Below are 72,089 nucleotides of genomic sequence, written 5' to 3'. Positions count from 1 at the left end.
TCGAAGTCAGCCAAAGCAGGACCTCTTCTGGACCTAACTTCAGTGTTCACTTGGGGAGAAGTTACAATAGATTGAATCAAGCCCATCTTCTTGAGAGTACGAGCATTCATGGTACTTCCAATTACTGTGTAAGGATCCTTGATAATTCCATCTTTCTCCAGATCCTCCGTAATCTTAGTTTGAACCAGAAGATCTATGATGATTCTTCCAAAAGGAATGATATTTCTCTTGTACTTTGGATTCTTCTTTCTGAATTCATCTCTAGAATCCTTCACATGGTGCCACATGTGGTTGAAGATGATAAACGGAAGATCCAGCTTTTCCTTTTTACTAATGCAATACAGAATGTATAGTTGGTTCTTGCTGACATAATTTGAAGAAATAGTTGCCTTTCTGTGGAAGATGCAACCCAGAAGAATCTTAGCCATGATTCTGTAAGAGGGATTCATTTCTTTATTTCTGTAGATTCTTTTTCGTCCTTGTAAATTTCTTCATAGATAACTTCCCACTCTGTCTTCTTGGAACAGCTTCAAAAACACCTTCAACAGTTTCCAACCCAAACAACTTCCTTAGAAGAGTTTCTGTGATGGAAATACGCTCACCATGAACAACAGAAAGAATGGCCTTTGGCATAACCGTTGCATGAACCCATAATTCTTTCACCAAATCTGGATATACATGACCATACAAACCATAAAATAACGCTTTCCATCCATGAAAGGTCATGGCCTCCTTCAGATGAATATCATGAGCTTCTAGGTTATCAAAATCAACCATCATCTCGCAGATAACTTCTAATTCATTCCAAGGAATAGAACACGTTTTTTGTGCAATAAGAAGTTGTTCCTGTTGATCTTGAAGTTGTTGTTGAGAGGATGAACCAACATTTTGCATTGAAGGGGAAGCCATTGAAGCACTTCTGAGATTACTGGGTTTCTTTTTAGGGTTTTTGAATAGAGAGAAGAAGAGGCAGAAATGCATAAACAAGATGAATGATGAATGCGTGAAAAGAGGAAAATGAATATGAGATGTGTTTAAATAGCCACGGACGCGAAAAAAATGCAATTAAATTCTGAGAATGAACAGTTACAGAATGCAAAGAATCAAATTTGCATTTAATGTTGAATGACGATAGGAGAGATAACGTGAGATTTGAAATGATTTGCATAGTTACCTAGGACGGCGTCTCATCAACTGCACGCATGCTTGTCCCTTCAGAATGAACGCGTGTTCATCATCTGGAATAGCTGGTGACAGGTGTTTTGCTTTAACAGAAATTATGAATCAACTTAGACATATGAAATGTTAGCAATAACAGAATCAGAATATCTAACTTATCAAAATGTCCAGAATATCTTATAAGAAAATAAATAAGCATTTCAAATCTAATCCATATATCAGATCTTCTCATCCTTTCATTCTGGGCATAAATCCATACTGATATTCTTCAGAATGAACTTAAACCTATCTTCAGCAAGGGGTTTTGTGAAGATATCAGCCCACTGATGTTCTGTATCCACAAAGTTTAAAGAAAGAACACCCTTCTGAACATAGTCCCTAATGAAGTGATGTTTAATATCAATATGTTTAGCTTTGGAATGTAAGATAGGATTCTTAGATAAACAAATACCAGAAGTATTATCATAGAATATAGGAATGTTACTCTCATATATCTAATAATCTTCTATCTGACTCTTCATCTAGAGCATCTGTGTACTACATCCAGCAGCAGCAACATATTCTGCTTCAGTTGTAGATAGGGCAATTGTGGCTTGTTTCTTGCTGTACCAAGAAATCAGATGACTTCCTAGAAACTGACAGCTTCCAGAAGTACTTTTCCTTTCAACTCTATCTCCAGCGTAAACAGCATCACAATATCCTACTAAGTTGTATTCTTCAAATCTTCTGTAGACTAAGCCAACATTAGTAGTACCTTTCAGATACCTCATAATTCTCTTAACAACAGTTAAGTGAGATTATCTAGGATCTGATTGGAATCTAGCACACAGGCATACACTAAATAAAATATCAGGTCTAGAAGCAGTAAGATATAGAAGAGATCCAATCATACCTCTGTAGAGCTTCTGATCTACCTTCTTACTTACCTCATCCTTACCTAATACACACGTTGGATGCATAGGAGTCTTTGCTTCTTTGCTTTCTGAAAGATTAAACTTCTTCAGAAGTTCTTTCACATACTTGGTCTGATGAACATACGTTCCTTCAGAAGTTTGATTGATCTGGATCCCAAGGAAATACTTGAGTTCTCCCATCATGCTCATTTCAAACTCTTCCTGCATAGACTTAGCAAACTCCTTTCTAAGTGTAGCATTAGATGTTCCAAATATAATATCATCAATATATATTTGACAAATTAAAATATCCTTTTTAAAGGTTTTACAGAAGAGAGTTGTATCCACTTGTCCTCTAGTGAAACCATTATCCAGAAGGAAAGAACTTAATCTTTCATACCAAGCTCTGGGAGCTTGCTTTAGACCATATAATGGTTTCTTTAATTTAAAAACATGTTCTGGAGACTTAGAGTCTTCAAAACCAGGAGGTTGGTGGACATAGACTTCTTCATCTATATAACCATTTAAGAAGGCATTCTTAACATCCATCTGATATAAAGTGATGTTATTCTGAGTGGCAAAAGAAATTAATAAGCGAATAGATTCTAACCTGGCCACTGGTGCAAAGGTTTCTGTATAGTCAATACCTTCTTGCTGACTATAGCCCTGAGCAACCAGTCTGGCTTTGTTTCTTACAACTTCTCCTTTCTCACTTAGCTTGTTTCTGAAGACCCACTTTGTTCCAATGATGTTAAATCCTTTTGGTTTTGGAACCAGATCCCAAACATCATTCCTTTTGGCCTTTTGAAGTTCTTGAAGTTCTTGAACTTTCTCTGATTTCTTTTCCAGAGTTGATTTACTCTTCTAGATATTAGAGATAGTTCATCTTCTGATTCTGACTCTTTAGAATCTTCTTCTTCAGCCTGAAAAGCGTTAGTGCATTTTTTATTACTAGATTTTAATGCAATAGACTTACCTTTCTTCTGAGGTTCATTTGCATCCAGCTCAATTTCATGACTCCTCAGGGCACTGATCAGCTCCTCAAGAGAAACTTCATTCAGATTCTTGGCAATCTTGAATGCAGTTACCATGGGTCCCCATCTTCTGGGTAAGCTTCTGATGATCTTCTTTACATGATCAGCTTTGGTGTAGCCTTTATCTAGCACTCTCAATCCAGCAGTCAGAGTCTGGAATCTTGAAAACATTACTTCAATGTTGTCATCTTCCTCCATCTTGAATGCTTCATACTTCTGGATTAGAGCTAAGGCCTTTGTCTCCTTAACTTGAGCATTTCCCTCATGAGTCATCTTTAAGGATTCAAAGATATCATGAGTTGTTTCTCTGTTTGTTATCTTCTCATACTCAGCATGAGAGATATCATTTAACAATATGGTTCTAGACTTGTGATGATTTTTGAAGTCTTTCTTTTGAGCATCACTCATGGCTTGTCTAGAAATCTTGACACCTTGAGCATTTACAGGATGTGTGCAACCATCCAGCACTAGATCCCATAAGTCACCATCTTGACAAAGAAACTAACTTTCGAGTCTATCTTTCCAGTATTCAAAGTTTTCACCAACAAAAACTGATGGTCTATTATAGCCATTGAAACTATTGCTTCCATTACCATTGTTGTTTTGTTCAGGAGTAGGAGTAGATGAATTTGTTTCAACCATTTTGACTTTGTGTTTTTCTCCCTGAATCTTTTGTCTAACACGGTTAAGTGCCTGCACCTAGAACCGGTGCTCTGATACCAATTGAAGGATAGAAAAACACTTAGAAAGGTGGGGATTAAAAAAGTGTATCTCAAAAACTTGGAAGATAAAACAAAAACAATCAACACAATGATTTTTATCCTGGTTCGTTGTTACCCAAACTACTCCAGTCCACCCCCTTAGAGTGATTTACCTCAATTGAGGATTTAATCCACTAATCCAACTGATTACAATGGTTTTCCACTTAGATAACCTCTAAGTCTTCTAGAGTCTACAGATCACAACTTGATCACTCTAGGAATCCTTTTACAATCAATGTAAAATAAAGTTTACAAGAGTTTGAATGCTTCTAATAAAGCTGTAATCACAACTGTGATATTTCTCTTAGGTTCTAAACTTAACACTCACTAAATATTACAAAGAGTTTGTGAGGTTGAAGATGAAGTTCGTAAGCTTTTGAATTTGACAGCGTTTCTGTATATTTTTCTCAAGTGTTGTATTCAGCTTCTGGACAGAACTTCTATTTATAGGCGCGGAGAGGAAATGACCGTTGGGATGCATTTAATGCTTTGCGTGAATAATACAACGCTGCATTTAATGTTTCACACTTTTGTAAACTATCTCGAGCCTTGCTTTTGATGCTTTTATTGACTTTGCCTTTTGTAGCTTCTAACGTTCCTTTTGTCAGTCAGAGATTTGACGTTACATCCTTTCATCTTGTATTTTCTTTCTGGACTCAGATTATGTAGATAACAACGTTTGAATATCAGAGCCATCAGCTTTGGTGCAGAGCATATTCTGTCCTCTGACTTTGAAGAGCTTTGAGCGTGATACCATCAGAACTTCAGAGCTTGTTCTTCTGACTTCCACTCTTCTGATGCTTTCCAGTTCATGTTCTGATTCTGCATGACCATCTTCTGATGTCTTGCCAGACCATGTTCTGATGAAGCCATCCAGAACTTTCTGAGTCAGTTGCTTCTGAGTGCTGATTTGTGCATACTCTTTATATATTTCTTGAAATGGAAAATGCAAAGGATTAGAGTACCACATTGTCTTATACAAAATTCATACATAATGTTATCATCAAAACAAAGAATATTGATCAGAACATTTCTTGTTCTAACAGGGACACCATGGCAATTAAAGTTGCAACCCTTCAATCAGATTCTCTCACATCAACGTGCGTCCCACATTTTCTTCTACACGTCAATTTCCTCAACTGAAACATCTTCTTTTTCCATCTTGTAAATAGATTTTCTCATTTTCAATTCCTCTTTTTTCTACTTCCTGCTAAAATACCTTTTGCATTTGAATCATCAACTCTCTTAGCAAACACAAAACCCTTCCCCATTCTTCAAATCCTTTAAACACCTCAACAATGACTCCCTCAAAATCAAAGAACACCATGGAAAACATGAGTTCTATGGAAACTTTACCATTGGCAACTCAAATCTCGAAGCCATTGTTGGTGGGGAATCAAGATTGAATATTCACTTGAGCCTAAAATAGAAAAACACATAACCAACGCATAAAATGAAAAAGAAAACAATGAAACGATTAACAATATAAAGCAAAGACAAATAAATTCAACGGTAAATAAATGACTAAAAACCACAAATCAAACTCCCCCAAACTTAAATTGTTGCTTGTCCTCAAGCGACAATTATAAGAGCTAATGAAATTTACATCATACTGGTACTCATACGCGAGACTTTTGTTTATATTTGTCAAATGGTAGTTTGTTCGGTATTCACACGACGCAAAGAGTTTTTGCAAGAACATTTTAAACCTGAGCTCCACTTTTGGATACCTCTCTAACTATGATTTGTACTTAAGTCTTTTCTTTCGATTTTCCTCCCTTTTCATTCGGACAATCAAATTAAGGCAATGGAATTTATCATAATCATCACATGCACAAGACTAATCAAGAATTTTTGTTTGGGCACCATATTTGCAGCTATTGATACAATTAGTTATTATGAAATTTTCAAAACTTTTTAGTTTATATATTGTCCTTATTTGGACGACGTTTAGGGATCAACCCCTTTTGGGCTGAATAACCGGTCAGGGTTACCTAACTTAGCGAGTCGGTTGCCTTTTACCGCCTTTTCATCATTTGGTGCCAACATTATTTATTTCCAAACCACTCATACATGCATGTGAATATAAATTATGCCAGACTATCAAAATAAACTACTTAAGGAGTACTTCTCAAGATACAAGCACTATGGTACAAACCTACACGATAGACTCGTATCGCTTTTTAGGAAACCACGGGTGTTCAAACAAACCCCCTTTTTGTCACATTATTCCAAACTTCATACTGTCAAACAACCATCCCTTCATCTCTATATATTATTCTCGATCGCTTTCAAGTTCAAAAACTCTTATGAAATACAAAAAATTCATAAAAAAATTATGTCAAATTTGGGAAGAACTCAATGTCTGGTTTTACACATAGCATAACAACACCATAAAATAAAAATGCAAAGATTAAATCCCCCAAAACTTGAACTAAACATTGGCCCCAATGTTTCAGAACAAGACCGAGATGGGTAACTCACAGAGGTTAATGCAACACCTACTGCTGCTTCCTAGCTTTCACCAAAAAGACCACATTTTTATTCCCTGAAAACAAAACAAACACAAAAAGAAAATTAAGTTATTAAAAGCGTGGGTTGCCTTCCATGAAGCGATTTGTTTAGCGTCGCATGACTCGACGGTCTATTACCCTATATTATGTAGGGTACTTCCTCTTCCACACCTTGTTGCTTGTCATTTCCGCAACCAAGAACTCATGTAAATGAAAAGTATCACCCCTTTTCTATTTAAATCATTTCCAACTTTCATCTCCTTATTTTGATGTTCCTTTTTCTTCTTTACTTCTTGAATGAACTTAAGGATTTTGATAGATGCATGAGATGAAGCCACCAGAGAGACTATACTTGAGACTTTTTATGGGAGAGGTTTTGAAAGTTTTCTTTCTCCTTCAAGTTTAATCATACCAATGGACGATTTATTACTTCCACCTGCACCTTGTTTCTTAATCTCCAACACCTTCAACGTTATCTCTTCATCAAACGATTTTAGCATCAGCGTCCCTTTTCGATATCAAAATTGCATTGACTAGTCAGCAAAAAGGGTCGACCAAGAACGATAGGAGTCTCTTCATCTTTAGGAATGTCTATGATTTGGAAATTAACTAGAAATACAAAATTGTCGATTTTCACTAATACATCTTCAACTATCCCATATGAATGCTTAATGGTGTGATCAATAAATTTCAATTTTCTCTCTCTCTCTCTCTCTCACTTATCTTTCCAATTCCAAGCATTTTGAAAAGAGATCATGGCATTAAGCTCACACTAGAACCAGAATCAATTAGCACTTTCTTAAATGTTCTGTCATTTATAGTGCAAGGTATTGCAACCGGTCCATGATCTTTCTTCTTACTTGGGATCCTCCTTTCAAGCAAGCTTATACCACACTTTTCAGTCACACTTTCTGGCTCATCTCTCACTGGTATCTTCTTAGAAATCGACTCTTTCATAAAAAATTTGTACAAGGGAATTTGCTCAAGTGTTGCAAAGAAAGGCACATTAATCTCTAACTTTTTGAATAGTGTAGCAAATTTCTCAAATTCTTTCTCTTTCGAATCCTTGTTTGCCACTATAGTGGGGAATGGTAATTTCATCATTGGTTTAGCCTCCTTCTTATTTTTCTCTTTATTTGGCTTTATCGGTGGCATAACTTCTTCGGGCTTTTTCTTATTTTCCCTCACTTCCAGATCCATCTCTATGACCAAATTGTCATATGTTTCCTTTTCTTCCTCAGATTATGACACTTTTTGGCTTCTAGTTGTGACAGCATTCACATTTCTTGATTTTTTGGATTTTGCACAATTGAGCTCGGAAAGGTACCCTGTGCCTACAAAGATAGATGTTATGTTATCTGACCCACTTGAACTTCCAAATTTTTTATTGAAGTTGTGGTGCTCCTTTGGCTGCTTCTTGTATCTTCTTGAAACTGAGAACAGTGTGCAACCATTTTCTCTATAGCTACTTCACGTTCTACCTTTTGAGGAGCCTGGTGTTGCTGTTCTTTCCAAGAGAAGTTGGGATGATTCTTCCACCCTGGATTATAGGTGTTAGACTAAGGGTTGTTTTACTTCAAGAACTTGATCTCTTTAATTTGTTGAGGAGTTGAAAAATAGTACACAGTTTGGTGAGGTCCATTACAAATCTCAGCTAACAGTCTGAGCAGGTTGAACTTAACCTACCTGTTGTGTACCTATATTCATAGCATAGCCTTCAATTTCTTTTCCACTTCTGCAGCTATTGTATCTTCTACCCGAATTTTATTGGTTTCCAACTTCAGATCAATACCTCCCCCAGGTTTACTAGTACACCTGTCATACAACTCCAAATGCTCATTTGTAGCTATCGCTTCAATGATCTTCTTAATACTAGTGGCTGCTGAGAAATTAGTTGAGCCACCAGCTACTGTATTGATCAACTGTTTTGTCTTTATTTTGAGCCCATTGAAAAACATTTGCATCTGTTCAGTCTGATCCATATTATGCGTCAGGCAAGCCACGAGGATCCTTTTGAATCTTTTGTAGACATCTCCTAAAGACTCACCCACCTTCTGCTTGAAGTTCAAGATTTCATACCTCTTTCTCAGAAATACCGATGCTGGAAAATACTCATTCAAAAAAGCCTTTTCCATCTCTTCCCATGATGTAATACTGCCCGCTGGGAGAAAATAGAGCCACCCTCCCGCCTCTTCAACTAAGGTAAATGGAAACATTCTGAGCTTCTTTGTTTCCTCAGTATGACCATCAATTTTCAAAGTAGTGCCCATGGTCAGAAATATCTGCAGGACAAATACTGAACAAAGTCATAATAATTACTGAAATCAACATCTCTGCCTAACAGGGGCCATGTCAAGCAACACAGGAACCCGTGTTGGGCCTCTGTCCAATTATTTCTTTTCGCAAGCTCCATGACGTGCAACACGACCCGTGTTGCACCGCTGACTTCCAAAATTTCTTGAATTTGTCCAAGCCTTCTTCCTGACACGACCCGTCTCAGGTGACACGGCCAGCCGTCTCAGGTGACACGATCACCCGTCTCAGGCCTTTTGAAGCATGATTTTGGCACTTCCTCCGAAACTCCGAGTTTTGCATTTTTTTCGCACTAATTTGTCCCGATATATTCATTTGAGCCTAAATAGTAAAACACACAACCAACACATAAAATGAAGAAGAAAACAATGAAACACTTAACAATATAAAGCAAAGACAAGTAAAATCAATGGTAAATAATGAGTAAAAACCACTAATCAAGGGCTCACACCAACAACCTCATATTAATAGTAGATCCAATCAGACGTACACCTAATATCCATAGATCTAGTATGGCCATCATGCTTTTTTTATGAAAGAGGCTTTGTCAGTGGGTCGGTGACATTGTCAAGTGTTGATACTCTGCATATATTCACATCTCCTTTATATATTATCTCTCAAATATTCTCATACTTTATAGTTGAATCAACAATTGTATTATCCTTTGAACTTTTCCAGATCACAACGCCACCATTTAAGAAAAACATATAACTAGATTGTAATCTAAAGTCATATTTATTTGTTCGGAATCTATCATTGGTGTGTTTTTTTACAATGAGCTCTTATTGACATCCATATGTCGAGAATGAATCTTTAGTCCTTTTCTAAAACATAAGGATATTCTTGACAGTAACCCAATTAACATCACCAAGTTCAGACTATTACCTAGTTGTTGAACTTAAAGCATATAAGACATTTGGTTGTGTACATAACATAGCATAAATTATAGGTCATATTGCATACACATATGGGATTTTATTCATGTGATCACTTTCTTCCATAGTTGAAGAGGATTGTGTTTTTGATAGACACAAGCCATGTTGTATAGGTATAAATCCTTTTTTGGAATCATTCATATTAAAGAATCTCACCACTTTGTCTATGTATATACTCTCAATTGAGCCTAGAAATTTTTACGATCAATCTCTTTAGATCCTCTAATATATAGGCTGATTTCCCAAGTACTTCATAAAAAAGAATTTCACTAGCCATGTTTTCACTTGTTGCAAAGTAAGGACATTTCCAATGAGTAATATGTCATTTACATATAATATAGTAAACATCAATGTGCTCCCACTAACCTTCTTATAGACATAAGGCTCATCTTCGTCTTTTATGAATCCATACTATTTTAAAGTTTCAACAAAATGAATATTCCCACTTTTGGAGGCTTGCTTCTATCCATAGATTGATCGTTGTAACTTGCATTTCTTTTTGGCTTCTTCTGTTATCTCAAATCATTTAGGTTGTCTCATGTACACAACCTCAAGGAGATTCATATTAATGAAATCAGTATTGACATCCATCTTCCATATTTCATAACCATGATATGCAACAATAGCAAGTATAATCCAAATATATTTGAGCATTGAAACTTGTGAAAAGGTTTCATCATAATCAACACCGTGAATTTTCTTATAGTGCTTAATAACCAATCATGTCTTATGGGTATGTACCTTACCATACATTCCAGTCTTATTTTTGAATATACACTTTCATCCTATAGGAATAACTCCTACATAAGGCTCTACCAAGGTCCAAAGATCGTTTGTGTACATGGGATCCATTTCAGATTTCACGGCCTCTAGCCACTTCTCAGACTCATGACCAGTGATAGTCTCTTGGTTGGTCACAAAATATTAAGAATTGATCACAAAATTTTATTTGAAGTGTTTATTGACATGGTCATATACATTTCAAAATAGTGAAGATATATGTAGTATTAAAACATATTCAATTAGGTATTTAACTAACTATGCTCCCATTATTTTACTCAAACCAAAAGACCCTTAACATTTGGTTTAGAAAATCTCGTTGGAAGATTTTCTAGTGGATCGAGATCCATATTTTAATTTGTTTTAAGTCAACTATAAGGAGATCACGCAAAATAGTTATTTAGGTAGAAACTCTTTTCAATTGTATCTAATACAAATCTCCAGTTTTATTATCTGGGTGAAAAACTCCTTATTCTAATCCATCATATGAATTGTTCCCAACTCTTGTTTATAAATCCAAAGTTTTAGCAATTGGATATTATATTTATTCTAACACACCTAATTAATATAAAACATGCACCTCGCAGTGGGAGAATCCTACATTATTCAATATTATTCTTGACGAGTGCTAAATATTGGAAAGCTTAAGCTTAACATTTATTTTGAAAAGATTTATGATTAATCTCATCTCACAGGCTTATTTATCATATAAATCGTCTCTCACATGCATAAACATACATTCACATGAATCAACATACATATAAAATAAAATGATATAGTTATGACTCCTAGCACAATTGTTCCCCCAAGCCAATGAGAGATCTTAAGATAAACCTAAAAATGATATATTCTTCTCCAAGCCAAACCTTCATGCTTCTTCTCTTTCTTTATTTCATTACATACATGAATACTCATTTTAGATATGATGGAATGAGATAATAAAAAAATTATATATAGAGAATCGAGAAAGGCACGACATAAAGTCATATTTAAAAATCTCAAAACAAAGAAAAATAAAAAATAAGGCACTAAGAACTCACTACAAGGCAACAATAATAAAAAATATCTATTATTATTACTATTATTAAATTTTGTTAATTAAATAAATAAAATAAAACTTTGGTAATTGATCATAATATGCATAGTTAACTAGGAGTCAAAGGGGCACCAATCCTTGCGGAGTCACACAGGCAACGCTCTAATGCAAACCCTTTTATTAAATTACATTGAATTTCACATCAATACTTGATGCCTTCTACAAACCCTAATAGCACAACTCTCTCATCGTCGTAAACCTTAATCATATTATTCAAGACAACACAACCCTTGCAAAGTAAAGAAAAAATTTTAGCACAACAAAAATAAATAAATAGGGGAAATTAAAGAGATAAGGGTTGATAGAATTGTACCAAGAGATTTATAGAGTTTTGGCTTAACCACATGGCTTACTCCTCTCCCTAAGAATATTTTTTGAGAATTTTCACTACATATGTGAGTTTTTCACAGGTTAAGCCACGAACCTTACCAACAAAATGGAGTTTTACACATGCTATTGTTCAAACCTGTCATACCCCAATTTTTGACCCTAAGATCCTGTATCATTCATATCCCAATCATTAATCAAGAGCTTCACTTGGAAGTTTTGTTTGTGGTGTTGCACTCACCTCATCAATAAGAGGGACCATCAAGCACCAATGATTGTTTACCTTGTATGCATATTATACTAACCCAAATACCAAAAATATTTCTTTGTTTCTTTGTAGGCTTTTGTTTTGTAGGTACCAAGCCAAGACATGCAATAAACAAGGCATTTTTCACATTTTTGACTGATGAAATCGATTTCCCTACTGGGTAAATCGATTTCCCTGCAGCAATCTTCAACAAAATCACATTCTGGACAGCATGAAATCGATTTCCCTCCTGGGTAAATCGATTTCCCTAGTGTATTTTGCGCCAAATTCTCTTCTGGAATAGAGTGAAATCGATTTCACTCCTGGGGAAATCGATTTCCTTAAGGCAAAATTCAAAAAATATAAGGAAGGAAGCTTGACATCATTTTGGCACCTTTTTATTTGATCATTGTACCAATTTTCCACCTCATCAAAATAATTCTCTTCATTAAACCCACTTAAACCCCATTTTACCACTTTTTACCATTTAATTGCCACTTTAATCACCAATTAAACACAAGCTAATTACCAAATGCAAAAAGACCAAACTACCACTACTCTTGCTCTCATCCTATAAATAGAGCCCACTACTCTCTCATTTCTCAAGCTTTTGAGAGCCAAAAAACCTCTTGCAATTTCTCTCCTCATTCCTACCAAATTCACCAAAGCTCTTCATTCTTTCATAAAGTTTGTGAGTTACATCTTGAACCTCACAAACTTTGAGCTAAACCACCACCCATTTCATTTTTTTTCTTCAATTGTTGAGAGATCAAGATTTGTGTTGGTGATTCTTGAAGTAGATCCAAGTTTTGTTCAAGATTTGGTAAATTTTCTTCATCCTTTTTGTATATCATGATGTAGATCTTTGTTGCTTGTGTGTGATGCATCTTTGATGCTATATTGGTGCTATTTGATGGTGATTTGATGGAAAATTCGTGCTCCAATTGATGTTTGATCATAAGGTGTTTGTACATTTGTTCAAGTCAAGTTTTATGCCTCTAAATGCTGTTTTTGCTGATTTTTACACTGAGGAAATCGATTTCCTTAAGGCTGAAATCGATTTCCTGCTGAGCGTGACTTGTTTTTTTGAAAACTGCACTATGGAAATCGATTTCCCTCTGCATGAAATCGATTTCCTGCTGGCAGAATGTGGTTTTTTGCCTTTTTTATGCTTGTTTTGGTTTCCTACTTCCTCCACTTCATTAATATCATTGGATCTAGGATGTTGATAGGTTTGAAATGACCTAATCCATAATATTAGATGAATGATATTAATGATAGTGTGAGTTGATTATCTTTTGTGAATTTTATTCTTCTTCCTCCATTTCATTAATATCATTGGATCTAGGATGTTGATAGGTTTGAAAGAACCAAATCCATAATATTAGATGAATGATATTAATGATAGTGTGAGTTGATTATCTTTATGCATTTTATCTTCTCCTTCTCCTTTTTTTCTTTTGATCGATGAAAGTCTCAATACTTTTAGAATTCTTATGGATTCTTAGTAAAGACTAGATCGTTACCTATTTTCTTTTCGTGCGGTATTGCTTTCAGAAGGCGATCTACATATCGTTCTTCTCGCATACATTAGCACATAAAGTTTTGACCGGCCTCGTTGTAGGGTGATTTCTACATAAATCACTTGGCGATCTGCTTAACATAGCGCAATATTTCGTGTCCCGAATCAAAAAGATCAAACATGGAAGAGAATTGTATGCGGTTGATTTAAGACTTGTGGAGGTTTTTATCGTGTAGTCGCTATGATTTTATCAAGCTTCTGATAAGCCCCATTGACTTTAAATCCGAGTACATCATTCACTCACCATAGATCTTCCTACTAACTTTGATAACATACTTGACAAGTTTCAAGATGGTTATCTTTAACATTTAACAACTAACTTTAATTTCCGCACCTTTTATATTACCGCTCTTTATATTACCGCTCTTTATATTTCTTGCCTTATCGCTTTACTTTATCATTTCATCATATTTACTTTCCGCCATTTTTCCTTTGTCCACTTGGACCATACTTTATCTTTTCTTGCTAAAACACTAATAAATAACCAAAATCTAAAAAATACATAAGGCTCTCTTTGGACTATCAGTTACTATCCCCAGCGCTTTGGAGATTCGGACTTTTGGACCTAGTACCTCTGGACTCATTCTATTGCTATCCTGTGATTGTTCTGTCTGTCTGGCATTGTTCTGTTGTATGTTTATGTGTGCAGGTATTTCCTTGAAAGCCCTTGATGGTTAATTCCAAGGCACTGATATAAGGATTTTACCCGAAAACAGCCGTTACTCTGCCCGATTTTCATCAGAATCTTAATGTGCTTAATGAAAAATGGTGCTAAGACAGTAAGTTCATCTGGATCCCCAAGTGTTAATGTGTTGGTACTGATAAATTCAAAGGATGGGAAAACTACCTTGGCTCTTAATGTCAAGTGTTGGCTTCTTATTCGGTTAGACCGTTTCTTTCCTTAGCTTTTATTTTATGCATTAGGTTAGCCTCTTCATCTCCTCCCATTCTTAAATTTTCAAAATCTTCTCCCTTTTTCCAAAATATTCTTATGTTTGCAATCTTTTCAAAACCTTTTTCTTAAAAATATCTTTCGCCCTTAGTGGCTTTTCTTCAAAAGTTTAGACACCGTTAATTGTCGAAACGAGTGGTTATACCCCACGATTTTGAAATTGATTGATAATAACGAGATCTTTTCCGCGTGAGAGAGCTAGTGGCATACTCGTTGATTTTATCCGAGTTGGAGCCCTTCTTTCATTTGCGATGCAAAGAACTTGTTTGTTCTCATGCTCAAGATCAATGGCTGAGTATTTCTCTCTAACGACAACAAAGTGTTTATTCGTTTTAAAAACGTTTTTCCCAAAAGCGGAACTACATTAGCTCTGACTTCTCCATTGCACCGAGGAGGTATGTAGGCCCAAAGCTAAACGCTTTGCCGAGCTTATTTTAAAAATAAAACAAACCCTTTTTTAGCACACACGACACAGATTTTCAAAAAGGTTCCTGTGGAGTACCACAGATATGAGGGGTGCTTAAAACCTTCCCCTTGTATAAACAACACCCGTACCTAAGATCTCTTCTTTTTGTTTTAAAAAACAAACTTTGGGTTTTTTCGTTCTTTTCCCTTTTCCTTTGAAAAAATAAAGCGCGGTGGCGACTTTCACTGAAATATTGATTCGAGTCATCCCATGGCTTCGATATCAGATTTTCCCCGCTATAGAAAAATGGCGACTTCACTGGGGATCCAGTTTTAAGTGTGTTAAGCCTATTTTTGTTTATCTGTGTGTTTTTATCTGTATATATTATTGTGTGCTTTGTTTGTTTATTTTCTTTTTATTCTTTTTGGCGCTCGATGGTTCCTCTGTGATGAGATAAAGTTCTAACCCGGACTTTTGTGAGTAACTTGAGATAGGAGGTGGTAAGACCAATAGTCGCATGTCAGGAGCAATCCTTAACATGAGCGTCATATGGTGGAACCCCAATCAGTGGAGGCCTCATGGAAGGTAGTAGAGGTTGTTACGAATCATCGTGATAACGCTATTACTTTCAATAGTGAGTGTCCGTAGAAGCTGAATGGCCTAGAACCTTTTAACCCATCTAAGCCTTTTTAGGATGTAGTGCAGAAACAAGATCAAGTACCAATTTGAGCTTGTTGTCATGCGATACTACGCTCAGACGAGGTCTTTTTAGGCATATTATTGGCGCCCATGAGCAATTATGCGTGCCGGTAATATCCGATAGAAGATTGAAAACTCTGGGAACCTTTGTAGAACCCGATCGGCAGGTACAAAATTCCTTAGATCATACCTTTTGGGATGGTTAGACCCATGGCTCCATGCTCGTGACGTCGAACCTTTGAACTATGATCTTATGTGACCTTGTGTGCTCTTGGTTGTGGTTGATGCATAAACCATGCATTCATGCATCCATGAAAACTCTTTTTCTTTTGGTTTTCAAGGAACTTAGACGTCTTTCCTTGTAAACATCATAAGTTTCATCAAACTCAATGGATCTTGGGTGTTGATGGGGTGAAAACTCTAATCCACCAAAATGGATGATTGATTTTGATGATAACTTAATCAAAGCTTTAGTCTAATGTTGAGTGTTTACAAGTTAATATCTTAAGTTCCTTGAAACTCAAAAATAAAAAGAACAAAAAAAACAAATTATTTGCATTGCATGCATCATTCTGCATTTGGTCCTGTTCTCTAAAGAAATTCTCCAGAGCCTTATTTCCTTTCTCCTGGTATCATCAGTACAACACTCTTGCTAAGAAGAAATGGAAAGCATCAAACAAGAGATTCTTGAGCTCCGTGAAGAGGTGGTTACTCTGAAGGCTGGTATGGAGCATCTGACTGCTCTGGTCGAGGCTCTAGTTGCTGCCCAAATCAATCCTTCTATGATGGAAGAAAGGATGGCAAAGGTCTTTCTTGAAACTCTGAACTCGTTCTTTCCCAAGGGGACAGTAGTCAGTACACCTGCTGACTTCCATGGAGAGGTAGATATGAAAGTGCTTCTAGAAAAAGATGTCCAAAAGGAGTGTTTGCTTGAAGAAGGTAACTCAGTTGGTAGTGTGAAGAAGTTTGGTAATGACTTTTCAAAGAAGAGAATCAGGGGAGGAAACAATCATCATCAACATTAGCATGTTTCCTATGTCATTCCTGTATCCAATTCAGTTCATGCAATTCCAGATTATCAGCAGAGTACTCATCAACAAGCTTTTCCACCGAACGAGCAAAATCAATCTCAAAAGGGGAATTTTTGTCCTATCCCCATGACTTACACAGAACTGTATCCCGCTCTAATTCATAAGAAGTTGGTTCAACCAAGATCACCACCTCCTGTTCCCGAGAAACTCCCTTGGTGGTACAATGCTAATGTCACTTGTGCTTTTCATCAAAATGCTCCTGGACATGACTTAGAGAATTGTTGGCCTCTAAAAAATGAAGTTCAAAGATTAATCCATGCTGGTATTTTGACTTTCCAAGATGTTGGTTATGATGTTCAAGCCAATTCTTTGCCAAAGCATGATTGAATCACTATTGATGGTAGCCTGAAGCTCGAAAGATGTTTCGTTCAGCATATGCCCATATGGAGAGGGTTTTTCTCAATTTTTAGAATTCTTATTGGTTTTCATTTGTAATATTTCTTGTTTTTCAATGCATTGTTTGCATGTAGAAACTTGTTTACTTTTGAATGTTAATGCTAATGCAATGATAATGTTTGTCTTGAAGTAATCCATTCGTTTCACTCATGTTTATTTGTTTTCATGCATTATGATGCCCATTGCTTTTGCCAAACTCTTGCTTATTCAAAGATTGGAGGGAGGATGATGATCTGAACACGCAAAATTTCTGGTTGTATGCTTTTGAATAAGACCCTGCTGATGATGTACAGGCATTGTTTCAAATTCCCAAACACCGGAGATATAAGGAAGATAATCCCTTGTTAACCCCTTTGAGCCTTGAAGTAGGAGTTTTCTTTTCTAAATGAAAAAACCCTAATTTTTAACCTGGGGCAGGGTAGTGTTCAGTTGATTTGACCAAGTGTTCATATTTCAAAAAGGATTGTGCATCCAAAGGTCAAACATGTCATATCCACATCAATGGTTGGATCATGGAAAACCACAATGGTTACTCCCCACGCATCAAAAGGCATGGAAATGTGAAACCACAATGGTTATCCTCCATACGCCAAGGAGCGAGGCAGTCACAACCCTCTCAACAAGTCAAGACGAAGTCAATGTCACACGATTTGTTCAAATCAAAAGAATGAAAAAAATGAAAAAAAAAAAGAAAGAAAGAAAAAGAAAAAAGCTCGCTAAGTCAGAAACTTGAAAATAAATGACTTAGGCAAAAGTTAGAGCATCCCGCTGGACGACCAATTCAAAAGAATCAGTCCAGGCAAAAGTTAGGGAAATAAAAAAAAAAGAGAAAAGAGTGAAAAGTGAAAAGAAAGGACTACAAAGCAAAAGTCCTCAAAAATGAACAAATCTGTGTGAATACAAAAATGAAGACAAAAGGGTGACTGCTACTCCAAGAAAGCTTCATCAGGTCCTTAATGGCACAAAATCCTTTTGAGAGATGAATACTTGTGTTAAGTTAACTGAACATAGGACTGGAGAACATCACGAAGATGGGGTGGGCTAAATAAACTTTGAGCCTAAAAATCTTTTTTTCTGAAAACCGTGAACCAGGCCACGTTACAACCCTCAAAAGTCCTAATTGAAGCAGGGTTTATTTCAAAAGCATACTTAAACAAGAAAGCGTTCCTGACTCCTATCGGTTATGCTGAAAACTTGTGTTGGTATCATATGCATACAAAAAATCAATGTCATTCCTTAACCAGTGATTCATTCACAAGGTTTTGTGACATCTTTTCAATAAAACTTCAAGACTTACATAATTGTTGCATTTTCATTATCATTCTCTGGATAAACATTTTTTTGCTTATAAACATTTGTTTGACATCCAGGAAGTTTACATCTGATCATCAGTAGAAAACTAAAACATTGCCAGGGGCATGTTGTTTTCCCAGTATAATGCTTTTGCAAGTTTGATTACCATCATGGGGCAAATCTCGAAGACTCTGTCAAGTAAAAGAATGTGTCAAGTTTAGTCAATCTGGGGCAGCTACGTCGAGATTTGACAAATCTCTCCAAAATCTGTTGATCTGGGGCAGATTATTCCAAGTCTTCATGACGCCAAGGGTCTCTGTGAACCTTTTTGAGGTAGTTTCCTCTCATAGACTATGTAGTCGGGGGCAAGTTTTGAATCAGAAGTTACCTTGATCACCTCATTAGCCTGAAGTACAAAGGTTGTTGCCATGATCAATCCAGAGTATGTCACCCTCTACCAAGAAGCTTTGAGACAATGGTTGACTGTTGGGTTTTCTTTCTCACCTTGTGTTGAGTTTTGGAACTAAAATCCCCCGCATGTTAACTTGTTTGCTTTGATGTTAACTTCTTATTTCCTCTGCAAGTTCAGAATGGATATTTTCTCCAAAGAAATTTTCTCTGATTCCCCCTAATAGAGCTTGATGTGTTGTCCAACCTTTTTGATAAGAAGAAGATTATGTGTAAATTCCTCGCAGAAATTGATAATCCCCACTGAGTTTGTTCTTCGTGGAAGAATTTTTCTTCAGTGTTCCTCCTCAGGTCATTTGTCAGGATGGAATTAATCCCCAGTTGAGTTTATTCCTCAAGGGGCAAAGCTTTGTTTGACCGTTTCTATCCAGCTTGTTCTTGGAGTTGAACTTTGGTCTCTTACAATACTATTTTGAACCTCTCTAGGCTGGGAAACCTAGATTGAGAAGGCATTTATTTTGCACCTCTTGAGGATTATGCTTTCCTCTATAATGGAGAACTTGTTTGTGATTGATGTTCCTATCAGATATTGAAAGGCTTATGCTTGAAAGCAAGGGGCAGGTTTTGACTTTAAGCAACATATGTTATCCCCATCATTGTTTTGGTTGACAACAAATTGAAGCCTCTTTATTTGAGCAAGTTTGTACGTCTCCACATATCAATCTTATCTTCAAATCAAGTGATAATCTCTCATACTTTATGAACTTCTTGATTCCCAAATGGAAGAAGCTCAACGAATGGCAGTCTTCTTCATGAAGACAGTTCGTTTAAGAATTCTAATTTTAAAGTCAGCAAATGGCAGTCTCCTCCATTAGAAGACAGTTTGCTCACTTTTTCCTAAGATGGGTCAACGAATGGCAGTCTCTTTCAGCAAAAGGCAGTTCGTTCCGCTTAAGGATTTCTCGATAGGGTCGGCAAATGGCAGTCTCTTTCAGTAGAAGACAGTTTGTTCCCTTTGAGATAACAGATGGCAGTCTTCTTCATGAAGACAGTTCGTTTAAGAATTCTTATTTTAAAGTCAGCAAATGGCAGTCTCCTCCATTAGAAGACAGTTTGCTCACTTTTTCCTAAGATGGGTCAACGAATGGCAGTCTCTTTCAGCAGAAGACAGTTCGTTCCGCTTAAGGATTTCTCGACAGGGTCGGCAAATGGCAGTCTCTTTCAGCAGAAGACAGTTTGTTCCCTTTGAGATAACGGATGGCAGTCTTCTTCATGAAGACAGTTCGTTTAAGAATTCTAATTTTAAAGTCAGCAAATGGCAGTCTCCTCCATTAGAAGACAGTTTGCTCACTTTTTCCTAAGATGGGTCAACGAATGGCAGTCTCTTTCAGCAGAAGACAGTTCGTTCCGCTTAAGGATTTCTCGATAGGGTCGACAAATGGCAGTCTCTTTCAGCAGAAGATAGTTTGTTCCCTTTGAGATAACGGATGGCAGTCTTCTTCATGAAGACAGTTCGTTTAAGAATTCTAATTTTAAAGTCAGCAAATGGCAGTCTCCTCCATTAGAAGACAGTTTGCTCAGTTTTTCCTAAGATGGGTCAACGAATGGCAGTCTCTTTCATCAGAAGACAGTTCGTTCCGCTTAAGGATTTCTCGACAGGGTCGGCAAATGGCAGTCTCTTTCAGCAGAAGACAGTTTGTTCCCTTTGAGATAACGAATGGCAGCCTTCTTCACGAAGACAGTTCGTTTTGCTTAAAGATTCCTCAGCAAAGTCAGCAAATGGTAAGTCGCTTCAGTGTAAGTGACAGTTTGCATCCAGTTCCTTTTCTCAAGCCATGTCCTTGATTAAAGAAGAAGTTGATCCCTATTCTCAGCGGCAACTCATTGTTCTCAGCAGCTTATCGTCAACCATTGAGGCGGTAATTCAATCTTCTTCTACCTTCAACTATTGAGTTGGTAGCTTATCGTCAACTATTGAGACGGTGATTCGATTTTCTTCTACCTTCAACTATTGAGTAAGAGGATGGTCCACGAATCAAAATCTTATCGTCAGTGGAACGGTGGTACATCTCTTCATATCATCAGTGGTACGATGGTGTGTTTTCTGTTGACGGAAGATTGGAATTCTGATTCAGGATGCGTACTTTCTCATCCCTAGTGAAAGAGGATACCCCATTTTCTCACCTCCAGCGAAAGGTGATGCTTTAACCTCTCTGGTGCAAAATGTTTTCCCCAGAAAAGTTTCTTTTCCCACCAAAGTTTCATCTCTCCAACAAAGTCTTGCCTTCCCCAGCGGAGTTATAGCAAGTCATTTGTTTTCCCCAGTGGAGTTCCTTTTACTCCCCAATGTTGTCATGTTTCATCATCATCATAGGCATTCATTAACATTGCATTGCACCTTAGGATCAAAAATTGTGTTTTATATATTGAAGTCTCTTCGATCTTGTCAAAACGAAGATTTCCAATCATCGTATCTCCAAAATCGAAGAAACTTAAATAGGGGCATCTGTCATACCCCAATTTTTGACCCTAAGATCCTGTATCATTCATATCCCAATCATTAATCAAGAGCTTCACTTGGAAGTTTTGTTTGTGGTGTTGCACTCACCTCATCAATAAGAGGGACCATCAAGCACCAATGATTGTTTACCTTGTATGCATATTATACTAACCCAAATACCAAAAATATTTCTTTGTTTCTTTGTAGGCTTTTGTTTTGTAGGTACCAAGCCAAGACATGCAATAAACAAGGCATTTTTCACATTTTTGACTGATGAAATCGATTTCCCTACTGGGTAAATCGATTTCCCTGCAGCAATCTTCAACAAAATCACATTCTGGACAGCATGAAATCGATTTCCCTCCTGGGTAAATCGATTTCCCTAGTGTATTTTGCGCCAAATTCTCTTCTGGAATAGAGTGAAATCGATTTCACTCCTGGGGAAATCGATTTCCTTAAGGCAAAATTCAAAAAATATAAGGAAGGAAGCTTGACATCATTTTGGCACCTTTTTATTTGATCATTGTACCAATTTTCCACCTCATCAAAATAATTCTCTTCATTAAACCCACTTAAACCCCATTTTACCACTTTTTACCATTTAATTGCCACTTTAATCACCAATTAAACACAAGCTAATTACCAAATGCAAAAAGACCAAACTACCACTACTCTTGCTCTCATCCTATAAATAGAGCCCACTACTCTCTCATTTCTCAAGCTTTTGAGAGCCAAAAAACCTCTTGCAATTTCTCTCCTCATTCCTACCAAATTCACCAAAGCTCTTCATTCTTTCATAAAGTTTGTGAGTTACATCTTGAACCTCACAAACTTTGAGCTAAACCACCATCCATTTCATTTTTTTCTTCAATTGTTGAGAGATCAAGATTTGTGTTGGTGATTCTTGAAGTAGATCCAAGTTTTGTTCAAGATTTGGTAAATTTTCTTCATCCTTTTTGTATATCATGATGTAGATCTTTGTTGCTTGTGTGTGATGCATCTTTGATGCTATATTGGTGCTATTTGATGGTGATTTGATGGAAAATTCGTGCTCCAATTGATGTTTGATCATAAGGTGTTTGTAGATTTGTTCAAGTCAAGTTTTATGCCTCTAAATGCTGTTTTTGCTGATTTTTACACTGAGGAAATCGATTTCCTTAAGGCTGAAATCGATTTCCTGCTGAGCGTGACTTGTTTTTTTTGAAAACTGCACTATGGAAATCGATTTCCCTCTGCATGAAATCGATTTCCTGCTGGCAGAATGTGGTTTTTTGCCTTTTTTATGCTTGTTTTGGTTTCCTACTTCCTCCACTTCATTAATATCATTGGATCTAGGATGTTGATAGGTTTGAAATGACCTAATCCATAATATTAGATGAATGATATTAATGATAGTGTGAGTTGATTATCTTTTGTGAATTTTATTCTTCTTCCTCCATTTCATTAATATCATTGGATCTAGGATGTTGATAGGTTTGAAAGAACCAAATCCATAATATTAGATGAATGATATTAATGATAGTGTGAGTTGATTATCTTTATGCATTTTATCTTCTCCTTCTCCTTTTTTCTTTTGATCGATGAAAGTCTTAATACTTTGAGAATTCTTATGGATTCTTAGTAAAGACTAGATCGTTACCTATTTTCTTTTCGTGCGGTATTGCTTTCGGAAGGCGATCTACATATCGTTCTTCTCGCATACATTAGCACATAAAGTTTTGACCGGCCTCGTTGTAGGGTGATTTCTACATAAATCACTTGGCGATCTGCTTAACATAGCGCAATATTTCGTGTCCCGAATCAAAAAGATCAAACATGGAAGAGAATTGTATGCGGTTGATTTAAGACTTGTGGAGGTTTTTATCGTGTAGTCGCTATGATTTTATCAAGCTTCTGATAAGCCCCATTGACTTTAAATCCGAGTACATCATTCACTCACCATAGATCTTCCTACTAACTTTGATAACATACTTGACAAGTTTCAAGATGGTTATCTTTAACATTTAACAACTAACTTTAATTTCCGCACCTTTTATATTACCGCTCTTTATATTACCGCTCTTTATATTTCTTGCCTTATCGCTTTACTTTATCATTTCATCATATTTACTTTCCGCCATTTTTCCTTTGTCCACTTGGACCATACTTTATCTTTTCTTGCTAAAACACTAATAAATAACCAAAATCTAAAAAATACATAAGGCTCTCTTTGGACTATCAGTTACTATCCCTAGCGCTTTGGAGATTCGGACTTATGGACCTAGTACCTCTGGACTCATTCTATTGCTATCCTGTGATTGTTCTGTCTGTCTGGCATTGTTCTGTTGTATGTTTATGTGTGCAGGTATTTCCTTGAAAGCCCTTGATGGTTAATTCCAAGGCACTGATATAAGGATTTTACCCGAAAACAGCCGTTACTCTGCCCGATTTTCATCAGAATCTTAATGTGCTTAATGAAAAATGGTGCTAAGACAGTAAGTTCATCTGGATCCCCAAGTGTTAATGTGTTGGTACTGATAAATCCAAAGGATGGGAAAACTACCTTGGCTCTTAATGTCAAGTGTTGGCTTCTTATTCGGTTAGACCGTTTCTTTCCTTAGCTTTTATTTTATGCATTAGGTTAGCCTCTTCATCTCCTCCCATTCTTAAATTTTCAAAATCTTCTCCCTTTTTCCAAAATATTCTTATGTTTGCAATCTTTTCAAAACCTTTTTCTTAAAAATATCTTTCGCCCTTAGTGGCTTTTCTTCAAAAGTTTAGACACCGTTAATTGTCGAAACGAGTGGTTATACCCCACGATTTTGAAATTGATTGATAATAACGAGATCTTTTCCGCGTGAGAGAGCTAGTGGCATACTCGTTGATTTTATCCGAGTTGGAGCCCTTCTTTCATTTGCGATGCAAAGAACTTGTTTGTTCTCATGCTCAAGATCAATGGCTGAGTATTTCTCTCTAACGACAACAAAGTGTTTATTCGTTTTAAAAACGTTTTTCCCAAAAGCGGAACTACATTAGCTCTGACTTCTCCATTGCACCGAGGAGGTATGTAGGCCCAAAGCTAAACGCTTTGCCGAGCTTATTTTAAAAATAAAACAAACCCTTTTTTAGCACACACGACACAGATTTTCAAAAAGGTTCCTGTGGAGTACCACAGATATGAGGGGTGCTTAAAACCTTCCCCTTGTATAAACAACACCCGTACCTAAGATCTCTTCTTTTTGTTTTAAAAAACAAACTTTGGGTTTTTTCGTTCGTTTCCCTTTTCCTTTGAAAAAATAAAGCGCGGTGGCGACTTTCACTGAAATATTGATTCGAGTCATCCCATGGCTTCGATATCAGATTTTCCCCGCTATAAAACCAAACACGAGATCTTAGACCATGCTAATCTTGAAACCAAATTAGAGCTTTTATACAGGGAAAAACTCACAAAACAAATAGAGCTTTTAATTAACAATCTCATGAACAAAACGAGAGATTTTATTGCTAAGCTCATAAACCAAACAAAGACTTCTCACAAGAGATATTACTCAAGAGATATAATTTTCTCTTGTGTAAATTACAATAATACCCCCAAAATAGAACAAACAATAATCCTTACTAATATTTTTCACTCTTAAAGCACTAAGAAAATTTAAACAAAAAAAGAAATGATAAGGGAGATAGTGGAGAGTGAGAAAGTATCACATAATACATTTTCTGGTGTGTTTTGAAAGTGAGGAGAAGCCCTTGATTTATAAGTAAAAAATATGGCTCAAAAAGGAAAATGATCCATGGGCCTTTTAATGCACATAATCGATTATGCCATAGGTCTAATTGATTATGATGAGCTTGACAAAAATGGTAACCCTAATTCCCAAAACGGAAAACCTACAACGACTAGTGTCTTAATCGATTATGAGTGTTCTTAATTAATTAATAAGTGTTATGCCTTTCTCTAATCGATTAGCCAATGGACATAATTGATTAGGCAATGTATACAAGCTTCATAAATGTTTAGGAACACCATGATCAATCCCACAAGCATCTTGATGGTTCCACTAAGGGTTTTAAGGTGTTTTAACAAATAGAGAGGTTAAAAATAGTTTTAGGTGAGTGTTTCCATTTCCTTAGCAACTTAAGAATTACTCTACTATTTTTGTCAAGCTCATTTCCTCTCTTTCACAATCTTTGAAGCTCCAAGATCCCTTTTTTATTAATCATTGATTCAGAAATTCATCTAGGGCGTGACTTCTTGTATTTGATGAGGCTTGATAAGGCTTCTTGATAGACACCATCATCGGATACATTATTTGACATTGAGATCAACAAGAATTTCACCGAATGTCACTTGGAATAAGATGATGTCTTTAGAGATATTTAATTTGACATCTTGATCACAGATATAATAAACTTGATCATCTTGATCAACTTCAGGTGAATAATTTATGTCACAGTGTTGCCATCATCAAAACCTTTGATGTCATCTGATTGTTGTAGACATTGTATTTGCAAACACATAGATCCACAGAGCACAGTCAACGTTGAATATTCAAATTATACAAATCATGATGTCTGTAACACGGTGGGAGAACTAACTTTTTTTGAAATGTTGCGGATAACAAGAGTCGCCATCGAATTTTATTTTATCCAATTGGAAAGGCAAAAAGAACAGGAAAGACCTTTGAAAGAGTTTGAGTTCGGGGGTAGGTTATACAAAGGGAAGGTGTAAGCACCCTTTGTATCCATGGTTATCCATAGGCTCTTAATTGCTTAGCTCACTTGTGTTTTTTGAATTGTTAGAAAGAAAGTGTAGTGTGTGATTAGAAAAGATTTGTTAAGGACTTTAACTTGTAAATAAGTGTATCCTTTTGGAAAGTAATTTTGAAAAGGAGGTATGAAAAGCATTTGAAAGTTTGTTGTGAGCAAGCAGTTAAGAGTACCTACCCTAAGTTTGTCTTTCTTGTTCTTTAAGTCTTTAGTTTAAAAGGGCTATCCATACCATAAGGAGGGTAGGTAGTCTTTTCATTGGATTTAAGGGACATCGAAGGGTTATCGAGAATTATCGTTTGCCATAAGGCTATCCATACCATAAGGAGGGAAGGTAGTCTTTAGGGAAGGATATAATAGTCATTTTAGGAAACCAATGAGGCTACCTTAGCATTCGAAAGGGGCTATCATCATTAATCGTAGGCAGCATCGAGGGGCAAGATCATTTTGGTTTAGGCAACTTCGAAGGGACTTATGATCTTTTTATGATGATAATGAACTGAGGGCAACATTGCTAAGGAATCCTTGTATTCGAGGGACTTGACTATTTTTAAATCGAAAAGGCAGCATAAGAAAGGTTACCATAAAGGTGTGTGTGTGTGTGTGTGCCACAATCAGGTAATTCAGTTCGGATATTTTTATCTTGTAAAATTGGTGATTCTAAGTTCAATTCATGGTTTTCACTCCCTAATTTACTAACCACGCAGTTATATTGTACAGAAATTAAAATGCGGAAAATAAATCCTAAGCTATTACAAGGCTTCGGGAGGGGGATTACATAGCCAAAACCCGTGAATACAGAAAATAAAAGGCAGAAATTAAAACCTAGTTACTATTACAATAAAACTTTTTGCGACCTATACACATTTTCTAGAATAAAATGAGAAATTTAAATAAAATAAACAATTAAAATTAAAAGCATGCGACATACACTGGAGTTTAGGATGAGAAGAGAATTGCGAATAAACAATTTAGTTAAGGAAACAAAAACAGGGTTTAAAAGCCCTACGGTAAAAACCTAAGGGTAAAAAGCCTTGCGGCAAAAAAAAAAACTGATGACAAACTTTGAGGGTAAAAACCTAAGCTTACAGTTTAATAGACAACCCTTACATTATTGATAATTTCTAAGGTTTACCTATGGTTTTTTAAGGTTAAAAGCTAAACCTAATCACTTAAACCTAAATTATTAATTAATTGTCCTAATTAATTAACTAAACCTAATTTCTAATTAGTTTAACCTAAAAACCTAATTATTAAAATCTAATGTTAAAACTTAAATTAAATTAAATTAAAACCTAATTTAAAAAAAATCTAAAATTGAATTAATTCTAAACCTAAACTTAAATTAAAACCTAAATCAAAACCTAATTATTAAATTAATTAATTAATTAAATGGAACTTAAACCTAATTTAACTAATATAAAATGAAAATAATCCTAATCTCTAAATTAATTAGTTGGTTAATTTTAAATAAGAACTAATTAAAAGGTTAATTGTTAAAAAAATGTTTTAAAAAAAGGAAAACAAAAATTGAAAGAAGAGAAAGAAAAACATTAACTGGCTGGGGCGCTGGATTCAATGTGGTGGTCTTCTGAGTGTCCATGGTGGGCATGCGCGCTAGAGCTTTGGATCTGGATGTAGTGATGATCCAACGAAGAAGGTCTGAGGGCGTATGGTGAACGTGAGAGAGCTAGGTGTGCTGGATCCATGATCAAATGACTTGAAAAATAAAATTGTATGGCCTGGGGATCGAACCCAAGTTCTTTCACCTGTCAACGCCGAAAACGCCCTTTGCCATCTGCACTGGAATTGATAAGTGATAATATGATGAAACAAAATAATTATAATAGAAACGAAATTAAAAAAAATTTAAATGAACTGAAACTCGCGCCCAGGATATTCATTTTTTTCGCTGGTCTGCTAAAGCTAAGGCAACGCTTTTGGCCATGGTTTTCAGGCGTGGCCATAGCTATTCATCTTCAAAACCTGCAAATCAACGTCAAAGAATACCAAGCGATAGCCTAGATTGACTGGAATTGACCTTACGAATCCAATGAGACCCTTAGTTTCGGTCAATTTCTCCTATATCCTAATATCCCCAATTCATGAAGCCGAAAACCTAATCATGGTGAATCTTTCGTCCTGCAACAAAACTTCAATTAAATAGTCCAGATAGATTGCAAACAAGTTTATGAACACGATCATGCACTCAAACACGATTTAAAATGCGTTTATGAACGAATTCAAATTCAAAAATATTTGGGATAAAACGTGAAAACGGCAATACGTTCCTGAGTGTTTTGGTTGATTGTGGAGGTTGGTTCTTGCTCAGGAAGCACCAAGGAATCAATCTGGATGCTTTGTTTGATCCGAATCGAACTAAAACTTCACTTCCTACCCCCTATTGGTTCACGGTTTTGCAAGCTCTTGAATAGGGTTCTTGTGCCAAAAATTTCGTCCCCTTTAGGTTTGGAATGCTTGTACATATATAGGAGATCCAATTAGGTTAAGAAAATTGTGATGAATCTCTTTGAATCATGGATTTTGGACTTGATTGGAAATTGATTTTCAATCTTTCTAATTATGGCCAATTTTCAATCTTTTTCCACCAATCTCCTTGTGCACGAATTTGGTATCAAATAATGTGTACTTTGATTATTGATTCTGATTGAAACTCTCTCTCAAATCAAATCTTTGAATATTTTCCCAATTATTTGATTTATATTGTAGTTTCAAAGAATTAAATTCAATAAAAAATCAAATAATACTCAATAATTCATGGTTTTGGATATGGATATCTTTGATGACTTGGGGAGAAAGATTGGATCATAAAATATTGGGCTTCTTTACAAAAAAATCCAATTTGACCTTTATTTGCTTCACATATTTCACCCAAAATCGACCAACTTTGACAAGGCGTATCTCCATCAATTTTTAAGATATGAAAGTGTTCTAGGACTTTTCGGAAAGCCCAAGATGACCTCTTCAAGCCACTTTGGAACCTTTTTCCCATTTGAATATTTTATCTTGATGATATGGGCTTTGACAAGAAACTGCTTCTGGTTGACTTTCAAAAAGGACCTGTAATGTTTGGGCTCATATCTCCCAAATGAAGCATTTTTGGCCTTGACATTAGAGAGACAAGGTTGTAGAGAATTCAGTTTCCTTAAAAATAGGCTTTGGTTGGGAAATTTCTGATGTTCCATGTGAAAGTTATGCCTAGTCAAAGTTCAGTTGACTTTTAGGTCAAAAACCCTAATTTAGAAACTTTAGGTTTTGTTGATTTCTGAGCTTTCCATGATAAATCATGATCAACCCTTGATCAAATGATGAACGTTACTTCAGAATAAGGATGTTGACCAAAATCAGGAATTTTAACTGTAGTTTGACCACAGTTGACTTCTAGGTCAAACTAGTTGACTGTTGACTATCTGAGCAATTGATTGAGCAATCTTGAGAACTGAAATTTGAATTTTGCCATAGAGATAGTTTGAAACCTAAGGAGTCATATGAAATCCATTGGAGACCTTGATTTATCCTTTTTCACCAAGAAATTCAAAACTCTAGTTTAGTAGCCTTTGATTAGGAGAGTGCGCACTCAGTTAAATCTTGAGCCTTTGATACTTGAATGAGCTTAACAGTAAAAATATGATGGGAAAATTTTGGGGTATGACAATGTCAGTATTTAATTTCTCTATTATTATTTTAATTTATTATGTACGTTTAATCGAATCAAAGAAAAAGTATAGAAAATAACCAATTATCTGACTCATGGTTTTGTAAGTGGCTTTGATACCACTGAAGGAAAATTATGATCAAAATACACAGCGAAAAACAAAACTTTGTGTGGGATGTAGGAAAAATAAGGCCACTAAGAAATATTTACCGTACGATGTAGTGTATTTTAGTAAAGTGCATCATATATTATGGTATTATGTATTTACTTAAGTACATCGTACCATTAAATGTGTGTTGAAGTTGGTATTTGTGAGTTTGTTTGAAGTCCCATATTGCTTAGGTTCCCGGACTGTTAGGTGTATAAATATGTGAGGACAACCTCACCTCTTGAGCTAGCTTTTGAGGTTGAGATCCAAGCATATTTAACATGGTATCAGAGCCGGGTTAAGGACTGCAATGTGGGCGTTTGGCCCATGCCCACGCTAGGCGTGAGGGTGGGTGTTGAAGTTGGTATTTGTGAGTTTGTTTGAAGTCCCACATTGCTTAGGTTCCCGGACTGTTGGGTGTATAAATATGTGAGGACAACCTCACCTCTTGAGCTAGCTTTTGAGGTTGAGATCCAAGCATATTTAACATGGTATCAGAGCCGGGTTAAGGAATGCAATGTGGGCGTTTGGCCTATGCCCACGCTAGGCGTGAGGGTGGGTGTTGAAGTTGGTATTTGTGAGTTTGTTTGAAGTCCCACATTGCTTAGGTTCCCGGACTGTTGGGTGTATAAATATGTGAGGACAACCTCACCTCTTGAGCTAGCTTTTGAGGTTGAGATCCGAGCATATTTAACAATGTGATCATCATTCTATCCACATAATAATCTCAATGCTTTAATGTTAACCTATTTTACAATAAATCTTGACTACAAATACTTACGAATAAATTATTTATGTTTAATGGAGTCTCATAATTAAATCACTTGTAATGCTTCATCAAATAGACTAGTTATTTTACAGACTTTATTACTTTAAAAAAACAAATATAATAAAGAAATGTCTTATTATTATTAGATAATTTGTTACAAGTATGAGATTCTAATAAAAAAAATTCTCTAGGGCTTACAACAATAATATATGGGGATCAAAATTTCCTTCAACGCCTCTTAACCATTCATTTTATTGTTCCATGGAAAATGATTATCTTTGGATGACGAGCAACAAATCTTGTAGTATGACGTTCATGATTGATTATTGGAGCTGAAGAGGTTGGAAACAACGTAATATCTCCATTCTAAAGTTGAACTATAGTTGAACTACAAGAGGAAATTAAGCATATTTCACCGCTAGGAGACCTACCAATGATGGTGGAAGCATGGGTGTTCTCTGGGTGAAGAGGATGCACTTTCCTATCCAAGGTTTCCAAAGTTGTTTTGAAGAGTTCACTTACAACATATCGATATGTCATGTCCCCGATAGTTGTTAGCTATCTTTCTTCCTTTGTTCACTATTAGATCTTGTTGAGTGAGAAGATGAAAATGTTAGAACAACGCCAAAAGATCTGGATAATGACCTTTAAACTCACACGATGAAGGTAAATTATAATGTTGTGGGAACTCTAGTTAGGAATCTTGCCTTAGTTTGACAACAAAGATGATGATTGTGGTGTCTACAAACATGTTTACGCTCATGCCAATGACAGTCATAAGTGTGAGTTCTATAGTGTTAGAATAATGGGTACCTCTTATTAATGTGCAACCCTATTTTTGAAGTACCTCTTATAAATGTGCAGTCCTCCTTTTTAAAGTTAAGTTCTAGGATTTTTAGATACCTAGAATTAGGTATGGCAACGGGTGGGTTAGGGACGGTTATTCCCTCTCCTAAACCCAAACCAAAACTCGAATCTCCAAACAATACACGTCCCCCGTCCCAAACTCAAATGAGGATCGAGAATTAAAATCCAAACCGGACCCAAACAGGTTCGGGTGTCCCCGCCCCGACACCATCTATTTAGTAAAATTAATTTTTTTTAATAGAAATACTTACTTTTTTTTCCAAAATCAAATTACACTATAAATAATAAAATAAAATAATTTCAAAAATTCCATACATGTATTTCAAATAATAAATATAAATCAAAATATCAAAATATTGGCCATATATTTAATATTCTAAATTATAAAAAATAAATGATAATGTATATTGTAACACCCCGTTAATTCTTGTTATTAATTTAATTATTTTTTTTGTAATTAAATTACTAGAATTAATAATTTTGTGGAAAATGGTGAAATATTGGTTTGGGCTAGAGTGGTGGTTAGCAGAAGGGGGGGTGTTAGCTAAGCAAGCCCATTATAATATTTTATTTTATTTTTCATAAAATAAAAGGAATTGGGAAAAGAGGAGGAGAAGAGAAGGAGACAGACTCTGAGAAAGGAAGAACACGTGAAAGTGAGAAGAGCCAAAAGGGAAGAAGAGCTTCGAAGATTCAACTCTGAGGTAAGGGGGGATTCTTCGGGTTAGTAATCCTTATGCGATGATAGGTAGTAGAATTGAATAGGATTATTGTCTATTTCAATCGTACGTGTCGGGTTTGGGAATTTGTTAGGTTTTGATGAAATTGTATGAATTACATGATTCTGTTAATACTCATGATATATGCTGTTAATACTTGTATAAAACTTGTCTGAAATATGTGATGATGTGAAAATTGATGGTATTTGTGTGCTATGTTCGTATGTACCTGAAATTGGGGAAATGGGATAGGGTAAATGCTGTCAAAAGGGTGAAATTGGCTGTGCAGGTACGCAGGAACCGGTTCCCATGTGGGACGAACCGGTTCCCCCTTATAAAAACAGAGGCGTGGGGATTCTGGGTTGCTGAGAACCGGTTCCCAGATAGGGACAACCCGGTTCCCCATAGTAAAAATCAGAGGCGTGTTTTTGGAAGCAGCCAGGAACTGGTTCCCACGTAGGGACGAACCGGGTTCTACAGCATATTTTCTAAAAATCTTTTATCTTTAAAAACCCGTAACTTTTGATCCGAATATCCGATTTATGTGCCGTTTTGAGCATTGTGAAGCTGAGTTAAAGGCCTATATGATGAATACGTGGTGTGGACGTAAAGTCCGAGTTTTACATTCGTGTTTATACTATTTATTGGATGATGTCTTTCATGTATGCGTGTGACATGTTTGTATGAATGCTAAGAATATATATATACATGCTTATTGGTGATGAATTGGTGATGATAATGAAACGATGTGATACATCGGATTAGTGATGTTGTAAGCATGTTATATGTTGCATTCATTCGCATACATTTTTGGTGATGGATCCCGGTGATGAAAGTGGATCAAAATGGTGGGCATAATTCCCATTGTGTGGAATTTGTGCTGGTTAAAACTGTATCTTGGTGATGAAAAAGATCGGTTGGATGGGTTTATCCCATGGATGGTACCACATGCATTAGTGTCAGTTTATTCATTGCATTATATTATGATATGACTGAATGATTGTGTGGTGTGATAGAATATGCTTATGTACTGTTGTTTGGTTGTTATAATAATTTCCGATTTTATGTATGATGAGTAGATGATAATTGCTATGAGACTTTATTGCTTATGATTGTATAATGGTTATTAGTTCGAATGAAACTCACCCTTACTTTGATGATTTCAGATTAAGGATGTAGCGGCGTCTTGACTGGGTGAAGATAGCTTGTAGGCTAGCCCGTAGTTCGTGTCGAGTCATGCTCTGATTGTAACACTGGGATCGACTAGTCTTAGCGTTACTTGATATACATTGTTTACATTTTGGTTATGGATTTATGTATTGAGTATTTGTGTGGATATGTTTCCTAATACTGTTGAATTAAGTTCCGCTGTGCTAAACACATGTTTGATATGGGTTAAATTCAAATAAAGCATGACAATCGACTTGATGTTCTTACTTATTTAATAATTGTAGCATCCTTGCTGTTTATTTAGTCTGATTATATTATTTTTCCGCGGGGGTTTTAGAAGGGTGTTACAATAGTGGTATCAGAGCATAGTCGGTCGTTAGAGTCAGAGTCTTAGTGTCAGTGTTCCCTTGTATGTGACTAGTGTAAGGTAAACACTGTCGATACTTCTATTCTGATGAGATTGTTTTGTGATTTAGCAGAACAATGGCTGGAAGAGGTGGAAGGAACGATGACGCTATCGCAGAGGCTCTAGGCATGATTGCTGGTGTACTGGGAGGGAATGCTAATGGAGCTGCGATTGGTGCTGACAGGCAGTTGAACAGCTTTCAGAGGAACAACCCTCCACTGTTCAAAGGCACCCATGACCCTGATGGTGCTCAGAAATGGTTGAAAGAGATCGAGAGGATCTTCCGAGTGATCGATTGTGCAGAAAATCTGAAGGTGAGGTACGGTACTCACATGCTATCAGAAGAAGCTGATGACTGGTGGGTTACTACTAGGACTGAGTTGGATTCAGATGGGATTGCGATTACTTGGGCCATATTCAAGAGAGAATTTCTGAGGAAGTACTTTCCTGAAGATGTGCGGGGAAGGAAGGAGATTGAGTTCTTGGAGCTGAAATAGGGTAGTATGACAGTGCCGGAATATGCTTCCAAATTTGTGGAGTTGGCTAAGTACTACATACACTACACCAACAATGCAGCTGGAGAATTCTCTAAGTGTATCAAGTTTGAGAATGGTCTTCGTGATGAGATCAAGCAGGGTATCAGGTATCAAAGAATTCGCCGATTTGCTGATTTAGTGGACTGTAGCAGAATCTTTGAGGAAGACAGTCTTAAGCTGAAATCATCTCACTCTCGTGAGTTGGTTGATAAGAAGGGTAAGAAGCCTATGGACAAAGTTCACCATATGGTAGGGGAAACCCAAGAACTGGTAACTGGAAAAGGCCTAGTGGGGGAGATTCTGGTGCTCCCTTTAGGTGTTTTAACTGTGGTGAACCAGGACATAAGAGGAACGAGTGCAAGAAAGAAGAGAAGAAGTGCTTTAAGTGTGGCAGAGTAGGCCATGTTGCTCCTGACTGTAAAATGAGAACTGTGACTTGCTATAACTGTGGAGAAGAAGGTCATATCAGTACACAGTGCACCAAGCCGAAGAAGAACCAGTCTGGAGGGAAAGTCTTTGCTTTGTCTGGATCAGAAACCACTCCAGAGGATAGACTGATTAAAGGTACGTGTTTCATACATAACACACCTTTAATTGCGATTATTGATACTGGTGCGACTCACTCGTTTATTTCATTGGATTGTGCTAAGAGGCTGAATTTAGAGATAGCAAAGATTAATGGAAGTATGGTTATTGACACTCCTGCGTCGGGTTCAGTGACCACTTCATCTGCATGTTTGAACTGCCCTATTGATATATTTGGTAGGAAGTTTGGAATGGACTTAGTGTGCCTTCCACTCGAACAACTTGACATTATTTTGGGGATGAACTGGTTGCAATTTAACCGAGTTCATATTAATTGTTTTACGAAGACGGTCATCTTTCCTGAAGAGGTTAGTGTCGAGGAGTTAGCGATGACTGCAAGACAGGTGAGTGAAGCAATTCAAGACGGGGCAGCCTTGTTTATGCTTTTTGCGTCGATGGAAGTGAAAGGAAGGGTAGTGAGTAATGAATTACCAGTGGTACGAGAATTTCCAGAATTTTTTCCAGAAGATGTTAGAGAGTTACCACCTGAAAGGGAAGTAGAGTTTGCCATTGAGTTAGTTCCTGGAACCAGTCCTATATCGATGGCACCTTATAGAATGTCAGCATCTGAATTGACCGAATTGAAGAGTCAATTAGAAGAATTATTGGAGAAGGAGTTCATCCGTCCAAGTGTGTCACCGTGGGGTGCACCGGTGTTATTGGTAAAGAAGAAGGAAGGATCTATGAGGTTGTGTGTAGACTACAGACAACTGAATAAAGTTACTATCAAGAATCGGTATCCACTGCCGAGGATTGATGATTTGATGGATCAGTTGGTCGGAGCTAGTATATTCAGTAAAATTGATTTGAGGTCTGGGTATCATCAGATTCGTGTGAAGGCGGACGATATTCAGAAGACTGCGTTCAGAACGAGGTATGGTCATTATGAATTCACTGTGATGCCGTTTGGAGTTACTAACGCACCTGGTGTTTTCATGGAATACATGAATAGGATTTTTCATCCTTATCTTGATAAGTTCGTTGTGGTGTTCATTGACGACATTCTGATATATTCCAAAAGCGAAGAAGAACATGCAGAGCATCTCAGAATTGTGCTGAGAGTGCTGAAAGAGAAGAAGCTTTATGCCAAACTGTCGAAATGTGATTTCTGGTTAAGTGAAGTGAGTTTCTTGGGTCATGTAATTTCCAAGAATGGTATTGTTGTAGATCCGACAAAGGTAGAAGCCGTGTCTCAGTGGGAAGCTCTGAAGTCCGTTACTGAAATTCGTAGCTTTCTGGGTCTTGCAGGTTACTATCGGAAGTTTATAGAAGGATTTTCAAAGTTAGCTCTACCGTTGACGAAGTTGACTAGGAAGGGTCAAGCATTCGTTTGGGACTCGAAATGCGAAGAAGGATTCCAAGAATTAAAGAAGAGGCTAACTAGTGCTCCTATTTTAATTTTGCCGAATCCGGCAGAATCTTTTGTTGTGTATTGTGACGCTTCATTGATGGGACTTGGAGGTGTACTAATGCAGAACCAACAAGTAGTCGCTTATGCGTCGAGACAACTTAAAGTGCATGAGAAGAATTACCCGACTCATGACTTAGAGTTGGCAGCAGTGGTGTTTGTGTTGAAATTATGGAGACATTATCTTTATGGTTCACGATTCGAGGTGTTTAGTGATCATAAGAGTCTGAAGTACTTATTTGATCAGAAAGAGCTTAATATGAGACAGAGGAGGTGGTTAGAGTTCCTTAAAGATTATGATTTTGAGCTGAATTACCATCCGGGTAAGGCGAATGTTGTTGCTGACGCTTTGAGTAGGAAGTCCTTGCATATGTCGATGTTGATGGTGCGAGAACTAGATTTGATTGAGCAATTCTGGGATTTAAGTTTGGTATGTGAAGGCACTTCGAATAGTATCAAGTTAGGTATGTTAAAGCTGACAAGTGGAATTCTTCATGAAATCAGAGAAAGGTAGAAGGAAGATGTGGGACTAGTTGATAGATTGACTTTGATTAACCAAGGAAAAGGAGGGGAGTTCAGAATTGATGAGAATGGCATAATGAGATTTGGCGACCGTGTTTGTGTTCCCGACGTTACTGAACTGAAGAAGAGTATCTTGGAAGAAGGACATCGTAGTGGATTGAGTATTCACCCTGGTGCTACTAAGATGTACCATGATTTGAAGAAGTTATTCTGGTGGCCTGGAATGAAAAAGGAAATAGCTGAATTTGTTTATACTTGTTTGACTTGTCAAAAGTCAAATATCGAACATCAGAAGCCGTATGGGACTATGCAGCCTTTATTTATTCCTGAATGGAAGTGGGATAGCATATCCATGGACTTTGTATCTGGATTGCCAAGAACAGCTAAGAACTATGAAGCCATTTGGGTTATTGTGGATAGACTGACGAAGTCTGCTCACTTCATACCGATGAGGATGGATTATGCTATGGAAAGGTTGGCACAGTTGTACATTGAGAAAATAGTAAGTTTGCATGGTATTCCTTCGAGTATCGTATCTGATAGAGATCCAAGATTTACGTCCAAATTTTGGGAAGGGTTACAGAAGGCCTTGGGTACTAAATTAAGGTTGAGTTCTGCTTATCATCCACAGACTGATGGTCAGACTGAAAGGGCGATTCAATCATTGGAAGATCTATTGCGTGCTTGTGTATTGGAAAAAGGTGGTACATGGGATAGTTACTTGCCGTTGATTGAATTTACTTACAACAACAGCTACCATTCGAGTATTGGTATGGCTCCATTTGAAGCTTTGTATGGTAGGAGGTGTAGGACACCACTGTGTTGGTATGAATCTGGTGAAAGTGCAGTGATTGGACCAGAAATTGTTCAAGAGACGACGGAAAAGATTAAGATGATTCAAGAGAAGATGAAGGCTTCTCAAAGTCGTCAGAAGAGCTATCATGACAAGAGGAGAAGAACACTTGAATTTCAAGAGGGGGATCATGTGTTTCTGAGAGTAACTCCTACGACGGGTGTTGGTCGAGCATTAAAGTCAAAGAAGTTGACGCCGCGTTTTATTGGTCCATTTCAGATTACGGAAAGAGTAGGAGAGGTGGCTTATCGTATTGCTTTACCAACAACACTTGCAAACCTACACGACGTATTCCATATATCTCAATTGAGGAAATATATTGCGGATCCGTCTCATGTAATCCAAGTGGATGATGTGCAAGTGAGAGATAATATGATGGTTGAGGCGTTGCCAATGAGAATTGAAGATCGGAAGTTAAAGCAACTACGTGGTAAAGAGATAGCTCTAGTCTGAGTAGCTTGGGGAGGAGCTGCAGGTGGAAATGTTACGTGGGAACTGGAGAGTCAGATGAAGGACTCCTATCCCGAACTCTTCGTTTGAGGTATGTTTTCGAGGACGAAAACTCTTTTAGTGGGGGAGAGTTGTAACACCCCGTTAATTCTTGTTATTAATTTAATTATTTTTTTTGTAATTAAATTATTAGAATTAATCATTTTGTGGAAAATGGTGAAATATTGGTTTGGGCTAGAGTGGTGGTTAGCAGAAGGGGGGGTGTTAGCTAAGCAAGCCCATTATAATATTTTATTTTATTTTTCATAAAATAAAAGGAATTGGGAAAAGAGGAGGAGAAGAGAAGGAGACAGACTCTGAGAAAGGAAGAACACGTGAAAGTGAGAAGAGCCAAAGGGGAAGAAGACCTTCGAAGATTCAACTCTGAGGTAAGGGGGGATTCTTCGGGTTAGTAATCCTTATGCGATGATAGGTAGTAGAATTGAATAGGATTATTGTCTATTTCAATCGTACGTGTCGGGTTTGGGAATTTGTTAGGTTTTGATGAAATTGTATGAATTACATGATTCTGTTAATACTCATGATATATGTTGTTAATACTTGTATAAAACTTGTCTGAAATATGTGATGATGTGAAAATTGATGGTATTTGTGTGCTATGTTCGTATGTACCTGAAATTGGGGAAATGGGATAGGGTAAATGCTGTCAAAAGGGTGAAATTGGCTGTGCAGGTACGTAGGAACCGATTCCCATGTGGGATGAACCGGTTCCCCCTTATAAAAACAGAGGCGTGGGGATTATGGGTTGCTGGGAACCGGTTCCCAGATAGGGACAACCCGGTTCCCCATAGTAAAAATCAGAGGCGTGTTTTTGGAAGCAGCCAGGAACCGGTTCCCACGTAGGGACGAACCGGGTTCTGCAGCATATTTTCTAAAAATCTTTTATCTTTAAAAACCCGTAACTTTTGATCCGAATATCCGATTTATGTGCCGTTTTGAGCATTGTGAAGCTGAGTTAAAGGCCTATATGATGAATAGGTGGTGTGGACGTAAATTCCGAGTTTTACATTCGTGTTTATACTATTTATTGGATGATGTCTTTCATGTATGCGTGTGACATGTTTGTATGAATGCTAAGAATATATATATACATGCTTATTGGTGATGAATTGGTGATGATAATGAAACGATGTGATACATCGGATTGGTGATGTGTTAAGCATGTTATATGTTGCATTCATTCGCATACATATTTGGTGATGGATCCCGGTGATGAAAGTGGATCAAAATGGTGGGCATAATTCCCATTGTGTGGAATTTGTGCTGGTTAAAACTGTATCTTGGTGATGAAAAAGATCGGTTGGATGGGTTTATCCCATGGATGGTACCACATGCATTAGTGTCAGTTCATTCATTGCATTATATTATGATATGACTGAATGATTGTGTGGTGTGATAGAATATGCTTATGTACTGTTGTTTGGTTGTTATAATAATTTCCGATTTTATGTATGATGAGTAGATGATAATTGCTATGAGACTTTATTGCTTATGATTGTATAATGGTTATTAGTTCGAATGAAACTCACCCTTACTTTGATGATTTCAGATTAAGGATGTAGCGGCGTCTTGACTGGGTGAAGATAGCTTGTAGGCTAGCCCGTAGTTCGTGTCGAGTCATGCTCTGATTGTAACACTGGGATCGACTAGTCTTAGCGTTACTTGATATACATTGTTTACATTTTGGTTATGGATTTATGTATTGAGTATTTGTGTGGATATGTTTCCTAATACTGTTGAATTAAGTTCCACTGTGCTAAACACATGTTTGATATGGGTTAAATTCAAATAAAGCATGACAATCGACTTGATGTTCTTACTTATTTAATAATTGTAGCATCCTTGCTGTTTATTTACTCTGATTATATTATTTTTTCGCGGGGGTTTTAGAAGGGTGTTACATATATAATAAAATAAACGGGGCGAATTCGAGGGTGTGTTCGGGGTGGGTACTAGTGTCCTCCTTACTCGACCTGTCCATATATTTTGTAATCAAGAAAAATCCAAACTCAAACCCAATTAAGCAGATTTTTCCCGTCAACTTCGGAGCGGATTTGGATGAATATTCGTGATTGCGGATTTCGTTATCATGTCTACCTAAAATATTTTTTATTGTTAATTTTTGTAAGAAGGCAAGTATTAAAAAATTAGAATTGATATTCTTACTCTCTAAGTTACACTTACACCGTATATTTATACGGTTTTGTTTTATTTATTATATTTAATAATTATCTTTTCTCTTTTCCAATACAAAAACACTCATATCTATGCTATATTATTGATAGTGTAAGTGTTCGGTGTTAATGTGTAGTGTCATAATAGCAAACCTCTTAAGAAATCCTTAAAGGAGCAATTTAGAAGTTTCTAGAATTTTATCAACCCTGATCAGGTACTTCTGTGACATGTCTATTTTAAACTTTTGTGGTACTATAGCCTTCTCTGTAAGAATCAAACTACTTATATCTTAGATAAGATATGTAACCAGTAACATTTCATAACTAACTGTAAATCATTTGCAAAAGAGTTAAATTAATTATTAATTATGCATACCTAACTTGTTATACAACTAAGTACTTTATTCTTCATGTCATGACAATTAACACCAACACTATATTTAAATTAATTAATTAATCATTTTATTATGTATTTTATTGTGCACATCAAAGAGATGTTAAATGTGTATATATTATTTTAATTCAATCCACACAAAGGTGGTATCTCTTCTATGCTTAGGTCCTTCACTTTGGCGTGGAAGAACGAACAACTCTAAATTATTTTTATGAGAGCTTAATTTTTAATAAGAATTTAAGTCGTTCACATTCATATATTGTGTTTGAGTCCGTATATATATTTTGTTTTTAGGTTTGTTAACACGTGGGTTAAGGATACTCCTAATTTATAGCAAATCCTAATAAATTAGTAGAGCATTGAGTAGTGTCTGTACAAAAAAACAATGAGTTGGATTATTCTTCTGGTTTCTATTACATACACGTACGGACGTAGTTAAAATGATGATACACATGGACGTGATGATTAATAGGAGACATATGGTATCTCTATTGAGATGCACCAGCTGCTAGCTTCCAACTAACCCCATGCTTCTCTTCAATATCTCTCACTCAATCATTTCATTAATAAAACTATTTTCGACCGATTAATATAATGCTTTTATATGTTCAGTTTCTTTTTTAAAAGAAGTCATAAACTATTTTCCATTTATTTATTTAGATGCACATGACTTTTTTATTTGTGATTTTTAAACAATTAACTTTTCTAAAAAAAAAAATAATCTTATAATACTCTACATTTTAAAATAATTATTAAATTATTTTATTTTAGAACACAAATGCAAACATCTGCCAAATATGAATGGGAGTTCCCTCACACAAAAAAATCACAATTGCCACCAACTGGCATCCCCTTACAATGAATTTTTTTTTACTATATCTAAATAAATAATTAAAACATAATCATATAACTAATTAAAATAGTAATAATTAAAATACAAAAATTACAATAAAAAACAATAAGATTGATTATTATAAATATTAAAAATACAAAATTAATTTTTTAACAATTTTACTTAATAAAATAGTTTAATAAAAACTCTAATTCCTTTAAAATTTAATAAATTTTGTATTGCAGGCTAAGCGAGAGGTGGTAAAATGGGCCCGACACATGGGAAAAACTCGTTTTACTCGCGCTTTTTTATAGAGTGGAACAAAGTTTTAGACCTGTTCTCTTTAATGAATTCATCCTGTTTTTTATGGACATGAACTTTTTCATACGATTTTATAATTTTTAAGTCTAAAAAGTTCAATATCACCGCGCATTCTCCGCTCCGCCCCACTTTTTTGCGAGACAAAATAAGGTTTTAGATCCGCACTCTTAAATATATCCATCTCACTTTACCCTCTTTTTTTCATGAGATTTTAGAGAGCGGACAAAAAAGGACGGACATGCACGTTTGCCGCCGCTAATCTAAGTTATTATGGTATCTCTTTAAATTTTGGAATTCTATTATATGTCTATCTACCATGTAAGAAAATTTATATGTTTGGAAAACACCTTTCTACCCTTTTTTCATTTTGCTCCACATATGCAAAATGCAGGTTTTTTAGTCTTTATACACCTATGACATCACTTTTATTATTAAAATAATCTTTTACCATTTTCTCTTCTATCAATGTCTACTTTAATTTGAATTTCAAAATTTTCAAAATCTATCTATCTATCTATCTATCCCTCTCTATTTTTCTCTTTCTCTCTCTAAGTTGCAGAAAGCCTCTTCCTCTCTCTCGACTTGACTGAGGTGATAAATCCTCTTCCTCAACTGTCTCCCTCTTCTTCTTGCTCCTCTTCTTCCTTCTCTTTCTCTTTTCTCTATCTTCAACACTTCCATGAATGCTTCAGTGAAAAGTGTGGAAGTAGCGGTTGGTGAATGTTATGCAATTTGGTGGTGATGATGTTGCTCGGTTTACTGATGTGTTGAAGAATATGAAGATGATGTTATGGTTCCACAACTTTGGTGAGATTTTTCTGATTTTTGTTCTTTGTGTTTTTGGATCTACGGATCTGTTGCCTTTTTTTCTTCTTCTACAAAAATTTCTAAAGGTTTTTATGTATTTGAAAAATGACGGTAACATTTAGGGTTTCATTATGATCTCTGTGGCTATGGCTGTGTGTTTGTGTGAACAGTTATTGTTTTTGCAACAATTTGTGAAGGGTTTCTGAAAAATGAAGAATGAAAATCTTAGGGTTTCATTATTTGTTTCTCTGTGGCTGATTTCGGGTGAACAGTGGTCTCTGAGGTATGGACAACTCATAGGTTAGTGCAGAGATTAGACCTTTTATAATGTGGGTTTTTTTCATTGGTTGATGTAATGTTGGTTACCTTGAATATTGTTTTTATATTGAAAATGTTCAAATCTGCAGATTTTATGTTATCATTGACAAACCAAAACATCACAAACCTAACCAATATTCCAATATGTGCTGAATGGTTTTTGGATTTGGTCATCTTGAGATGATGAAAGAGAGCTGTTATTTTGTTTATTTTTGCAATATTGACAAAATGTTCCGTTTCAGTTTTCCGATATTCGAAAGTTTAGTAAAACCTTTTTTTATTGCGAAAGTTTGTTTACTAATTTTATTTCTATTTTATGTGATAGGAACTTCGATATATTAGGCAAATAGCAACGAAAACGAGTGGTGAAATAGTATATGGATTGGGTAGGCAATTAGATGTTTTGCGAACATTCAGCCAAAGATTGAGCAGGTAGCCACATTAAATAGTCTTACTTTTTTTGCAGTTCGGGAATACTAATTTTTACAATATCAACTTCGAATCATATTGATACTCCAAGGCTATAGCATTCGTATTTATTGTTAATGAGTTTGAAACGAAAAGAACAAAAGATGGTTGAGATGTCAAGCGGATGTACAAGTACTCTCCCTACAACCCTTGCTGCTTCTCCTACTGTACGGGTCATTTATAATTCAATTTCTATCTTTCTAATTAATAATTCAATTGCTTGCAATTAGATTAATGGTAGTTAACTATTTTATAGAAAATTTCAGGTTACAACTTTGGGTTTATCTTTTTTTACATTATGAAGTTGAGCTAAATCAAGATGTCGTGGTTTTATATCTTTGGGTCCAAACCTGAGTGCCGACTTGATGCTAGCTTGTAGGTATTTATATCTTTATGGCAATTATTTTGATAGAACATGAATAGAAGAAAAGATTAAATTATTTTATCCTTACGAAGCTGTTAAATCTATTGATAAGAAGTATAACGTCTATGAAACAACCATCGCAGTTGCATCGACAACTGGAAGATCAATAGTAGCTACTGCAATTACGTATTTTGTGGTTACATGTTAATGTTGAGAGATTATAAGATACTGTTCCTCATTCTTATTTTTTCTATTGTACATGCAGCTTTTAAGAGAGTTTCGCGACTCGAAGGCATCATTCCAGCTCTGGAGACATCACATGCCTTGGCTTATCTTGAGAAATTATGGCTAACTCTTTCTAACAGAACAAAGGTCGTGGTTAACTTCAATGGTCGAGGTGATAAGGATGTTCATACTTCTATCAAGTACAAAAAGGTTTGAAGAATGATGTTCATACTGATATGGATTGAACCTATACTTGAGGACAGTTCACTAAGTTTCTTCTGATATTGGTCTTTGCTATGATTGTGTTTTTGTTATGGACAGAGTTGCGCTCCAAGTCTGTTTTTCATAAGGTTTTCAGGTGTTCTTAAAGAAAGAAATAAATTGAACATAATCATATTTATTTGCTTTCTATTAGTGTTGGCTATTCAGAAAAGAATAACATGCATCAATGCAGCTACTTTAATAGTCCTTCTCACGACTCTTTAGAATCAAAATAGATTTTTTCTTATAGTGCTCCTGTGTTAATTCATTTAACTGATACATAAACATTTCTGGTTAGATTTCATCTGCAGATGTTGTTTGCTTACCAAGGTTTGAGATGGTTATGGCCAAATCTGAGGCAAATAGTAAGCCCGTTTTAGCAGCTGAAGACATCTTCATTGTTATTGTGTATGTACCAGTTGTATACTTCTTCAACCTTTTGTAGTTAGAGTTGATAGTAAGCATGTTGACTATTTTTTTAACAATCAATCACAGTTATGGTATGATATACTGCTTGCAAGTTGATAAAATTGCAATGCTACTCCATTCCTATAGGCTATATCGTGATGCAGTGATACAACAGGTTGGTTTTGCTCAAATTTCTTATTGACTTAAAAATTAAGTTCAACCTAAAGTTCTCTTTTTAGAATAACATTGGTGAGAGATTCTTTGAACATATTCCAATTTTCTATTAAGCATATGTTGCTCTTCTATTTTACTCTAGGGAAACTCTAATGTCACTTATAATAATAATATGCAATGTTAAACAGATATAATGAATATTTGTGATCCTTTACAATCTTAGGGTTATTTTTTTATTTGAAAAACATTTTTACTAACAGAAAATTTAGATACAACCATGTATTAGTTCATTGTATGATTTCATGAGTAGCAAACAATCTGAAACACTTTATTTAATAAGTAATGGAGAATTAGATCTTTGTAATTTCAGAAATTTGAAAAATGGTAACGATAAGATTGATTGAATTTATCTTAAAAGTCTGTAAATCTGTTTTAATTAGACACAAATAAAACAAGTCCATATGGAATTTGTAATTATAGGCTTTAGCTTTTAAGGAATGCACTTGAACAGGTATCTGCAGTAACTGTTCATTTATTTCGTCGCAGATGGAGTAAAGTCGGTCTATCGGACGAGCTACCAAGATGAGACGACAGCCAACTGGAGCAACATCAAGGCATAAGTCACGACTAATGCCAGAAGAAGCGCAAGTAACAAAAATATCTTTTTCGGCAAGACTGTGCAATTCGATACCACAAAGAATCGGTTTCTGGCTGCTTGTGCAGACAACCAGATTAGGTTTTGGGATGTGGATAGTACCAATGTTCTTACTAAAATAAACGCTGACAACGTCTTCACGGGAGTTTATTCTTTTTACTTTCGATATTCGGATACATTTTTCGGAGACATGCTTCATAATACAAGACTAACAAAGACCTTAAGACCATTCCATATACTAAGAATATCCATTATATATATATATATATATATATATATATATATATATATATATATATATATATATATATATATATATATATATATATATATATATATATATATATATATATATATATATATATATATATATATATATATATATATATATATATATATATATGAGGAGGGTTATATTTACTTCAAGAGTAAGTGTTCAACACTTATTCCAAATCTTAACCATTGTTTATCATTAATCCAACAACTTTAATTAAAGTTTTATATAGAAAAATATTTCCAAAAATAATTAGATTAAATGATCAATTAAAACCATTAGATTAATGAAAATCAATGGTTAAGATTTGGAGTAAGTGTTAAACACTTACTCTTGGAGTAAATATAACCCTCCTCTATATATTCTAGAATATATATATATATATATATATATATATATATATATATATATATATATATATATATATATATATATATATATATATATATATATATATATATATATATATATATATATATATATATATATATATATATATATATATATATATATATTCTAGAATGGCTCAATTAAGTCCCTTGTAGCACATAATAAATAGCTTTAGAAATAATCCATCGTTAAGATTTATTCAAAAAGAAAATGATAGCAATACACATTTCCAGAGACAATACTGAACTCCGCTTTTATTTTGAAGCATGTCTTTTTCCATTTCTATGTCTCATTTAACCAAAATTTTCGAAGAAACTATCTGCATATCAAGTATATTTAATAAAATAATATATTAATCATCTTTGTCCTCTCATTTAAGCATTTACAATTAAAATAAAATAGAACTTAGCATAATCACCATTGGCAGTGCCATGAATCAATTAATTTTTTTTAGTAGTAAATTGATAGGAGTACATTGAAGCTCGTTGATTCAGTGATACTTATTTTCAATTGCAGCAGTGAAGCTGTTTTACGGTTCAATGACAATATATTCTCAGCCGTGTTTGTTGATTTTTGTTGCATCATCTATAGTTCATTTGGTCCAAACAAAATTTTTAAATAAAATTTTAGAATAGATCTCCAATTTAATCTAAAAAATATAGTAAAATGTTATATGCGAGAACCGGTAAGAGCCATTTCCTGTAAAAAAAAAGGTCATAGAGCCATTATTCTACACAAAGTCAAGGAAATTGGTGAAGCATCAATTCTGATAATGTTAAAGAAAATCCATAAAATCACATTTTAATCCTATAATTATTAGTAATTTTGTAATATTTCAGTGTTGCTATAAGTATTTAAATGCATGCAATTCCTTTCTATTCCAACACAAACATAACTAAATACCATAAACCAAATGAAGTATTTTTCTCTCTTGTCTCCTATACTTATACCTTCATCTGCTTTTTCTCTTTACCTTATGTTTGATGTTCTTTGGTTCAAACAAAATTGTGGCAGTGACACTAGGAAACCAAACTGATCATTTTGCATTGCTCAAATTCATAGAATCAATAACCAGTGATCCTTACGGAACTCTTGAATCTTGGAATTCCTCTATCCACTTCTGCAGCTGGTCTGGAATCACATGCAGCCCCATTCATGAAAGAGTTATTGAGTTGAACGTAAAAGGATATGACTTACATGGATCTTTATCTCCTCATGTTGGAAATCTCACTTTTTTGATATCTCCTCATGTTGGTCTGTTTTACGGTTTCTATTGCCTATAAAATTTTTGGAGGCATTCTTCCCACTACAACATTTTTACTCTACAGCAACGCCTATTTTTTATGATGTAAAAAACCGTTCTCGTAGAGTGTAATAGGCAACCAACTTTATAACCCGTTGCAATTGGATATATTTTTTAAAAAGTTTATCATTTTCTTTAGCAACCGGTAATAACCGTTCCACTATGATTTTAATTATTTAAATAAAATGTATTTATATATAAGACTCTTTTATGTTTGAATAAAATAAATTAACAAAACATCTATACTTGACAGGCGGAAAATTTCATTGACCGCTAAAAAGTGAATATCTTCCCTCCGAGACTCATCAAAGCTTCAAATTTCTACTTGAAAACCCTAAAATAAAAAGTTTAATTTCTTAATCAAAGACTCCTCAATCAAAAGGTAAAATTTCTTGTCCCAAACCTAAATTCACACTTCACGTCCTCAACCTAATAAAAACCCTAAAATTAAGGATCCATATTCCCAACACCATCATTCTTCACAAGCTCCACGAACAAAGCTCACCGCAGATATGTTGTTAGATGTTCGACCCAATTTTATGGGTGTCGCAGGGGAGGGAGAGAGTGGAGCTCTAAGAAGCATTATTTCCGACTTCCTTCCTTCTGTAGAGGAGATAGGGCGCATATTCTCTAGGTCGCAGCGTCTTTACTCATATCGACTCTTTGGCGTCTGCAGCTCAACTACGAGGTCTCCGCATTTCACGACTCATCATTTCCTCAAACGAGCTTCTTTCCTTGTGGGCCATCATTGAACCGATTTTTAGGTGTTGTTGTTTGCTATGTCTATTTAACGCCAATTTTCAATATTGAGGTTTTGTTTTTCTTTTGCTACAATGATTTTATTTTTTTCTTTGGGTTATGTAATTTCTATTCTTTAATTTTTGGATTTATAATTTAGGAAAATCTTTTGGGATTGTAGACACAGTGAATGTACAGGTTCTGAACTGGATGTCAAAGGATCAAACATTGATTCACACACGTTTGGTGGAGCTGAGGTGTTTGATACTGATGGAGAGCCTCTAGTTGAGACTGAAGCATTGCACGGTCTGAGTTGGAGGTCTGATTCGGTGTTTCACATAGCGCTGTTATTACTTGATATGACTAGGTACAAGTTCTTAAAAGTAAGCACATATTTATTATTTACTATTAGTCTTTTTTGTAACCCATAGTGAAACTAGTAATTTTCTGTAGAAATGTTAGAGCTTAGGTGTCTGTAGTGACACTAATATGCTTATGATGCTAATTAGTTGGGTTGTGTCTTGTGACAGTTAGAAAATATGAGTTTTTTGTTATGTATGAGTTAAAAGTGAGGTTTAGAAGAGGAAGCATCAAGGTATTTGCGAGAGAATTGGGTCCTTTGGGCAAGTGTCGGACACCGCGACACACCTACTCTTAGAGGTGTCCGTGCTTCATAGTTGCTTACACTAAAGGTGTATGATGATTATACCTATGCATATAGATTGTGTTAATTCTTCTGTTTAGGTGTCAGTTTGTTGTTTTGGTGCATTTAGTTAAGATCATAAGAACTCCTTACTCTTGCAGAGTGGATGGAATTTGCCAATGGTTGACTTTAACTGATTTTTCATGTATTTCTTTCAGTTTTTTGGATAATGCATAAGGTCTTGTTGCTGAAGTAATGAGAAAATTAGTGTCCATTGCTCCAATTCACTTTCGGCTTTTTGTCTCACACCTGTTAGGAGCAGTTTGAGACTTGACTTCATATGCTTGGTTTTTAATATTTTAATGGTGTAAGTACGCGAACAATTGAAAATTTTGTTTCATTTATTTTTCTTTGAGAATATGTTCAAAAACATTAATGGTCACTATTCTTTCACCATATATCAACATCAAACATGGTTATGGTTTTGGTTTACATTAATAAAATTAGATGTATTGCTTTGAAAATTGACAAATAGATTATTTTCTCATTTGTGTGGTTAAGGCTGCCTACAATATTGGTATTTATGATACTAATCTGTGGTATATTTTCCTCTTTATTCACTGAGTATTGCTTTTTTATGATTGTAGGTATCTGGTTCCCGCTGATCTAACGGTATGCCGATTTGTGTATGTGGTGCGAAAAAGAATCAAACTGTATCCTAAGAAGCCATCTTCATTTTTGAGAAGAAAATTTTACCACCAACAGGTAATATAATGAATTGTAGTTGTTGATACTTTATGGCTGTTGAATTCCAGTTTGTGTATGTGTTTTCTCTTAAGATTTGTTATATGAACTTTCGTGGTAAAAAAAGTTGATAAATGATAAATGTTGTGTTCCTTCTGTTCCTTGTGTGCTATTTATCAGTTATATTGATAAATGTGGCGCAACTCCTGTAAAAGTTCAGTCTTTGCCTGTAAAAGCAAAATGCCCGAAAGTTTAGTCAATAGGACGCAACACCGAATACCACATCTACCTGCTCTGATCGCAACTGCACTGCGAGCTATGACACAATTCAGCGGTCCTTATAACAGATATTAAAAGGCTTAGTTAATCTAGACTATGGCCAACTTGTTATATATAGATCAATTTGCAACTAATTTAAAGAGAATATAACTCTTAACAAATTCTCTAACAAATTTATTAAAATTTGTAACTAATTTATTATGCATAAATGATAAAAAAATTAAAGTTTAGACATTTAAGTTTAATTTCTCCTTCAAACTGAAGTATCTATAAAGTAAACTTTTGACATTAAAATACTCTAATCTTACTGTGTATAAGACCAATTTTGATTCATACTGTCGTGTGCTTTCATGCTCACCAAGTGTTTTATAAATTAGTAGCTGAGTTTTTGTTTGTACCGTGTTTGTTATAATTTAACAATGTCTTGTATTATTTTAGTTTGTGTTGATTCATTGAATTTTTTTAATACATACCTATTGTAGAATTCTTACTTAAATCCAAGTAACTACCAAAAGTACAAAATAAAAATATGGATCAAAGTTACTGATCAATAACGTGGAAATTATGGAATGCAAGGCCAACAAAAAAATATAACTTATGCTATTAAATGTAGTTCAAGCTTTAAACTAGATCTCATATTTGACTTGAGTCTGCCAAATATGAATCATCTTCCTAAATCAGATATAAGTCATCAATCATGCACTACTTTAATTTAAATTATATTACTTTTATTTTGCAGGTCATGAGTGATGTTATCAATGAAGGTTTTTAGTCATTCAAAGATGAAGAGACGTAGATGAAGAGATGTATAGATAGATGTTTAAGTTTACTTTTTTAAATCAGGATATGTAAATTGATGTTTTGTTAATTGTGAATCAATGATTGACATTAAGATACTTAATTTAAAGATGTTTTGTTGATTATGAATCAATAATTTACATTAGTGTATATATATATAAAATGAATTAATTTATTTTGTTATGTAATTTTTAAAAAAATGTAAAATCACTTTAAAGTTTATATGTAAATATATTTTTATCAAAAAAATTGTGAATGATGTTATTATTAGGTTTATAAAATAAAATGATTTTTTATTTTATTAAAAAAATCATTTCTTGCAACGATTATAAAGTGTTGTAGCATTTAAAGAAAAATTAAGATACAGAACGATTTTAAATTAACTACAGCTAAAAGACCTCAATTGCGACGGTCTTCACCAGAACACGGTGTACAACTGTTGTTGAAAACCGTTGTCTAAAGAAAATGACAACAACGGTTTTGTACAAGGCGTTGCTGTTGGGTAAAAAACCGTTCCGAAAGCCTAAAGCAACGCCTCAATTTGGTACGGTCTAAAAACCGTTCTCGTAAGTAAAGGCAACGGTTTTTTAAGATTTTGTAACAGTTTTTGTGCGTTGTTGTATAGTTAAAATGATGTAGTGTCCAAATTCTATAGGCAACTTATCCACCGAGCTTAAACTATTATTTCTTGGGGATAATATGATATCAAGACAAATTCCTGCCGAGTTAGGTTGTCTAGTTGGCTTAATTCTCTTGACAATGGAACATAATCATTTTGAAGGAAATATTCCAACTACTTTTGGGAATTTTCAAAAGATGCAACAGTTAGGTTTGAACGGAAACAAGCTTTCAGGTGAAATACCATCCTCTATAGGTAATCTTAGTCAGTTATATCTTTTGGGTTTAAATCTTAATATGTTTGAAGGAAATATTCCTCCAAGCATAGGTAATTGTCAAAAGTTACAATTTCTAGACCTTTCACAAAATAAGCTTAGAGGAACCATACCATTAGAAGTTTTAATCTCGTTTCTTTGACAATCTTATTGGACTTGTCGCATAACTCTTTCAGTGGTACCTTATAATAACAGATAAGTATAAATTGTTCCTATAATTTAGGTGTAACCACCCTTCCTATTAGTATGCATATGACTTGCTATAGTTTGAATCACTCATGCTGTGATGTTAGGAATCGGCATAAGAGCTCCCTTAAGAATAGGAATTAGTTATACCATCATGTATCTTTTGTATCTATAAATAGTCAGCATTTATGACTAGAATATTATTGGGAAAATCATTACTCAAGCATTTAAAATACCACATTGGAGAGATGCTTGTTCTGCTGAATTTAATGCACTCATGAACAATGGTACTTGGACCCTGGTTCCACGTAAAGCTCACACAAATTTAGTTGGGTGTAAATGGTTGTTTCGCATCAAAAGAAATCCTGATGGAAGTGTGGCACGATATAAAGCACGGTTGGTTGCAAAAGGATTCACTCAAACACCTGGTCTTGATTTTAAGGAAACATTTGCACCAGTTGTGAAACCTCAAACCGTTAAAGTGGTTCTCACTTTAGCACTTGCCCAGGGGTGGTCTTTACACCAAATGGATGTTAATAATGCCTTTTTGCAGGGAAAATTGACCGAAGATGTCTACATGCAACAACCACCCGGATTCCTTCATTTTGAATTTCCTCACCATGTATGCAAACTCAAGAAGGCTATCTATGGTTAACGACAAGCACCTCGAGCATGGCATGATTCTCTCAAGACTTTTGTTCTTTCTGTTGGGTTTCAAACAAGCCTAAGTGATTCCTCCTTGTTTATTTACAATAAACATGGTGTCCAAGCTTTCTTATTAATATATGTTGATGACCTACTTTTGACGGGCAGTGATACTACCTTTTTAAATCATTTCATGACAAAACTTTCCAAGAAGTTTTCTCTCAAACAACTCGGTTTCCCTCATTACTTTCTTGGCATTGAAATGATTCCAACCAAGGAGGGTATGTTATTATCTCAACATGGTTATATTAGAGAACTCTTGGATAAGTTCAATATGGCTGGCGCAAAGTCCGTCAACACACCATTATGTATGACTACTCCTCTCAAACTACATGATGGATCTGCCGCTGCCGACTCAACGCAATTTCGTAGTATCATTGGTGCATTGCAATATGTCACTTTGACAAGGCCAAATCTGTCCTTTGCAATTAATAAATTCTCACAATTCATGCATCAACCAACTCAAGTGCACCTCCAGCAACTCAAGAGAGTATTAAGGTATCTCAAACATACTATTAATCATCTTTTGAGGCTAGCAAAACCACTTCATCTCAAATTACAAGCCTTCACTGATGCTGATTGGGGAGGTAATTTTGATGACAAAACATCTACTTCAGCTTACATAATTTACTTTGGTGGAAATCCTGTCTCATGGCTATCAAAAAGGCAGAAAACAGTTGCAAGATCATCCACAGAAGCAGAATACCGATCTGCTGCCAATACTACAACGGAGATTATGTGGCTGCTCAATCTATTGAGTGAACTTGGAGTACCATCTCACGTACCTACTCTTTTTTGTGACAATATTGGCACAACCTACTTATGCTCGAATCTAGTATTTCACTCTCGAATGAAACACATTGCTCTAGATTATCATTTTGTGCGACAGATGGTTCCACTTGGAAAAATACGAGTCTCTCATATTTCTACAAAAGACCAGCCGGCAGATATTCTAACAAAGCCTATGCATCGAACCAGATTTTCATTTCTCAGAGACAAAATTTGTGTCTTTGATGGTGACCCAATTTTGAGGGGGCATAATAACAGATAAGTATAAACTGTTCCTATAATTTAGGTGTAACCACCCTTCCTATTAGTATGCATATGACTTGCTATAGTTTGAATCACTCATGCTGTGATGTTAGGAATCGGCATAAGAGCTCCCTTAAGAATAGGAATTAGTTATACCATCATGTATCTTTTGTATCTATAAATAGTCAGCATTTATGACTAGAATATTATTGGGAAAATCATTCTCTTCACCTTACCGAGAGAAGCGAGTATGCTAAAAAATATTGGGTTGCTAAATTTCTCTTATAATCATTTGTCGGGAGAGATTCTGATATCCAATGGTGAATGCAAATACCTTGAATTGCAAGGTAACTCCTTCAACGGAACAATACCATCCTCTTTGGCTTCGCTCAAAGGTCTTCAATATGTAGACCTTTCACTCAATCAGTTGTTTGGTTCAATTCCTGGTGTTATACAAATTATTGTTAGATTAAAACACTTTAATGTTTCTTTTAACATGTTGGAAGGTGAGGTACCAACAGAAGGTGTTTTTGAAAATTCAACCCAAATAGGAATGATTGGGAATGAAAAGATTTGTGGAGGTATTTCACAGCTGCATCTACCAGCGTGCCCCGTCAAGGATAGAAAACACATAAAACACCATAAGTTATTGTTGATTGCAATGATAGTTGGTGTGCTTTCTTTTTTTCTCATTCTTTCAATTTTTATAACTAGCTTCTATATGAGGAAAAGAAACCAAAAAAGATCTTTTGATTCGCCAACAAATGATCAACTAGACAAGGTTTCATACCGAGACTTACATCGAGGAACCAATGGATTCTCAATTACTAACTTGATTGGATCAGGAAGTTTTGGTTCGGTGTACAAAGGAAATCTTGTGTCAGAAGACAATTTTGTTGCCATAAAGGTTCTGAATCTCCAAAAGAAGGGAGCTCACAAGAGTTTTATTCTTGAATGCAATGCACTGAAAAATATTAGGCACCGAAATTTAGTTAAGATTATAACATGTTGCTTAAGTTCAAATTATAAAGGTCAAGAATTTAAAGCTCTAGTTTTCGATTACATGAAAAATGGAAGCCTAGAACAATGGTTGCATTCTGGAATTTTAACTGCAGAGAATCAAACAACATTGGACCTCGCTCAAAGAGTCAACATCATTACTGATGTTGCTTCGGCATTACATTATCTTCATCAAGAATGTGAACAATTGATCCTTCATTGTGATCTAAAGCCAAGTAATGTACTTCTTGATGATGACATGGTTGCTCATGTGAGTGATTTTGGCATAGCAAGGCTTGTCTCAGCCATTGGCAGTACTACTCATAAGGATACTAGTACAATTGGAATAAGAGGAACACTTGACTATGCTCCTCCAGGTATGATCTAAATTCGTGAATCTTATAATGTTTCTTTAAATTCTCTTATATTTTGGTGCACACTTGATAATTTACTAGGCATGCAATATTAACAACTTTTGCTGCATGTTTTAGAGTATGGAATGGGCTCTGAAGTGTCAACGTGTGGTGATATGTATAGCTTTGGAATCCTTGTCTTGGAGATGCTTACTGGTAGAAGACCCACGAATGAAGTTTTTGAAGATGGCCTAAATCTGCATAACTTTGTCGCAATTTCGTTTCCTAACAATCTTATGAACATTTTGGACCCGGGTCTTGTATCAAGAGATGCAGAAGTAGAAATACAAAATGGAATGTGAGAATTTAATTCCAACTATTGAGGAGTGTCTAATTATACTTTTTAGGATTGGACTTAATTGTTCAATAGAATCACCAAAGGAACGGATGAATATTGTGGATGTCACTAAAGAGCTTAGCATAATCAGAAAAATATTTTTCCCTGGTGAGATAAATTTATATTCTTATATGTTTATTTGAATCATTACTAACTCATTGACTTCTTATGGAATTATAATTTGAATTTTATCATCATAGGTAATAATGGACTTCTTCTTAATTTGAATTGTAGGTGTTCGCAGTTATAATTAGTAATTCAACTAGATGCAGTGCTGTTGAGTAACTGAATGGTCTCTAAGAAAGCAACATATGTGGCAATGCTTAGTTTAATATTTTTGTTATTCACCGAATTCAGTTAGCAACATTTGATTGTGTGTTTTTGTGTTTAATGTACATTAGCTTGCTTCCTATACTAGTTACTATAAATAAGTAATGTTGTATTGTTTTCTAATTAAATAATGTGAGAATTGATACTTCTTTAATATTTATCATCATTTCAATGTCATGCATTTGATTTTCCTTTCAAATTGCAATTGTAGATGAAATGCAAGTGCAAAATTGGTCCCAACATTTTCTTTTAATTTTTAATTAATGTGAGAGTTAATCACTCAAATTTGAATCCCGCATAAATGTGAGTCATCGAGCCTAACCATGACTCTAATACAAACGTGAATCCCAATAATTTTGGCACAAGACTTAGTCAATCATATCATCACTCTTAATCCATACTAGAATCCATTTCCTCCCCCATCGAGCATGACCATTTCTTTAATACCAATTGTTGGTGAATACGGGGAGCACTTATAGTTTTCTCTGTTTCTAATTGATGTGAGACTTACTTAATCACTTAAACTTGAATCCCAACAATATCTGGCACAAGCGTGAGTCAATCATCCTGACTATTGCTTTAATACCAATTGTTGGGGAGTATGGGAAGCACCGAAAATTCCTCTATTTCTAGTTAATGTGAGGCTTTATCACTCAAACGTTAATCCTAACAATTTCCAGCAAAAGTGTGAGTCACTCACATCATTAGTCTTATCCGTACTAGGATCCACTTCCGCTCCCCAATCGAGCATGACCATTACTCTAGTTAATATCAATTGTTGGGGAATATGGAGAGCATTGAAACGATCCATTTTTGCTCCCCCAACGAGCCTGACCATGGCTCTAATACCAGTTGTTAGGGAGTATGGAGAGTGTCATACTCTAATTTTTACCCCTAAGATTCCACCTATCATTCATTTGCATTTGAGCAAGATTACAAGCCTGCTTCTCTCCTACCCCTCTTAATTGTTGGGTTGACCTTTTGGGAGAGATCACCAAGCACCCTTGTGTTTCTTTTTTCACCTTTATTTATTTATGTTTATCATCTAACCTTCACTAACCTTTATTCAAAGTACAAAAACATGTTTGTTTGTTGCTTTCCTTTTCTTCTATTATGCAAGTAGGGTTGGGAATTAAAAGACAAAAGAGTGTCTACTACTCAAGAGGATCTTATTTTATGTTCAAAGATGTTCAAAATCTCCAAGTAACTTGGCTTGTGGTTGAAGTTTTACCAAAGATCAAGCATTGTTTCTAAATTAGGGTTTTGTCCCCCAAAGTCAAAGTTGTAGTCAACTCTTGGTCAAATGGACTTTTCTTTAAGGCATGACCTATAATCTTAGGCCAAAATCATGTCAAGCTTCATTCAATTTTATTTGAGTAAGAGAAGGTCAGGGTTGATGTATATTTTCAAAGTTGATTCAATTTTGGTTCATGATTTATTTCCATGTATTTTCTCAAGAAATCATCAAGATTAATTCAAGGTTAATCAATTCTCATTCATATGGTATTCATTTGGTATTCATTTGGTATTCATGGAGCCTTGGAAGGCAAGAAAACACCAAAAATAGCAAGTTGGTACAAGGTGGTTTGACCTAAATCAAGTATGGCACACCATTTGGTCAAAAGGGCATAACTTTCTTAATTTTCAACTTTTATGTGTGCTTCTTGAGGCCAAATGTTTCTCTTGATGTCCTTTATAACTTTTATTCAGAGTTAAAACATCAATTCAGCCTCTAAGAATATCAAATTTTGAATTGAATTTCAGGTCATTTGTGTACAAAACCAAGTTCATGACATGTTTGATGTAACACCCCAAATCTACCCGATAATTTATGCGGAAAATTAGAGTATAAAAATTCACGAAAATAATACATATAGGAATATTAAATTTCGTCATTTAAATCATTCACAGTTTACTTATTTTCACACGGATACATTGCACATTAACATAAACGGACAATTAAATTAATCCTCAAAACACTTCATCAATTAAAATAACTTCGCAGCGGAATTCATAAAACATCACCAAACTTTAGTATCATCATAGCATCTTCCTCAATTTAACATTAATGTATAAACCAAACCAAAACATAATGAAAATTCAGCAATTGAACAATTAAAGAAAATATTCGCTTGTCCCCCCGAGTGCTACGTATCATAGCGACAACCGACTCGAACTCACGGCAACTAAGTCTTCACTCACGGTCATTACCTGCACGTTACTGTAGCAACCTTCCTGTCATACCCCAAAATTTTTCCCATCATATTTACTCATATTTCGGTCTATCTGACTTTCAAAATGCTCAAAGATATACAAGAAGGAAGCATGCAGTCTCTCTCCTAAACAACAACCCTCAAACTAGGGTTTTGATCATCTCAAAGTATAATCAGTTTCTGACACCTCAAATGGACTTCATTGCTCATTTTGAAGGAAATTGAATTCTCTACAACGTTTTCTCTCACATGCCAAGGCCAAAAATGCTTCATTTGAGAGTTATGAGCCAATATATTACAAGTCCTTCTAGAAGCTCGCAGAAAGCTGTTTTTTGTCAGGAGCCATATCATCAAGATAAAATCTCCAAATGAAAAATATGTTCCAAAGTGGCTTGTAGAAGACATCTTGAGCTTTCCAAAAAGTCCTAGATCATCTCCACATGGTAAATATTGAACGAGTTATGGATTGTACAAGTTGGTCAATTTCCAAGAGATGCAAGAAAGTCAATGTGAACAAATTTTGCATTTTTTGACTTATGGGCCTATGCTTTGGACCTTGGACGTGATCATAAGCTTGCATAAAGGCTTTGATCACTAAAATTCAAAATTAAATCTAATAAAATGATAAAAAAAAATATACTAAAGGAATGATCGGAATCACTTTGCAACTAAATATTGGGCATAAAAATCAAGTCAAATCAAAGGGATTTCATTGAAATAAGATTGAGCCAAGATTAGAAAGGTTTCATACAAAAATCAATCAAAATATTTCATACATCAATCTTCATAACTCCAAAAGATTTGAATCAAGCTTGTAACCGTAAATGAATCCTATATATATATACTCAACAATATTCAGAAAAGGGAGGACGAAAAAAACAAGGATTGGCACCCATACAACAAGGGTTTCCAAAGAGAGAAAAAGTTTCAAAACTACGGCAAACTCGAAATCCTTGTGGAAGCCAGTTTCAAACAATTTCAAGCACCTATTCTTGTTCCTGAGAAAAAATAGAGTAAGAACGTATCAATTTCTATGGCTAAAACACTCTAAATCGTGCCCAACATGAACACCGTGTACATGTTTTTTCTTGCAATTCAAATTCCTAATTATATGATACTTTGATTGAAACTAACATGACTAACGTCTTCCTGGGGACCTATAGATCAATTTAGAACGTTCGCATGGAGTTTATCATGGCTGAGACGTGATCTGCCATTGGTGGAGCTTCATCACGGAGAGGCTTTGGATCTCGCTTTCCAGCCATCCTCAAGATCTGAAAACTAATCCATTAAACTCGCAAAGTTGTTTATAGTTGATTTGGGTTTCTGTTTTGTTTGGATTCGTCGATTTTCGCAGGTTTTCAAGAAGGAGCTCGCCGGAAGGGATGACCGGAACTGTACAGTTCCGGTGGCTCTGTGTTATTGACTTGCGGATTCAGGCGTGGCAGGCTCCCATTGGTTCGTTTAAAAATCAAGAATTTTGAACTGCGCGCGCGAAGCCACGATTGGCCAGTCAACATGTGCAGACTCTCTCTCCCGTCGCGATTGGTTGGGACGACAAGCAATGGGCCCAGCTGACTTGTTCTTTTGACTTCCATCCACTAAATTTGTTTCTTTATTTATTTTGTTTGATGGGTATAATTAACAGTTAACATGTGCAGTAGGAAAGGTAAAGGAGACGCGTTGGTAACCGACAAGTCCCAGGTTCGATCCCCAGTGGTGCAATGTTATTTTTTTTCATAATAAGTTGATTGCAGATCCAGCGTGTATCACACACAGATGCCCACCATACGCCTTCAATCATAGCCCTCAGATCTCCCCGGTAATCACAATCAAAGGATCAGACGAGGTGTGCCCACCATAGACCCTCAGAGACTTGATACAGGGGATCATACGCCCAAGTTCTACAAAGTTTTTTTATACATTTATTAATATGAGTTGTTTTTTTGTTTTTCTTCAAACCTATTTAAAATCTTTTTATAAAAAATAAAAAATAATCTTTTCTTTTAATAACAACTAAAAATAATTAGTTAATATTTAATTTAGATCCATAATTTCAGTTTGGGGTTTTAATTTAGATTAACTAATTTAATTTAGGTTTAGTAATTTTAATTTAACTTTTAGATTTTAGGTTTTATTTTTATGTTTTAATTTTAAATGTTAGGTTTTATCACTAACCCTCAAACTTCAAAAAACATAGATAACCCTAGAAATTTTAGGTAGGTATTGTTCATTAACTGTAGACTAGGTTTCTGCCCCATTAGGGTTTCAACCTTCAAGGTTTAGGTTTGCCTTTGTAATTAAACATCGAATTTCTTCAAACACGCATTCTCTTCTCACCTCATACTCCTTTGATTGTCGCATGCCTTTTACTCATTTGTTTATTTTAATTTATTTAAATTAGTTGCCTTTATTTAATTTTTGCTTTTACTTAATTTATGCTTTTATTCAATTTTCGCTTTTATTTATGCCTTTATTTTATTTTATGCCTTTTATTTAATTATTTATTTTCCGCCATTTAAATTCTAGAAACTGTGTATAGGTCGCAATAAGTTTTCTTGTAATAGTTATAGGCTTTATTTTCTGCCTTTATTTCCCCTTCCCCGCAGGTGTTTATTGTAATAGCGTAGGACTTTTATTTTTCTGCCTTTAATTTCTGCATTTTTAAACTGCGTGGTTAGTAATTTTAGGGAGTGCACGAATATTAACTGAATATAGATCACTAATTTACAAGATAAATATCATCGAAGTTAACCACGTGATTGTGCACCCACACACCATTAGGGTAACCCCTCTTGTTGCCTGTTGCCTTATTATTTGTCGCCTCTAATTGTACTAAATAGTCAAGTCCGTCGATTCCGAGGATACCTAAAGCAAGGTTGCCTAAAGAGATTGAAAATCATCTTGTCCCTAGAAGTTGCCTCGGTAAAAGATGATTGTCCCAATTGCTAAGGTATCCTCGCATGATGCCTAAACAGAATGACTATTATATCCTTCCCTTAGACTACCTGCCCTCTTTATGGCAAGGGACAGTCTTGTGGCGAACGATAACTTCGATGACCCTTCCACATCCAATTGAAAGACTTCCTGCCCCCTCATGGTATGGATAGACCCTTTCACACGAAAGACTAAAAGAACATGAAAGACAAACTTAGGGTAGGTAGTTCTCAATTGCTTGCTCACATTCAAACTTTCAAATTACTTTTCACACTTCTCTTTTCAAATACTTCCAAAACAAGGCTACGCTTATTTACAAGCTAAAGTCCTTAACGAAGTTTTTATTATTCAAACAATTCAAACAAACAAGTGAGCTAAGCAATTAAGAGCCCATGGAAAACCATGGATGCAAAGGATGCCTTACACCTTCCCTTTGTATAACTTACCCCCCGAACTCAAAATCTTTCAAAGATCTTTCCTGTTCTTTTTGCCTTTCCTAAATTGGATAAAATAAAAGTCGGTGGCGACTCTTGCTACCCGCAACATTTTTAAAAAAGGTCCGTTCACCATATTACAAAACTGGTGACTTTGCTGGGGATGCTTTCGAATAAAAGAGGGGTTACCTTAAAGTTTAGGATCACTTAAATGTTTTCTATTGTTTGCTTTGCTTGCTTTATTTTTCAGGGCTGTTTTGGGAAATAAATGAAGGACGAATCCTACACCCGGATTCAAGTACACTTAAGATAGGAGCGGCATAGTCATGGAGACCTCCCTTGTGCATGCTTGGGATTGGTCAATATGAAGTCCGCGCTTGAGTTAGGCCTCCACTGGTTATTGTGTACCTCTTTTGCATGAGAGAGGTTTACGCATGTATCTTTGGGTGCGTCAGAGCTCAAGGACCTTTAGTCACCTTTAACCCATCTTAACTTTTAGGAACATAGTGGGAGGGCTATTCTTGGTGCATGCCAAGTTATGGTCGCGACCCGATACTACAGCTCAGATAGGTTTCTTCCTAAAGTATCATTGCGTGGTATGCATGTACCATGTTCGAGGGTGCTTTAGAAGGGGCTGACAATTCTGGGTCACTGGTAGAACCCGTTGCTGAAATCTCTCTATCCATAGAAGTACCTTTGGGAAGGGTAGTCACCTAGTCATACTTCATGCAAGTCTTTAAACTTAAGGACTCTTGTGTGACTTGTTTGTTATCTAACCCTTTGATTTCCTTGCAGGTTTTGCTTGTAGGACTTATTTGTCCCTACTATCTTACGCTTTACCTATTGTATTACATTCGCATAACATCATGACATCATGACATCATAACATAGCATGATTGACTAACCCTTTCAAGGATCCTAGGGACTTAGGGCGCACAATTTCAGGTGCTCTTATCAAGGACTGAATTCCTATTAATGGGCAAGAGGATTTATTTTCCTCTAGCCACATACCTTCCAATTCAAAGGCTCAGCACTTATCAAGGGGCAAGAGGATTTATTTTCTTCTAGCCATATGCGTTCAAATTCAGAGGTATCCCGAATCAGAGGCGATGACCCACTCGATATGGTAAGCTTGGTTCTTAAAGAAGGACACTTACAAATGAAAGCCAAGGTTCTTCAGACGAAGCTGCGACTGATTAAATTTCTAATGTCGTAAACTAAATTTCCTAACGATTCTTGAAAACATTGCATCTACATTCATAAACATTGCATAACAGGTTTCCGCAATAGGCTTCCCATTCTCTCTCGATGTTTATTTCAGCACAAATGGATCTCGAGCAATCAGTCGAAAATCTTCAGGCTCAGAATATCCGGTTCCAAGTTTTGATTCTGAACTTAGCCAAGGGGAAAGACGAGTTGAAAAACCTTGTTAACCCAGAAGAAAAAGGATCAGCATACGCAGCACAGTTTATTCCATGGCACATGCCGCTATCTCATGTTCTACAACAATGGCTCAATCGGAGCTTGATAACTCTATTGCCTCTGTATTCAGTTGCTGCCAATCCTGCTCCTGGGTACAAATACAATGCAAGATGTGCTTATCATTCGAACATTACTAGCCATGATACCGAAGATTGTGGACCATTGGAGCATGGGATTCAAGACTTAATTAACGACAAAATCATTGACTTCAACTCACCTGAGAAGCCTCATATGGCTAATGCTATGTACAACCAGAAAGGTCATAATGAACGCAACCTATCTGTTGAAGAAGTTCTACAACAACGAAGAAAACCAGACGTACCTAAGCGTCACTTCACCAAGATCAATATGTCGCTGGCTCAAGCATTACAACATCTGTTGAAGATCGAATTGAGTACTCTAAGGGACACTCCTAAGAATCCTAGCACCTCCGCTACTGGCTATCAACCCAATGCGAGATGCACATACCATTTCAACAGTCCTGGACATGACACTAACAATTGTTGAACATTGACGAATAAGAATCGAGATCTGATCGATGACGGGGAAATCAAGTTCAACCCTCCTGAAAACTCATGGGATAATCACTGCTCCTATGCTTAGTCATGACAAGACTGAATGACGTCTAGACGGACGAACTTTTGGATCATTAGATCTACTTTCATTTACAAGTTTCTTTTCTATTTGTTTAAACATTTGACTCATGATAGACATTATCTGTTTTAATAATCATCATCAGTGCATTGCATATGTTTGTCTTGAACAAATCATTTCGCTATCACTCATTTTAAATTGCGTCTTTACTTTGCATATGTTTTGTGATACTCGACTCCTGCTAAAGCTGTATGCCTTTTGAGGGAGGGTGACGAAAATGATACCGCAACCTCATACCGTATGCTTTTGAACTGACTATGTTGACGATGTATAGGCATTGTTTCAATTCCTAAACAATGGAGATATAAGGATGTTAATCCCTCGTCAACCCATTTGAGCCTAAGGAGTAGAAGTTTTCTTTCTTGTACAATTTAAAACCTTGATCATAACCTGGGGCAGGGTAGTTACTCAGTTAACTCAATTATCTTAGCTATTGTTTACACAAATAATGATGGGTTCCCGCAACCAGTAAGTCATGCAGTCAATATCCACCAAAAAGAAAAAAGTTGTTAAGTCAAAACCTATGAAGGAGACTTATCGAAAAGTCAAAACATCCCGCTGACTGTAATCACAAAATAAACAGTTCAGGAAAAAGTTAGGGATAACAAAAATCAAAGCCAAAAAAGAGGTCACTACAAATCCTCGACCAAAGCAAAAAGAATTACAAAGAAGGATGACTGACTTTCCGAATAAACTTCTGGTGCTTCAACCACCATCAAATATCAATGTTAATACTTCAAGCTTTGCTAAAGCTGAAACACAAAGTTAACTGAGCATAGGATCGAAGGACATCACGAAGATTGGGATGGGTATAAATAAAATTTTGAGCCTTTATCCTTTGTTTCTTAACCTGTGAACCAAGCCACGTTACAACCCTTGAAAGTCCTAACTGAAGCATGGTTAGTTCGAAAGCATACTGTCACCAAAAGGTATCCTGACTCCTTAAGGTTTACCAAAAATGCTGAGTTGATATTTCGTTTTACAAACATCACGTTTTTACAAATATCACGCTTTTACATCTCCTGTTTTAATGTTTTTCAAAAAATTCAAGACAGACGTATGCATTGCATCTCATGAATCCATTATTATACATATTCTGCTACATAATTTCAAATGTTAGCATCAGAAAGAATTTGCACAAGGGTACAACTAATGACTAAAAGTCATCCCGACAAACGAAATCACTTCAGCAATATTTACTACGCCTGACTCAATGAATACAAGGGGCAGGACATGCTTTGTCCGATCAATCTGGGGCAATCATGTCAAGATTCAAAGAATCTCTCAAGAACGCCGAACAATCAAGGGCATGCACCCAAGTGGGTCTGAAGCTACCTCTCGATCAGTCAGGGGCGTCATCCTCAGTTTACTAAGTACTAGGGGCATGTCACCCATAGTAAAACATCTCATAAGGTCCTCGCGAGGCGAATCTCTTTAAATTCCCTAATAGCTGGGGCAAAGCTATACAAAGCATGTTCAACAATTCGATCAATACTCATTGGTGTGTCCCAATCAATACAAGTCTAGGAATGGCAGTTACTATAAATACTGGGGGCAATGTTTAAGGCATCCATGCCTTCCCACAGAGCTGACTTCACAAGAGCTTATCCCCACAGAGTAATCCTCAAGAAGATATATTCAACCGTTCTTGTCCCAACAAGGACTTAGTTCCTCAATGGAGTTTACATCTTCGACATTGTCGGATCCCCGACACTTTTCTCTTCTCCAAACAAGGTTTTTCATCTCTCTTATCCCCAGTCAGGGTACATCAAGACCAGTCATTCAGATAGCTATCCCCAAGCAGAAATCATAAATCCCCAACTGAGCATCTTCAAAACGAGATCAGACACCAAAATCACAATGATACAGAGATTTATTTTCTCAAAAAACAACATCAGTCATACATCATATACATCACATACATGTTCATACATTGCATACATTACTTCACGATAAAAATACGGGTTTCTCATTTATTTTGAGAGACTCGTCATATAATACATGCATCATGACATTGCATAAAGACTAACTGTACCTATTTCAGAATACAGGTACAAACAGATAAACAAAATCTCCAATCTTCAAAGATCTAATTCAGTTACTACGAACAGTGCTGACACGATCAACCTACAAGGATCTAATTCTATCATCACGAACGGTGTAGACACGATCATCCTTCCAAGATCTAATTCAGTTACTACGAACGGTGCTGACACGATCAACATTCAAAGATATAATTCTATCATCACGAACGGTGTAGACACAATCATCTTTCCAAGATCTAATTCAGTTACTACGAACGGTGCTGACACGACAAGAGATCTAATTCCATCATCACGAACGGTGTGGACACGATCAACTTTTCCAAAGTCTAATTCAGTTACTACGAACGGTGCTGACACGACAAGAGATCTAATTCCATCATTACGAACGTTGTGGACACGATCAACTTTTCCAAAGTCTAATTCAGTTACTACGAACGATGCTGACACGACAAGAGATCTAATTCCATCATTACAAACGATGTGGACACGATCAACTTTTCCAAAGTCTAATTCAGTTACTACGAATGGTGCTGACACGATCAATATTCTAAGATCTAATTCTATCATCACGAACGGTGTAGACACGATCATCCTTCAAAGATCTAATTCGGTTACTACGAACGGTACTGACACGATCAAAGAAAGAGACAGACTTAATCATGACACTCAATTCGGAAAAGACCACGACAATGGAGTCACCGCGAATGATCATGACAACTGAGTCTCGACAATGAAGTCACGACAACTGAGTCACGATAATGGAATCACGACAACTGAGTCACGATAATGGAATCACGATAAATGAGTCACGATAATGGAATCACGACAACTGAGTCACGATAATGGAATCACGACAACTGAGTCACGACGATGAAGTCACGACAACTGAGTCACGATAATAGAATCACGACAACTGAGTCACGATAATGGAATCACGACAACCGAGTCACGACAAATGAGTCACGATAATGGAATCACGACAAATGAGTCACGATAATGGAATCACAACAATTGAGTCACGATAATAGAATCACGACAATGAAGTCACGAAAATGGAGTCACGACGATTGAGTCACATAGCTAATCCCGGTATTCAGTTCAGAAACAATCATGGCAATGAAGTCACGACGATGAAGTCACGGCAATCGAGTCACGAGAATACGACAATGGAGTCATGAAAATAGAGTCACTACAATTAAGTCACTTCACACTCCCAACATCCAGATGGCATTTGTAAGCCCATCTCCGATAAACCTTCTGTCAATGCCCGGATGGCATCTTTAAGCCCATCTCCAACAAACACTTCTCAATACTTCCAGCTCGGATATAGTCTAACGTACGACTTATTCTGACTTTCATATTTATCCAAATCAGATGGCATCTTTAAGCGCGTCTCATACATATTTCCAACACTTGGACGGCATCTTTAAGCTCGTCTCCGGCAAAAGTCCCTACTTCAGCTAAGGCAAATTCCTGGGTATTCTAGTATTCAATCCTCTTCTACCTTCAGATTCCGACAGGCACGCATGCCATTCTACATCCTCAGGTATAAGAAGATTGAACAGGGGAAGCTGTCATACCCCAAAATTTTCCCATCATATTTACTCATATTTCGGTCTATCTGACTTTCAAAATGCTCAAAGATATACAAGAAGGAAGCATGCAGTCTCTCTCCTAAACAACAACCCTCAAACTAGGGTTTTGATCTTCTCAAAGTATAATCAGTTTCTGACACCTCAAATGGACTTCATAGCTTCTCATATGCCCCAAAGGAACCTCATGTCAAGTTTCAAGCTCTGATTCAAAAGATTGCTCACTCAATGGCCCAAACGATCAATAATCGACTAGTTGACCTAAAAGTCAAACTATGGTCAAACCACAGTCATAATTCCTGATTTTTGGTCAACATCAACATTTTGAAGTAACATTCATCATTTGATCAAGTTTTGATCACGATTCATCAAGAAAAGCTCATAAATCAACAAAACTCAAAAGTTTCTAAATTAGGGTTTTTAACCTAAAGTCAACTGAACTTTGACCAGCCATAACTTTCACATGGAACATCAGAAATTTCCCATCCAAAGCTCATTTTGAAGGAAATTGAATTCTCTACAACTTTTTCTCTAACATGCCAAGGCCAAAAATGCTTCATTTGAGAGTTATGAGCCAATATATTACAGGTCCTTCTAGAAGCTCGCAGAAAGCTGTTTTTTGTCAGGAGCCATATCATCAAGATAAAATCTCCAAATGAAAAATATGTTCCAAAGTGGCTTGTAGAAGACATCTTGAGCTTTCCAAAAAGTCCTAGATCATCTCCACATGGTAAATATTGAACGAGTTATGGATTGTACAAGTTGGTCAATTTCCAAGAGATGCATGAAAGTCAATGTGAACAAATTTTGCATTTTTTGACTTATGGGCCTATGCTTTGGACCTTGGACGTGATCATAAGCTTGCATAAAGGCTTTGATCACTAAAATTCAAAATTAAATCTAATAAAATGATAAAAAATATACTAAAGGAATGATCGGAATCACTTTGCAACTAAATATTGGGCATAAAAATCAAGTCAAATCAAAGGGATTTCATTGAAATAAGATTGAGCCAAGATTAGAAAGGTTTCATACAAAAATCAATCAAAATATTTCATACATCAATCTTCATAACTCCAAAAGATTTGAATCAAGCTTGTAACCCTAAATGAATCCTATATATATATACTCAACAATATTCAGAAAAGGGAGGACGAAAAAAACAAGGATTGGCAGCCATACAACAAGGGTTTCCAAAGAGAGAAAAAGTTTCAAAACTAGGGCAAACTCGAAATCCTTGTGGAAGCCAGTTTCAAACAATTTCAAGCACCTATTCATGTTCCTGAGAAAAAATAGAGTAAGAACGTATCAATTTCTATGGCTAAAGCACTCTGAATCGTGCCCAACATGAACACCGTGTACATGTTTTTTCTTGCAATTCAAATTCCTAATTATATGATACTTTGATTGAAACTAACATGACTAACGTCTTCCTGGGGACCTATAGATCAATTTAGAACGTTCGCATGGAGTTTATCATGGCTGAGACGTGATCTGCCATTGGTGGAGCTTCATCACGGAGAGGCTTTGGATCTCGCTTTCCAGCCATCCTCAAGATCTGAAAACTAATCCATTAAACTCGCAAAGTTGTTTATAGTTGATTTGGGTTTCTGTTTTGTTTGGATTCGTCGATTTTCGCAGGTTTTCAAGAAGGAGCTCGCCGGAAGGGATGACCGGAACTGTACAGTTCCGGTGGCTCTGTGTTATTGACTTGCGGATTCAGGCGTGGCAGGCTCCCATTGGTTCGTTTAAAAATCAAGAATTTTGAACTGCGCGCGCGAAGCCACGATTGGCCAGTCAACATGTGCAGACTCTCTCTCCCGTCGCGATTGGTTGGGACGACAAGCAATGGGCCCAGCTGACTTGTTCTTTTGACTTCCATCCACTAAATTTGTTTCTTTTTTTATTTTGTTTGATGGGTATAATTAACAGTTAACATGTGCAGTAGGAAAAGTAAAGGAGACGCGTTGGTAACCGACAAGTCCCAGGTTCGATCCCCAGTGGTGCAATGTTATTTTTTTTTCATAATAAGTTGATTGCAGATCCAGCGTGTATCACACACAGATGCCCACCATACGCCTTCAATCATAGCCCTCAGATCTCCCCGGTAATCACAATCAAAGGATCAGACGAGGTGTGCCCACCATAGACCCTCAGAGACTTGATACAGGGGATCATACGCCCAAGTTCTACAAAGTTTTTTTATATATTTATTAATATGAGTTATTTTTTTGTTTTTCTTCAAACCAATTTAAAATCTTTTTATAAAAAATAAAGAATAACCTTTTTCTTTTAATAACAACTAAAAATAATTAGTTAATATTTAATTTAGATCCATAATTTCAGTTTAGGGTTTTAATTTAGATTAACTAATTTAATTTAGGTTTAGTAATTTTAATTTAACTTTTAGATTTTAGGTTTTATTTTTATGTTTTAATTTTAAATGTTAGGTTTTATCACTAACCCTCAAACTTCAAAAAACATAGATAACCCTAGAAAATTTAGGTAGGTATTGTTCATTAACTGTAGACTAGGTTTCTGCCCCATTGGGGTTTCAACCTTCAAGGTTTAGGTTTGCCTTTGTAATTAAACATCGAATTTCTTCAAACACGCATTCTCTTCTCACCTCATACTCCTTTGATTGTCGCATGCCTTTTACTCATTTGTTTACTTTAATTTATTTAAATTAGTTGCCTTTATTTAGTTTTTGCCTTTATTTAATTTCTGCTTTTATTCAATTTTCGCTTTTATTTATGCCTTTATTTTATTTTATGCCATTTATTTAATTATTTATTTTCCGCCATTTAAATTATAGAAACTGTGTATAGGTCGCAATAAGTTTTCTTGTAATAGTTACAGGCTTTATTTTCTGCCTTTATTTCCCCTTCCCCGTAGGTGTTTATTGTAATAGCGTAGGACTTTTATTTTTCTGCCTTTAATTTCTGCATTTTTAAACTGCGTGGTTAGTAATTTTAGGGAGTGCACGAATATTAACTGAATATAGATCACTAGTTTACAAGATAAATATCATCGAAGTTAACCACGTGATTGTGCACCCACACACCTTTAGGGTAACCCCTCTTGTTGCCTGTTGCCTTATTATCTATCGCCTCTAATTGTACTAAATAGTCAAGTTCCTCGATTCCGAGGATACCTAAAGCAAGGTTGCCTAAAGAGATTGAAAATCATCTAGTCCTTCGAAGTTGCCTTGGTAAAAGATGATTGTCCCAATTGCTAAGGTATCCTCGCATGATGCCTAAACAGAATGACTATTATATCCTTCCCTTAGACTACCTGCCCTCTTTATGGCAAGGGACAGTCTTGTGGAGAACGATAACTTCGATGACCCTTCCACATCCAATTGAAAGACTTTCTGCCCCCTCATGTTATGGATAGACCCTTTCACCCGAAAGACTAAAAGAACATGAAAGACAAACTTAGGGTAGGTAGTTCTCAATTGCTTGCTCACATTCAAACTTTCAAATTACTTTCACACTTCTCTTTTCAAATACTTTCAAAACAAGGCTACACTTATTTACAAGCTAAAGTCCCTAACGAAGTTTTTACTATTCAAACAAACAAGTGAGCTAAGCAATTTAGAGCCCATGGAAAACCATGGATGCAAAAGATTCCTTACACCTTCCCTTTGTATAATTTACCCCCTGAACTCAAAATCTTTCAAAGGTCTTTCCTGTTCTTTTTTCCTTTCCTAAATTGGATAAAATAAAAGTCGGTGGCGACTCTTGCTATCCGCAACATTTTTAAAAAAGGTCTGTTCACCGTATTACACTGCCCTAATAATTAAGCTTTTAGAGTCACCACCTATTCTATCAGGGCGAATAGGAAACCCTACGAAGTTAAGAGATTTGGGTAAGATTATTATAATCAGGTCAAGGGGAGGTGTTAGGCACCCTTAACCCTTTCCTAAGGTTTTGAATCTAAGGTAAAGGTTATGGCTAAAATATTCAGATTTAACGGCTAAGGAAATGAACAGGGGAAAAGTGAGATTTATGGGGAAGGGGACTCACCTTGTTACCAAGTGCCTACGTATCTCCTTAGGGAGAATCAGAGTCAACGTAGTTTGGGGCACGGGTCGTATGCCTTAGATTTAGTATGGAGTGGTTTGAAGGTATTTTGAGTTACCTTATCGAAGTGATGAAAATCCGTAGTTTTGCAAGGCATTTTGAATTACCTCATTTGCAGTTTTAGAATTCGCAGTATTGAAGAGATGAGTTTGAGTGTTTTAAATGGCGTAAAACCCTGGTTTAATATGTTACCGTTAGTTGCGATGATCAATAGGTTTGATCACCATAGTTAACGGATTGAATGAAGGATTGCTAACCATTCTAATCGATAGATTCGATTATCACGAATAGAAAATAAAATATATTTTAGATCATTTAGATTTTTAATTTTATCGTTATCTCTCATAATCAATAGATTTGATTATTACATGATAACGAATTGAATATGCCAATCATCGTAACCAATAGATTTGGTTAAAACCATTTAGCAAAATAAATGTATTTTATTATTTTATTTCTCACCAATGCGACTATTAAATATAATCGAATCGAAGAGAAAATTGATAAATTAATCAAGAATTAATACTAATATAGTAATTTATTTGTTTTATTTAAAAAAGGGGTGTATTTTGTTGCTTTATTTCCCACCAAGGCGATCATTAGGTATGATCGAGTCGAAGGGAAAATTAACCAAGATCAATTGAATCAGAATTAATGTCTTTGCCAAATGGCCAATGGGATTGGGAAAACCCTAATGCATTGATAACCTTTCTAGGGTTTTTGTGATTTTTAATAATTAAAAATGATTAAATAAAATTAAATCAAATAATCGAGATAATCGGGAAAAATCCTAATTGGGAGCCTAATCCTAATTTTACTATCCTAATCCTAATTTATACAAATTAATTAAATTAAACAATAT

The 72,089-nt window shown here is 35.7% G+C and overlaps 1 long non-coding RNA gene and 1 pseudogene across 3 annotated transcripts; both read left to right on the top strand.

The window, feature by feature from the left end:
- Positions 1–47,284: 47,284 nt before the first annotated feature.
- Positions 47,285–50,974, top strand: LOC131638019 (uncharacterized). 3 transcript variants are annotated; one of them, XR_009294563.1, is made up of 5 exons: positions 47,285–48,452; positions 48,608–48,809; positions 49,288–49,436; positions 49,717–49,834; positions 50,832–50,974. It is a non-coding gene; the product is annotated as an uncharacterized LOC131638019 (long non-coding RNA). The 3 variants fall into 3 exon arrangements; XR_009294562.1 differs by having other exon boundaries at positions 47,285–48,793; XR_009294561.1 differs by having other exon boundaries at positions 47,285–48,809.
- A 381-nt stretch (positions 50,975–51,355) lies between these two features.
- Positions 51,356–55,598, top strand: LOC131638020 (probable LRR receptor-like serine/threonine-protein kinase At3g47570; annotated as a pseudogene).
- Positions 55,599–72,089: the final 16,491 nt, after the last annotated feature.

The sequence above is a fragment of the Vicia villosa genome, unplaced genomic scaffold, assembly GCF_029867415.1.
Source record: "Vicia villosa cultivar HV-30 ecotype Madison, WI unplaced genomic scaffold, Vvil1.0 ctg.002147F_1_1, whole genome shotgun sequence".
NCBI classification, from domain to species: Eukaryota; Viridiplantae; Streptophyta; class Magnoliopsida; order Fabales; family Fabaceae; genus Vicia; species Vicia villosa.
Note: the sequence above shows the minus strand (reverse complement) of the source record. Positions and strands in the feature narration are given on the sequence as shown.